The sequence below is a fragment of the Syngnathus typhle genome, linkage group LG19 (genome assembly GCF_033458585.1).
Source record: "Syngnathus typhle isolate RoL2023-S1 ecotype Sweden linkage group LG19, RoL_Styp_1.0, whole genome shotgun sequence".
Taxonomy (NCBI): domain Eukaryota; kingdom Metazoa; phylum Chordata; class Actinopteri; order Syngnathiformes; family Syngnathidae; genus Syngnathus; species Syngnathus typhle.
This window is the reverse complement of record NC_083756.1, coordinates 349,166-421,254: the sequence shown is the minus strand read 5'-3', so window position 1 is coordinate 421,254 and position 72,089 is coordinate 349,166.

Sequence of the window (72,089 nt, the reverse complement as noted above, 5' to 3'; positions counted from 1 at the left end):
TCCAAATATTCTACATTTCTCAAGTAATTCTACACGTTTCAACATCGTTCGGCAGCATTCCCCGAAGAAGTTATTCATACATTTCGCCTTCACACGCAATTTCTCCAGAAATTGCAAAATTCTAGTTATTATTATTATTCTCTTTTATTCTCCACACTTTTTTGACACGTTTCATCTTCCACATAATTCATCCGATTCACTCCATTCCACTTTTCACGTATTCCAAATATTCACGCGACGAGCGCTTATATTTTTCTCGTTCCGAAAATTTTCCGATTCCGCAAAATTCCCAAAATTCCGACAAATTTTTCCCCATTCATTCTTAATGGCACATTCGACATTTCACATTTACGTCGTTCCAATTTGAAATTCACATCATTCAGCACATTCTAATCACATTCGGAAGGATTCTCGACATTCCCAAAATTCCCAAATTCGAAAATTTCACGTTGTCACGTTAAAAATTCCGACAAATTTTCACAAAATTTCGTTTTTCACCTCTAACTTCTACATTTTTCAACCGATTCAACTCGTTCCAACTTTCAACTGTTCATCTTTTGCCTACCTATTCCACAACGTCCCACTTACCAAAAACTTCACATCTTTTATTTTGAAATTCAACCAAAATTCTCTAAAATTTCGTTTTTCTACTCTAATTTCTACATTTTTCAACCGATTCAACCCATTCCAACTTTCAACTGTTCATTATTTTTCTACTGATTCCACAACTTCCCACTTACCAAAAGCTTCACATCTTTTATTTTGAAATTCACACCCAATTCCTTTTCCCTTCTCATTTCTACATTTTTCAACCGATTCAACCCATTCCAACTTTCAACTGTTCATCATTTTTCTACCTATTCCACAACTTCCCACTTACCAAAAACTTCACATCTTTTATTTTGAAATTCACACCCAATTCTCCAATATTTCCTTTTCTCCTTCTCATTTCTACATTTTTCAACCGATTCAACCCATTCCAACTTTCAACTGTTCATCATTTTTCTACCTATTCCACAACTTCCCACGTCCCAAAAACTTCACATCTTTTATTTTGAAATTCCCACCCAATTCCTTTTTCCCTTCTCATTTCTACATTTTTCAACCGATTCAACCCATTCCAACTTTCAACTGTTCATCATTTTTCTACCTATTCCACAACTTCCCACTTACCAAAAACTTCACATCTTTTATTTTGAAATTCACACCCAATTCCTTTTTCCCTTCTCATTTCTACATTTTTCAACCGATTCAACCCATTCCAAATTTATTCACTTAATTCACCTTATTCTTCCCACATTCACTCCCATTCACCCCCACTTCCACTATGCTTACACAATTCAACCCTTGACCCCCAATTCCAGTGTGGCGGCCATCTTGGATGACCCTGAAGTGCCACCAATGAACCCAGAATGAACCGGAAGTGGCCCAAATCAAACCGAAAGTGACCCCAAATAGACCGGAAGTGACCTCAGGTAAACCGGAAGTGACCCCAAATCAAACCGGAAGTGACCCCAAATGTACCGGAAGTGACCTTTTTAGACCGGAAATGACCCCTAATAAACCGGAAGTGACCTCAGACGAACCGGAAGTGACCCAAATTAAACCGGAAGTGACCCAAATAAACCGGAAGTGACCCCAAATAGACCGGAAGTGACCTCTGGTAAACCGGAAGTGACCCCAAATCAAACCGGAAGTGACCCCAAATGAACCGGAAGTGACCTTTTTAGACCGGAAGTGACCCCAAATAAACCGGAAGTGACCTCAGCTAAACCGGAAGTGACCTGTATTAAACCGGAAGTGTCCCAAATAAACCGGAAGTGGCCCAAATTAGACCGGAAATGACCCGAATCAAGCCGGAAAGGACCTTATTTCAACACTAAGTGCCCCAAATAGCTACATTTGCTCTAATGTCTTCGTTTTTTGTCCGATTTAACCCGTTTCAACATTTTTACCCCAAAAGTGAACCTCCTGAGGCTGTTTTTTTTTGTTTTGTTCCAAATTTAGAAAGATTTTGGCGCAATTGCTTTTTTTTATTTTCCCATTCATTCTCTATGGGGATTCAACATTTGCTCTAACTTCTACATTTTTTAACTGATTCAACCCGTTCCAACTTTCAACTGTACATCTTTTGCCTACCTATTCCACAACTTCCCACTTACCAAAAATTCGAAATTCAACCAATTTCTCCAAAATTTCGTTTTTCTACTCTAATTTCTACATTTTTCAACCGATTCAACCCATTCCAACTTTCAACTGTTCATCTTTTGCCTACCTATTCCACAACTTCCCACTTACCAAATATTCCAAACTTTCAATTTTGAAAATCACTACAAATTCTCCAAATATTCTACATTTCTCAAGTAATTCAACACGTTTCAACATCGTTCGGCAGCATTCCCCGAAAAAGTTATTCATACATTTCGCCTTCACACGCAATTTCTCCAGAAATTGCAAAATTCTAGTTATTATTCTTCTATTTTATTCTCCTCACTTTTTTGTCCCGTTTCATCTTTCACATAATTCATCCGATTCACTCCATTCCACTTTTCACGTATTCCAAATATTCAGGAAAGGGGTGCTTGTATTTTTCTCATTCCGAAAATTTTCCGATTCCGCAAAATTCCCAAAATTCCGACAAATTTTTCCCCATCCATTCTTAATGGCACATTCGACATTTCACAAAATTTCGTTTTTCACCTCTAACTTCTACATTTTTCAACCGATTCAACCCATTCCAACTTTCAACTGTTCATCTTTTGCCTACCTATTCCACAACTTCCCACTTACCAAAAATTCCAAATTTTCAAATTTGAAATTCAACCGAAATTCTCTCAAATTCCGTTATTCCACTCTAATTTCTACATTTTTCAACCGATTCAACCCGTTCCAACTTTCAACTGTTCATCTTTTGCCTACCTATTCCACAACTTCCCACTTACCAAAAGTTCCAAATTTTCAAATTTGAAATTCAACCAAAATTCTCTCAAATTCCGTTATTCCACTCTAATTTCTACATTTTTCAACCGATTCAACCCGTTCCAACTTTCAACTGTTCATCTTTTGCCTACCTATTCCACAACTTCCCACTTACCAAAAATTCCAAATTCTCAAATTTGAAATTCAACCAAAATTCTCTAAAATTTCGTTTTTCTACTCTAATTTCTACATTTTTCGACCGATTCAACCCGTTCCACATTTATTCCCCTTATTCACCTTATGCTTACCACATTCACTCCCATTCACCCCCACTTCCACTATGCTTCCCACATTCACTCCCATTCACCCCCACTTCCACTATGCTTACACAATTCAACCCTTGACCCCCAATTCCAGTGTGGCGGCCATCTTGGATGACCCTGAAGTGCCACCAATGAACCCAGAATGAACCGGAAGTGCCCCAAATCAAACCGAAAGTGACCCCAAATAGACCGGAGGTGACCTCAGGTAAACCGGAAGTGACCCCAAATCAAACCGGAAGTGACCCCAAATGTACCGGAAGTGACCATTTTAGACCGGAAATGACCCCTAATAAACCGGAAGTGACCTCAGACGAACCGGAAGTGACCCAAATTAAACCGGAAGTGACCCAAATTAAACCGGAAGTGACCCAAATAAACCGGAAGTGACCCCAAATAGACCGGAAGTGACCTCTGGTAAACCGGAAGTGACCCCAAATCAAACCGGAAGTGACCCCAAATGAACCGGAAGTGACCTATTTAGACCGGAAATGACCCCAAATAAACCGGAAGTGACCTCAGCTAAACCGGAAGTGACCTGTTTTAAACCGGAAGTGACCCAAATAAACCGGAAGTGACCCAAACTAGACCGGAAGTGACCCGAATCAAACCGGAAGTGACCTTATTTCAACACTGAGTGGCCCAAATAGCTACATTTGCGCTAACTTTTTCGTTTTTTGTCTGATTTAACCCGTTTCGACATTTTTACCCCAAAAGTGAACCTCCTGAGGCCGTTTTTTTTTTTTGTTCCAAATTTAGAAAGATTTTGGCGCAATTGCTTTTTTTTATTTTCCCATTCATTCTCTATGGGGATTCAACATTTGCTCTAACTTCTACATTTTTTAACTGATTCAACTCGTTCCAACTTTCAACTGTACATCTTTTGCCTACCTATTCCACAACTTCCCACTTACCAAAAATTCCAAATTCGAAATTCAACCAAATTCTCCAAAATTTCGTTTTTCTACTCTAATTTCTACATTTTTCAACCGATTCAACCCATTCCAACTTTCAACTGTTCATCTTTTGCCTACCTATTCCACAACTTCCCACTTACCAAAAATTCCAAACTTTCAAATTTGAAATTCACCACAAATTCTCCAAATATTCTACATTTCTCAAGTAATTCAACACGTTTCAACATCGTTCGGCAGCATTCCCCGAAAAAGTTATTCATACATTTCGCCTTCACACGCAATTTCTCCAGAAATTGCAAAATTCTAGTTATTATTATTATTATTATTATTCTTCTATTTTATTCTCCTCACTTTTTTGTCCCGTTTCATCTTTCACATAATTCATCCGATTCACTCCATTCCACTTTTCACGTATTCCAAATATTCAGGAAAGGGTGGCTTGTATTTTTCTCATTCCGAAAATTTTCCGATTCCGCAAAATTCCCAAAATTCCGACAAATTTTTCCCCATCCATTCTTAATGGTACATTCGACATTTCACAAAATTTCGTTTTTCTACTCTAATTTCTACATTTTTCAACCGATTCAACCCATTCCACATTTATTCCCCTCATTCACCTTATGCTTACCACATTCACTCCCATTCACCCCCACTTCCACTATGCTTCCCACATTCACTCCCATTCACCCCCACTTCCACTACGCTTACACATTCAACCCTTGACCCCCAATTCCAGTGTGGAGGCCATCTTGGATTGACCCTCAAGTGCCCCCAATGAACCCAAAATGAACCGGAAGTGCCCCAAATCAAACCCAAAGTGACCCCAAATAGACCGGAAGTGACCTCAGGTAAACCGGAAGTGATCCCAAATCAAACCGGAAGTGACCCCAAATGTACCAGAAGTGACCTTTTTAGACCGGAAATGACCCCTAATAAACCGGAAGTGACCTCAGACGAACCGGAAGTGACCCAAACTAAACCGGAAGTGACCCAAATAAACCGGAAGTGACCCCAAATAGACCGGAAGTGACCCCAAATAGACCGGAAGTGACCTCTGGTAAACCGGAAGTGACCCCAAATCAAACCGGAAGTGACCCAAAATGAACAGGAAGTTACCTTTTTAGACCGGAAATGACTCCAAATAAACCGGAAGTGACCTCAGCTAAACCGGAAGTGACCTGTTTTAAACCGGAAGTGACCCAAATAAACCGGAAGTGACCCCAAATAGACCGGAAGTGACCCCAAATAGACCGGAAGTGACCTCTGGTAAACCGGAAGTGACCCCAAATCAAACCGGAAGTGACCTTTTTAGACCGGAAATTACCCCAAATAAACCGGAAGTGACCTCAGCTAAACCGGAAGTGACCTCAGCTAAACCGGAAGTGACCTGTTTTAAACCGGAAGTGACCCAAATAAAACGGAAGTGACCCAAATTAGACCGGAAATGACCCGGATCAAACCGGAAGTGACCTCATTTCAACACTAAGTGCCCCAAATAGCTACATTTGCGCTAACCTTTTCGTTTTTTGTCCGATTTTACCCGTTTCAACATTTTTACCCCAAGAGTGAACCTCTTGAGGCCGGTTTTTTTGGTTTCGTTTCAAATTTAGAAAGATTTTGGCGCGATTGCTTTTTTTTATTTTCCCATTCATTCTCTATGGGGATTCAACATTTGCTTTAACTTCTACATTTTTTAACTTATTCAACCCGTTCCAACTTTCAACGGAACATCTTTTGCCTACCTATTCCACAACTTCCCACTTACCAAAAATTCCAAATTTGAAATTCAACCAAATTCTCCAAAATTTCGTTTTTCTACTCTAATTTCTACATTTTTCAACCGATTCAACCCATTCCAACTTTCAACTCTTCATCTTTTGCCTACCTATTCCACAACTTCCCACTTACCAAATATTCTAAACTTTCATTTTGAAATTCACCACAAATTCTCCAAATATTCTACATTTCTCAAGTAATTCAACACGTTTCAACATCGTTCGGCAGCATTCCCCGAAAAAGTTATTCATACATTTCGCCTTCACACGCAATTTCTCCAGAAATTGCAAAATTCTAGTTGTGTGAAGGCGAAGGCCTTCACACATATGTTATTCTACACCATTCTCTATTATTATTATTATTCTTCTATTTTATTCTCCACACTTTTTTGACACGTTTCATCTTCCACATAATTCATCCGATTCACTCCATTCCACTTTTCACGTATTCCAAATATTCACGACATGAGCGCTTATATTTTTCTCGTTCCGAAAATTTTCCGATTCCGCAAAATTCCCAAAATTCCGACAAATTTTTCCCCATTCATTCTTAATGGCACATTCGACATTTCACATTTACGTCGTTCCAATTTGAAATTCACATCATTCAGCACATTCTAATCACATTCGGAAGGATTCTCGACATTCCCAAAATTCCCAAATTCGAAAATTTCTCGTTTTCACGTTAAGAATTCCGACAAATTTTCACAAAATTTCGTTTTTCACCTCTAACTTCTACATTTTTCAACCGATTCAACTCGTTCCAACTTTCAACTGTTCATCTTTTGCCTACCTATTCCACAACGTCCCACTTACCAAAAACTTCACATCTTTTATTTTGAAATTCAACCAAAATTCTCTAAAATTTAATTTTTCTACTCTAATTTCTACATTTTTCAACCGATTCAACCCATTCCAACTTTCAACTGTTCATCATTTTTCTACCGATTCCACAACTTCCCACTTACCAAAAGCTTCACATCTTTTATTTTGAAATTTACACCCAATTCCTTTTCCCTTCTCATTTCTACATTTTTCAACCGATTCAACCCATTCCAACTTTCAACTGTTCATCATTTTTCTACCTATTCCACAACTTTCCACTTACCAAAAACTTCACATCTTTTATTTTGAAATTCACACCCAATTTCCTTTTCCTTTCTCATTTCTACATTTTTCAACCGATTCAACCCATTCCAACTTTCAACTGTTCATCATTTTTCTACCGATTCCACAACTTCCCACTTACCAAAAGCTTCACATCTTTTATTTTGAAATTCACACCCAATTCCTTTTCCCTTCTCATTTCTACATTTTTCAACCGATTCAACCCATTCCAACTTTCAACTGTTCATCATTTTTCGACCTATTCCACAAATTCCCACTTACCAAAAACTTCACATCTTTTATTTTGAAATTCACACCCAATTTCCTTTTCCCTTCTCATTTCTACATTTTTCAACCGATTCAACCCATTCCAACTTTCAACTGTTCATAATTTTTCTACCTATTCCACAACTTCCCACTTACCAAAAACTTCACATTTTATTTTGAAATTCAACCAAAATTCTCTCAAATTCCGTTTTTGTACTCTAATTTCTACATTTTTCAACCGATTCAACCCATTCCAACTTTCAACTGTTCATCATTTTTCTACCTATTCCACAACTTCCCAAATACTTCACATCTTTTATTTTGAAATTCACACCCAATTCCTTTTTCCCTTCTCATTTCTACATTTTTCAACCGATTCAACCCATTCCAACTTTCAACTGTTCATCATTTTTCTACCGATTCCACAACTTCCCACTTACCAAAAGCTTCACATCTTTTATTTTGAAATTCACACCCAATTCCTTTTCCCTTCTCATTTCTACATTTTTCAACCGATTCAACCCATTCCAACTTTCAACTGTTCATCATTTTTCTACCTATTCCACAACTTCCCACTTACCAAAAACTTCACATCTTTTATTTTGAAATTCACACCCAATTTCTTTTTCCCTTCTCATTTCTACATTTTTCAACCGATTCAACCCATTCCAACTTTCAACTGTTCATCATTTTACTACCTATTCCACAACTTCCCACTTACCAAAAACTTCACATATTTTATTTTGAAATTCAACCAAAATTCTCTCAAATTCCGTTTTTGTACTCTAATTTCTACATTTTTCAACCGATTCAACCCATTCCAACTTTCAACTGTTCATCATTTTTCTACCTATTCCACAACTTCCCAAATACTTCACATCTTTTATTTTGAAATTCACACCCAATTCCTTTTTCCCTTCTCATTTCTACATTTTTCAACCGATTCAACCCATTCCAACTTTCAACTGTTCATCATTTTTCTACCTATTCCACAACTTCCCACTTACCAAAAACTTCACATCTTTTATTTTGAAATTCACACCCAATTCCCTTTTCCCTTCTCATTTCTACATTTTTCAACCGATTCAACCCATTCCAACTTTCAACTGTTCATCATTTTTCTACCTATTCCACAACTTCCCACTTACCAAAAACTTCACATATTTTATTTTGAAATTCACACTCAATTCCCTTTTCCCTTCTCATTTCTACATTTTTCAACCAATTCAACCCATTCCAACTTTCAACTGTTCATCATTTTTCTACCTATTCCACAACTTCCCACTTACCAAAAACTTCACATCTTTTATTTTGAAATTCACACCCAATTCCCTTTTCCCTTCTCATTTCTACATTTTTCAACCGATTCAACCCATTCCAACTTTCAACTGTTCATCATTTTTCGACCTATTCCACAACTTCCCAAAACCTTCACATCTTTTATTTTGAAATTCACACCCAATTCCTTTTTACCTTCTCATTTCTACATTTTTCAACCGATTCAACCCATTCCAACTTTCAACTGTTCATCATTTTTCGAGCTATTCCAAAACTTCCCACTTACCAAAAACTTCACATCTTTTATTTTGAAATTCGCCACAAATTCTCCAAATATTCTACATTTCTCAAGTAATTCAACACGTTTCAACATCGTTCGGCAGCATTCCCCGAAGAAGTTATTCATACATTTCGCCTTCACACGCAATTTCTCCAGAAATTGCAAAATTCTAGTTATTATTATTATTCTTCTATTTTATTCTCCTCACTTTTCTGTCCCGCTTCTTCTTTCACAAAATTCATCCGATTCACTCCATTCCACTTTTCACGTATTCCAAATATTCAGGAAAGGGTGGCTTGTATTTTTCTCATTCCGAAAATTTTCCGATTCCGCAAAATTCCCAAAATTCCGACAAATTTTTCCCCATCCATTCTTAATGGCACATTCGACATTTCACAAAATTTCGTTTTTCACCTCTAACTTCTACATTTTTCAACCGATTCAACCCATTCCAACTTTCAACTGTTCATTTTTTGCCTACCTATTCCACAACTTCCCACTTACCAAAAATTCCAAATTTTCAAATTTGAAATTCAACCAAAATTCTCTAAAATTCCGTTATTCCACTCTACTTTCTACATTTTTCAACCGATTCAACCCATTCCAACTTTCAACTGTTCATCTTTTGCCTACCTATTCCACAACTTCCCACTTACCAAAAATTCCAAATTCTCAAATTTGAAATTCAACCAAAATTCTCTAAAATTTCGTTTTTCTACTCTAATTTCTACATTTTTCGACCGATTCAACCCATTCCACATTTATTCCCCTTATTCACCTTATGCTTCCCACATTCACTCCCATTCACCCCCACTTCCACTATGCTTCCCACATTCACTCCCATTCACCCCCACTTCCACTATGCTTACACAATTCAACCCTTGACCCCCAATTCCAGTGTGGCGGCCATCTTGGATGACCCTGAAGTGCCACCAATGAACCCAGAATGAACCGGAAGTGCCCCAAATAGACCGGAAGTGACCCCAATTAGACCGGAAGTGACCTCAGGTAAACCGGAAGTGACCCCAAATCAAACCGGAAGTGACCCCAAATGTACCGGAAGTGACCTTTTTAGACCGGAAATGACCCCTAATAAACCGGAAGTGACCTCAGACGAACCGGAAGTGACCCAAATTAAACCGGAAGTGGTCCAAATAAACCGGAAGTGACCCCAAATAGACCGGAAGTGACCCCAAATAGACCAGAAGTGACTTCTGGTAAACCGGAAGTGACCCCAAATCAAACCGGAAGTGACCCCAAATGAACCGGAAGTGACCTTTTTAGACCGGAAATGACCCCAAATAAACCGGAAGTGACCTCAGCTAAACCGGAAGTGACCTGTTTTAAACCGGAAGTGACCCAAATAAACCGGAAGTGACCCAAACTAGACCGGAAGTGACCCGAATCAAACCGGAAGTGACCTTATTTCAACACTGAGTGGCCCAAATAGCTACATTTGCGCTAACTTTTTCGTTTTTTGTCGGATTTAACCCGTTTCAACATTTTTACCCCAAAAGTGAACCTCCTGAGGCCGTTTTTTTTGTTTTGTTCCAAATTTAGAAAGATTTAGGCGCAATTTCTTTTTTTTATTTTCCCATTCATTCTCTATGGGGATTCAACATTTGCTCTAACTTCTACATTTTTTAACTGATTCAACCCGTTCCAACTTTCAACTGTACATCTTTTGCCTACCTATTCCACAACTTCCCACTTACCAAAAATTCCAAATTTGAAATTCAACCAAATTCTCCAAAATTTCGTTTTTCTACTCTAATTTCTACTTTTTTCAACCGATTCAACCCATTCCAACTTTCAACTGTTCATCTTTTGCCTACCTATTCCACAACTTCCCACTTACCAAATATTCCAAACTTTCAATTTTGAAATTCACCACAAATTCTCCAAATATTCTACATTTCTCAAGTAATTCAACACGTTTCAACATCGTTCGGCAGCATTCCCCGAAAAAGTTATTCATACATTTCGCCTTCACACGCAATTTCTCCAGAAATTGCAAAATTCTAGTTTTTATTATATTTTATTCTCCTCACTTTTTTGTCCCGTTTCATCTTTCACATAATTCATCCGATTCACTCCATTCCACTTTTCACGTATTCCAAATATTCAGGAAAGGGTGGCTTGTATTTTTCTCATTCCGAAAATTTTCCGATTCCGCAAAATTCCCAAAATTCCGACAAATTTTTCCCCATCCATTCTTAATGGCACATTCGACATTTCACAAAATTTCGTTTTTCACCTCTAACTTCTACATTTTTCAACCGATTCAACCCATTCCAACTTTCAACTGTTCATCTTTTGCCTACCTATTCCACAACTTCCCACTTACCAAAAATTCCAAATTTTCAAATTTGAAATTCAACCAAAATTCTCTCAAATTCCGTTATTCCACTCTAATTTCTACATTTTTCAACCGATTCAACCCGTTCCAACTTTCAACTGTTCATCTTTTGCCTACCTATTCCACAACTTCCCACTTACCAAAAATTCCAAATTCCCAAATTTGAAATTCAACCAAAATTCTCTAAAATTTCGTTTTTCTACTCTAATTTCTACATTTTTCGACCGATTCAACCCATTCCACATTTATTCCCCTTATTCACCTTATGCTTCCCACATTCACTCCCATTCACCCCCACTTCCACTATGCTTCCCACATTCACTCCCATTCACCCCCACTTCCACTATGCTTACACAATTCAACCCTTGACCCCCAATTCCAGTGTGGCGGCCATCTTGGATGACCCTGAAGTGCCACCAATGAACCCAGAATGAACCGGAAGTGGCCCAAATCAAACCGGAAGTGACCCCAAATGTACCGGAAGTGACCTTTTTAGACCGGAAATGACCCCTAATAAACCGGAAGTGACCTCAGACGAACCGGAAGTGACCCAAATTAAACCGGAAGTGACCCAAATAGACCGGAAGTGACCCCAAATAGACCGGAAGTGACCCCAAATAGACCGGAAGTGACCTCTGGTAAACCGGAAGTGACCCCTAATCAAACCGGAAGTGACCCCAAATGAACCGGAAGTGACCTTTTTAGACCGGAAATGACCCCAAATAAACCGGAAGTGACCTCAGCTAAACCGGAAGTGACCTGTTTTAAACCGGAAGTGACCCAAATAAACCGGAAGTGACCCAAACTAGACCGGAAGTGACCCGAATCAAACCGGAAGTGACCTTATTTCAACACTGAGTGGCCTAAATAGCTACATTTGCGCTACCTTTTTCGTTTTTTGTCCGATTTAACCCGTTTCAACATTTTTACCCCAAAAGTGAATCTACTGAGGCCGTTTTTTTTGTTTTGTTCCAAATTTAGAAAGATTTTGGCGCAATTGCTTTTTTTATTTTCCCATTCATTCTCTATGGGGATTCAACATTTGCTCTAACTTCTACATTTTTTAACTGATTCAACCCGTTCCAACTTTCAACTGTACATCTTTTGCCTACCTATTCCACAACTTCCCACGTACCAAAAATTCCAAATTCGAAATTCAACCAAATTCTCCAAAATTTCGTTTTTCTACTCTAATTTCTACATTTTTCAACCGATTCAACCCATTCCAACTTTCAACTGTTCATCTTTTGCCTACCTATTCCACAACTTCCCACTTACCAAATATTCCAAACTTTCAATTTTGAAATTCACCACAAATTCTCCAAATATTCTACATTTCTCAAGTAATTCAACACGTTTCAACATCGTTCGGCAGCATTCCCCGAAAAAGTTATTCATACATTTCGCCTTCACACGCAATTTCTCCAGAAATTGCAAAATTCTAGTTATTATTATTATTCTTCTATTTTATTCTCCACACTTTTTTGACACGTTTCATCTTCCACATAATTCATCCGATTCACTCCATTCCACTTTTCACGTATTCCAAATATTCACGACATGAGCGCTTATATTTTTCTCGTTCCGAAAATTTTCCGATTCCGCAAAATTCCCAAAATTCCGACAAATTTTTCCCCATTCATTCTTAATGGCACATTCGACATTTCACATTTACGTCGTTCCAATTTGAAATTCACATCATTCAGCACATTCTAATCACATTCGGAAGGATTCTCGACATTCCCAAAATTCCCAAATTCGAAAATTTCTCGTTTTCACGTTAAAAATTCCGACAAATTTTCACAAAATTTCGTTTTTCACCTCTAACTTCTACATTTTTCAACCGATTCAACTCGTTCCAACTTTCAACTGTTCATCTTTTGCCTACCTATTCCACAACGTCCCACTTACCAAAAACTTCACATCTTTTATTTTGAAATTCAACCAAAATTCTCTAAAATTTCGTTTTTCTACTCTAATTTCTACATTTTTCAACCGATTCAACCCATTCCAACTTTCAACTGTTCATCATTTTTCTACCGATTCCACAACTTCCCACTTACCAAAAGCTTCACATCTTTTATTTTGAAATTCACACCCAATTCCTTTTCCCTTCTCATTTCTACATTTTTCAACCGATTCAACCCATTCCAACTTTCAACTGTTCATCATTATTCTACCTATTCCACAACTTCCCACTTACCAAAAACTTCACATCTTTTATTTTGAAATTCACACCCAATTTCCTTTTCCCTTCTCATTTCTACATTTTTCAACCGATTCAACCCATTCCAACTTTCAACTGTTCATCATTTTTCTACCTATTCCACAACTTCCCACTTACCAAAAACTTCACATATTTTATTTTGAAATTCAACCAAAATTCTCTCAAATTCCGTTTTTGTACTCTAATTTCTACATTTTTCAACCGATTCAACCCATTCCAACTTTCAACTGTTCATCATTTTTCTACCTATTCCACAACTTCCCAAATACTTCACATCTTTTATTTTGAAATTTACACCCAATTCCTTTTTCCCTTCTCATTTCTACATTTTTCAACCGATTCAACCCATTCCAATTTTCAACTGTTCATCTTTTGCCTACCTATTCCACAACTTCCCACTTACCAAAAATTCCACATTTTCAAATTTGAAATTCAACCAAATTCTCAAAAATTCAGTTTTTCAACTCTCATTTCTACATTTTTCGACCGATTCAACCCATTCCAAATTTATTCACCTTATGCTTCCCACATTCACTCCCATTCACCCCCACTTCCACTACGCTTACACATTCAACCCTTGACCCCCAATTCCAGTGTGGTGGCCATCTTGGATGACCCTCAAGTGCCCCCAATGAACCCAAAATGAACCGGAAGTGCCCCAAATCAAACCGAAAGTGACCCCAAATAGACCGGAAGTGACCTCAGGTAAACCGGAAGTGACCCCAAATCAAACCGGAAGTGACCCCAAATGTACCGGAAGTGACCTTTTTAGACCGGAAATGACCCCTGATAAACCGGAAGTGACCTCAGACGAACCGGAAGTGAACCAAATTAAACCGGAAGTGACCCAAATAAACCGGAAGTGACCCCAAATAGACCGGAAGTGACCCCAAATAGACCGGAAGTGACCTCAGGCAAACCGGAAGTGACCCCAAATGTACCGGAAGTGACCTTTTTAGACCGGAAATGACCCCTAATAAACCGGAAGTGACCTCAGATGAACCGGAAGTGACCCAAATTAAACCGGAAGTGACCCAAATAAACCGGAAGTGACCCAAATTAGACCGGAAATGACCCGAATCAAGCCGGAATTGACCTTATTTCAACACTAAGTGCCCCAAATAGCTACATTTGCGCTAACTATTTCGTTTTTTGTCCGATTTAACCCGTTTCAACATTTTTACCCCAAAAGTGAACCTCCTGAGGCCGTTTTTTTTGGTTTTGTTCCAAATCTAGAAAGATTTTGGCGCAATTGCTTTTTTTTATTTTCCCATTCATTCTCTATGGGGATTCAACATTTGCTCTAACTTCTACATTTTTTAACTGATTCAACCCGTTCCAACTTTCAACTGTTCATCTTTTGCCTACCTATTCCACAACTTCCCACTTACCAACAATTCCAAATTTAAAATTCAACCAAATTCTCCAAAATTTCGTTTTTCTACTCTAACTTCTAAATTTTTCTACCGATTCAACCCATTCCAACTTTCAACTGTTCATCTTTTGCCTACCTATTCCACAACTTCCCACTTACCAAATATTCCAAACTTTCAATTTTGAAATTCACCACAAATTCTCCAAATATTCTACATTTCTCAAGTAATTCAACACGTTTCAACATCGTTCGGCAGCATTCCCCGAAAAAGTTATTCATACATTTCGCCTTCACACGCAATTTCTCCAGAAATTGCAAAATTCTAGTTGTGTGAAGGCGAAGGCCTTCACACATATGTTATTCTACACCATTCTTATTGTGTGAAGGCGAAGGCCTTCACACATATGTTATTCTACTCCATTTACTTTATTATTATTATTATTCTATTTTATTCCCGCCACTTTTTTGTCCCGCTTCTTCTTCCACAAAATTCATCCGATTCACTCCATTCCACTTTTCACGTATTCCAAATATTCACGACATGAGCGCTTGTATTTTTCTCATTCCGAAAATTTTCCGATTCCGCAAAATTCCCAAAATTCCGACAAATTTTTCCCCATCCATTCTTAATGGCACATTCCACATTTCACAAAATTTCGTTTTTCACCTCTAACTTCTACATTTTTCAACCGATTCAACCCATTCCAACTTTCAACTGTTCATCTTTTGCCTACCTATTCCACAACTTCCCACTTACCAAAAATTCCAAATTTTCAAATTTGAAATTCAACCAAAATTCTCTCAAATTCTGTTTTTCTACTCTAATTTCTACATTTTTCAACCGATTCAACCCATTCCAACTTTCAACTGTTCATCTTTTGCCTACCTATTCCACAACTTCCCACTTACCAAAAATTCCAAATTTTCAAATTTGAAATTCAACCAAAATTCTCCAAAATTCAGTTTTTCCACTCTAATTTCTACATTTTTCAACCGATTCAACCCATTCCAACTTTCAACTGTTCATCTTTTGCCTACCTATTCCACAACTTCCCACTTACCAAAAATTCCGAACTTTCACATTTGAAATTCAACCAAATTCTCCAAAATTTCGTTTTTCCACTCTAATTTCTACATTTTTCGACCGATTCAACCCATTCCACATTTATTCCCTTTATTCATCTTATGCTTACCACATTCACTCCCATTCACCCCCACTTCCACTATGCTTACACAATTCAACCCTTGACCCCCAATTCCAGTGTGGCGGCCATCTTGGATGACCCTGAAGTGCCACCAATGAACCCAGAATGAACCGGAAGTGCCCCAAATCAAACCGAAAGTGACCCCACATTTCACAAAATTTCGTGTTTCACCTCTAACTTCTACATTTTTCAACCGATTCAACCCATTCCAACTTTCAACTGTTCATCTTTTGCCTACCTATTCCACAACTTCCCACTTACCAAAAATTCCAAATTCTCAAATTTGAAATTCAACCAAAATTCTCTCAAATTCCGTTATTCCACTCTAATTTCTACATTTTTCAACCGATTCAACCCATTCCAAATGCATTCACCTTATGCTTCCCACATTCACTCCCATTCACCCCCACTTCCACTACGCCTACACATTCAACCCTTGACCCCCAATTCCAGTGTGGCGGCCATCTTGGATTGACCCTCAAGTGCCCCCAATGAACCCAAAATGAACCGGAAGTGCCCCAGATCAAACCGAAAGTGACCCCAAATAGACCGGAAGTGACCTCAGGTAAACCGGAAGTGACCCCAAATCAAACCGGAAGTGACCCCAAATGTACCGGAAGTGGCCTTTTTAGACCGGAAATGACCCCTAATAAACCGGAAGTGACCTCAGACGAACCGGAAGTGACCCAAATTAAACCGGAAGTGACCCAAATAAACCGGAAGTGACCCCAAATAGACCGGAAGTGACCCCAAATAGACCGGAAGTGACCTCTGGTAAACCGGAAGTGACCCCAAATCAAACCGGAAGTGACCCAAAATGAACCGGAAGTTACCTTTTTAGACCGGAAATGACCCCAAATAAACCGGAAGTGACCTCAGCTAGACCGGAAGTGACCTGTTTTAAACCGGAAGTGACCCAAATAAACCGGAAGTGACCCCAAATAGACCGGAAGTGACCCCAAATAGACCGGAAGTGACCTCTGGTAAACCGGAAGTCACCCCAAATCAAACCGGAAGTGACCCAAAATGAACCGGAAGTGACCTTTTTAGACCGGAAATGACCCCAAATAAACCGGAAGTGACCTCAGCTAAACCGGAAGTGACCTACTTTAAACCGGAAGTGACCCAAATAAACCGGAAGTGACCCAAATTACACCGGAAATGACCCGAATCAAGCCGGAAGTGACCTTATTTCAACACTAAGTGCCCCAAATGGCTACATTTGCGCTAACGTCTTCGTTTTTTGTCCGATTTAACCCGTTTCAACATTTTTACCCCAAAAGTGAACCTCCTGAGGCCGTTTTTTTTGGTTTTGTTCCAAATTTAGAAAGATTTTGGCGCAATTGCTTTTTTTTATTTTCCCATTCATTCTCTATGGGGATTCAACATTTGCTCTAACTTCTACATTTTTTAACTGATTCAACCCGTTCCAACTTTAAACTGTTCATCTTTCGCCTACCTATTCCACAACTTCCCACTTACCAACAATTCCAAATTTAAAATTCAACCAAATTCTCCAAAATTTCGTTTTTCTACTCTAACTTCTACATTTTTCTACCGATTCAACCCATTCCAACTTTCAACTGTTCATCTTTTGCCTACCTATTCCACAACTTCCCACTTACCAAATATTCCAAACTTTCAATTTTGAAATTCACCACAAATTCTCCAAATATTCTACATTTCTCAAGTAATTCAACACGTTTCAACATCGTTCGGCAGCATTCCCCGAAAAAGTTATTCATACATTTCGCCTTCACACGCAATTTCTCCAGAAATTGCAAAATTCTAGTTATTATTATTATTATTCTCTACGTTTCTCCACACTTTTTTGACACGTTTCATCTTCCACATAATTCATCCGATTCACTCCATTCCACTTTTCACGTATTCCAAATATTCACGCGACGAGCGCTTGTATTTTGCTCGTTCCGAAAATTTTCCGATTCCGCAAAATTCCCAAAATTCCGACAAATTTTTCCCCATTCATTCTTAATGGCACATTCGACATTTCACATTTACGTCGTTCCAATTTGAAATTCACATCATTCAGCACATTCTAATCACATTCGGAAGGATTCTCGACATTCCCAAAATTCCCAAATTCGAAAATTTCACGTTTTCACGTTATAAATTCCGACAAATTTTCACAAAATTTCGTTTTTCACCTCTAACTTCTACATTTTTCAACCGATTCAACTCGTTCCAACTTTCAACTGTTCATCTTTTGCCTACCTATTCCACAACGTTCCACTTACCAAAAACTTCACATCTTTTATTTTGAAATTCAACTAAAATTCTCTTAAATTCCGTTTTTCTACTCTAATTTCTACATTTTTCAACCGATTCAACCCATTCCAACTTTCAACTGTTCATCATTTTTCTACCTATTCCACAACTTCCCACTTACCAAAAACTTCACATCTTTTATTTTGAAATTCAACCAAAATTCTCTCAAATTCCGTTTTTGTACTCTAATTTCTACATTTTTCAACCGATTCAACCCATTCCAACTTTGAACTGTTCATCATTTTTCTACCTATTCCACAACTTCCCAAATACTTCACATCTTTTATTTTGAAATTCACACCCAATTCCTTTTTCCCTTCTCATTTCTACATTTTTCAACCGATTCAACCCATTCCAACTTTCAACTGTTCATCATTTTTCTACCTATTCCACAACTTCCCACTTACCAAAAACTTCACATCTTTTATTTTGAAATTCACACCCAATTCCCTTTTCCCTTCTCATTTCTACATTTTTCAACCGATTCAACCCATTCCAACTTTCTACTGTTCATCATTTTTCTACCTATTCCACAACTTCCCAAAAACTTCACATCTTTTATTTTGAAATTCACACTCAATTCCCTTTTCCCTTCTCCTTTCTACATTTTTCAACCGATTCAACCCATTCCAACTTTCAACTGTTCATCATTTTTCTACCTATTCCACAACTTCCCACTTACCAAAAACTTCACATCTTTTATTTTGAAATTCACACCCAATTCCCTTTTCCCTTCTCATTTCTACATTTTTCAACCGATTCAACCCATTCCAACTTTCAACTGTTCATCATTTTTCTACCTATTCCACAACTTCCCACTTACCAAAAACTTCACATCTTTTATTTTGAAATTCACACCCAATTCCCTTTTCCCTTCTCATTTCTACATTTTTCAACCGATTCAACCCATTCCAACTTTCAACTGTTCATCATTTTTCGACCTATTCCACAACTTCCCAAAAACTTCACATATTTTATTTGGGTCACTTCCGGTTTAATTTGGGTCACTTCCGGTTCGTCTGAGGTCACTTCCGGTTTATCAGGGGTCATTTCCGGTCTAAAAAGATCACTTCCGGTACATTTGGGGTCACTTCCGGTTTGATTTGGGGTCACTTCCGGTTTACCCGAGGTCACTTCCGGTCTATTTGGGGTCACTTCTGGTCTATTTGAGGTCACTTCCGGTTTATTTGGGTCACTTCCGGTTTAATTTGGGTCACTTCCGGTTCGTCTGAGGTCACTTCCGGTTTATAAGGGGTTGTTTCCGGTCTAAAAAGGTCACTTCCGGTACATTTGGGGTCACTTCCGGTTTGATTTGGGGTCACTTCCGGTTTACCTGAGGTCACTTCCGGTCTATTTGGGGTCACTTTCGGTTTGATTTGGGGCACTTCCGGTTCATTCTGGGTTCATTGGGGGCACTTCAGGGTCATCCAAGATGGCCGCCACACTGGAATTGGGGGTCAAGGGTTGAATTGTGTAAGCATAGTGGAAGTGGGGGTGAATGGGAGTGAATGTGGGAAGCATAGTGGAAGTGGGGGTGAATGGGAGTGAATGTGGGAAGCATAAGGTGAATAAGGGGAATAAATGTGGAATGGGTTGAATCGGTCGAAAAATGTAGAAATTAGAGTAGAAAAACGAAATTTTAGAGAATTTTGGTTGAATTTCAAATTTGAGAATTTGGAATTTTTGGTAAGTGGGAAGTTGTGGAATAGGTAGGCAAAAGATGAACAGTTGAAAGTTGGAATGGGTTGAATCGGTTGAAAAATGTAGAAAGTAGAGTGGAATAACGGAATTTTAGAGAATTTTGGTTGAATTTCAAATTTGAAAATTTGGAATTTTTGGTAAGTGGGAAGTTGTGGAATAGGTAGGCAAAAAATTAACAGTTGAAAGTTGGAATGGGTTGAATCGGTTGAAAAATGTAGAAGTTAGAGGTGAAAAACGAAATTTTGTGAAATGTCGAATGTGCCATTAAGAATGGATGGGGAAAAATTTGTCGGAATTTTGGGAATTTTGCGGAATCGGAAAATTTTCGGAATGAGAAAAATACAAGCCACCCTTTCCTGAATATTTGGAATACGTGAAAAGTGGAATGGAGTGAATCGGATGAATTTTGTGAAAGAAGAAGCGGGACAGAAAAGTGAGGAGAATAAAATAGAAGAATAATAATAATAATAATAATAATAAAGTGAATGGAGTAGAATAACATATGTGTGAAGGCCTTCGCCTTCACACAATAATAGAGAATGGTGTAGAATAACATATGTGTGAAGGCCTTCGCCTTCACACAATAACTAGAATTTTGCAATTTCTGGAGAAATTGCGTGTGAAGGCGAAATGTATGAATAACTTTTTCGGGGAATGCTGCCGAATGATGTTGAAACGTGTTGAATTACTTGAGAAATGTAGAATATTTGGAGAATTTGTGGTGAATTTCAAAATTGAAAGTTTGGAATATTTGGTAAGTGGGAAGTTGTGGAATAGGTAGGCAAAAGATGAACAGTTGAAAGTTGGAATGGGTTGAATCGGTTGAAAAATGTAGAAATTAGAGTAGAAAAACGAAATTTTGGAGAATTTGGTTGAATTTCGAATTTGGAATTTTTGGTAAGTGGGAAGTTGTGGAATAGGTAGGCAAAAGATGTACAGTTGAAAGTTGGAACGGGTTGAATCAGTTAAAAAATGTAGAAGTTAGAGCAAATGTTGAATCCCCATAGAGAATGAATGGGAAAATAAAAAAAAGCAATTGCGCCAAAATCTTTCTAAATTTGGAACAAAACAAAAAAAACGGCCTCAGGAGATTCACTTTTGGGGTAAAAATGTTGAAACGGGTTAAATCAGACAAAAAACGAAAAAGTTAGCGCAAATGTAGCTATTTGGGCCACTCAGTGTTGAAATAAGGTCACTTCCGGTTTGATTCGGGTCACTTCTGGTCTATTTGGGGTCACTTCCGGTTTATTTGGGTCACTTCCGGTTTAATTTGGGTCACTTCCGGTTCGTCTGAGGTCACTTCCGGTTTATTAGGGGTCACTTCCGGTCTAAAAAGGTCACTTCCGGTTCATTTGGGGTCACTTCCGGTTTGATTTAGGGTCACTTCCGGTTTACCAGAGGTCACTTCCGGTCTATTTGGGGTCACTTCCGGTTTATTTGGGTCACTTCCGGTTTAATTTGGGTCACTTCCGGTTCGTCTGAGGTCACTTCCTGTTTATTAGGGGTCATTTCCGGTCTAAAAAGGTCACTTCCGGTACGTTTGGGGTCACTTCCGGTTTGATTTGGGGTCACTTCCGGTTTACCTGAGGTCACTTCCGGTCTATTTGGGGTCACTTTCGGTTTGATTTGGGGCACTTCCGGTTCATTTTGGGTTCATTGGGGGCACTTGAGGGTCAATCCAAGATGGCCGCCACACTGGAATTGGGGGTCAAGGGTTGAATGTGTAAGCGTAGTGGAAGTGGGGGTGAATGGGAGTGAATGTGGGAAGCATAAGGTGAATGCATTTGGAATGGGTTGAATCGGTCGAAAAATGTAGAAATTAGAGTAGAAAAACGAAATTTTAGAGAATTTTGGTTGAATTTCAAATTTGAGAATTTGGAATTTTTGGTAAGTGGGAAGTTGTGGAATAGGTAGGCAAAAGATGAACAGTTGAAAGTTGGAATGGGTTGAATCGGTTGAAAAATGTAGAAATTAGAGTGGAATAACGGAATTAGAGAGAATTTTGGTTGAATTTCAAATTTGAAAATTTGGAATTTTTAGTAAATGGGAAGTTGTGGAATAGGTAGGCAAAAGATGAACAGTTGGAATGGGTTGAATCGGTTGAAAAATGTAGAAGTTAGAGGTGAAAAACGAAATTTTGTGAAATGTCGAATATTTGGGTCACTTCCGGTTTAATTTGGGTCACTTCCGGTTCGTCTAAGGTCACTTCCGGTTTATTAGGGGTCATTTCCGGTCTAAAAAGGTCACTTCCGGTACATTTGGGGTCACTTCCGGTTTGATTTGGGGTCACTTCCGGTTTACCAGAGGTCACTTCCGGTCTATTTGGGGTCACTTCCGGTCTACTTGGGGTCACTTCCGGTTTATTTGGGTCACTTCCGGTTTAATTTGGGTCACTTCCGGTTCGTCTAAGGTCACTTCCGGTTTATTAGGGGTCATTTCCGGTCTAAAAAGGTCACTTCCGGTACATTTGGGGTCACTTCCGGTTTGATTTGGGGTCACTTCCGGTTTACCTGAGGTCACTTCCGGTCTATTTGGGGTCACTTTCGTTGTGTGAAGGCGAAGGCCTTCACACATATGTTATTCTACTCCATTTACTTTATTGTGTGAAGGCGAAGGCCTTCACACATATGTTATTCTACACCATTCTCTATTATTATTATTGTGTGAAGGCGAAGGCCTTCACACATATGTTATTCTACACCATTCTCTATTATTATTATTGTGTGAAGGCGAAGGCCTTCACACATATGTTATTCTACACCATTCTCTATTATTATTATTATTATTATTATTCTTCTATTTTATTCTCCACACTTTTTCGACACGTTTCATCTTCCACATAATTCATCCGATTCACTCCATTCCACTTTTCACGTATTCCAAATATTCACGCGACGAGCGCTTCCATTTTTCTCGTTCCGAAAATTTACCGATTCCGCAAAATTCCCAAAATTCCGACAAATTTTTCCCCATTCATTCTTAATGGCACATTCTACATTTCACATTTACGTCGTTCCAATTTCAAATTCACATCATTCAACACATTCTAATCACATTCGGAAGGATTCTCGACATTCCCAAAATTCCCAAATTCGAAAATTTCACGTTTTCACGTTAAAAATTCCGACAAATTTTCACAAAATTTCGTTTTTCACCTCTAACTTCTACATTTTTCAACCGATTCAACTCGTTCAAACTTTCAACTGTTCATCCTTTGCCTACCTATTCCACAACGTCCCACTTACCAAAAACTTCACATCTTTTATTTTGAAATTCAACCAAAATTCTCTAAAATTTCGTTTTTCTACTCTAATTTCTACATTTTTCAACCGATTCAACCCATTCCAACTTTCAACTGTTCATTATTTTTCTACCGATTCCACAACTTCCCACTTACCAAAAGCTTCACATCTTTTATTTTGAAATTCACACCCAATTCCCTTTCCCTTCTCATTTCTACATTTTTCAACCGATTCAACCCATTCCAACTTTCAACTGTTCATCATTTTTCGACCTATTCCACAACTTCCCATTTACCAAAAACTTCACATCTTTTATTTTGAAATTCACACCCAATTCCCTTTTCCCTTCTCATTTCTACATTTTTCAACCGATTCAACCCATTCCAACTTTCAACTGTTCATCATTTTTCTACCTATTCCACAACTTCCCACTTACCAAAAATTTCACATCTTTTATTTTGAAATTCAACCAAGATTCTCTCAAATTCCGTTTTTGTACTCTAATTTCTACATTTTTCAACCGATTCAACCCATTCCAACTTTCAACTGTTCATCATGTTTCTACCTATTCCACAACTTCCCAAAAACTTCACATCTTTTATTTTGAAATTCACACCCAATTCCTTTTTCCCTTCTCATTTCTACATTTTTCAACCGATTCAACCCATTCCAACTTTCAACTGTTCATCATTTTTCTACCTATTCCACAACTTCCCACTTACCAAAAACTTCAATTCTTTTATTTTGAAATTCACACCTAATTCCCTTTTCCCTTCTCATTTCTACATTTTTCAACCGATTCAACCCATTCCAACTTTCAACTGTTCATCATTTTTCTACCTATTCCACAACTTCCCACTTACCAAAAACTTCACATCTTTTATTTTGAAATTCACACCCAATTCCCTTTTCCCTTCTCATTTCTACATTTTTCAACCGATTCAACCCATTCCAACTTTCAACTGTTCATCATTTTTCGACCTATTCCACAACTTCCCACTTACCAAAAACTTCACATCTTTTATTTTGAAATTCACACCCAATTCCCTTTTCCCTTCTCATTTCTACATTTTTCAACCGATTCAACCCATTCCAACTTTCAACTGTTCATCATTTTTCGACCTATTCCACAACTTCCCAAAACCTTCACATCTTTTATTTTGAAATTCACACCCAATTCCTTTTTCCCTTCTCATTTCTACATTTTTCAACCAATTCAACCCATTCCAACTTTCAACTGTTCATCATTTTTCGACCTATTCCACAACTTCCCACTTACCAAAAACTTCACATCTTTTATTTTGAAATTCGCCACAAATTCTCCAAATATTCTACATTTCTCAAGTAATTCAACACGTTTCAACATCGTTCGGCAGCATTCCCCGAAGAAGTTATTCATACATTTCGCCTTCACACGCAATTTCTCCAGAAATTGCAAAATTCTAGTTATTATTATTATTCTTCTATTTTATTCTCCACACTTTTTCGACACGTTTCATCTTCCACATAATTCATCCGATTCACTCCATTCCACTTTTCACGTATTCCAAATATTCACGCGACGAGCGCTTCCATTTTTCTCGTTCCGAAAATTTACCGATTCCGCAAAATTCCCAAAATTCCGACAAATTTTTCCCCATTCATTCTTAATGGCACATTCTACATTTCACATTTACGTCGTTCCAATTTCAAATTCACATCATTCAACACATTCTAATCACATTCGGAAGGATTCTCGACATTCCCAAAATTCCCAAATTCGAAAATTTCACGTTTTCACGTTAAAAATTCCGACAAATTTTCACAAAATTTCGTTTTTCACCTCTAACTTCTACATTTTTCAACCGATTCAACTCGTTCAAACTTTCAACTGTTCATCCTTTGCCTACCTATTCCACAACGTCCCACTTACCAAAAACTTCACATCTTTTATTTTGAAATTCAACCAAAATTCTCTAAAATTTCGTTTTTCTACTCTAATTTCTACATTTTTCAACCGATTCAACCCATTCCAACTTTCAACTGTTCATTATTTTTCTACCGATTCCACAACTTCCCACTTACCAAAAGCTTCACATCTTTTATTTTGAAATTCACACCCAATTCCCTTTCCCTTCTCATTTCTACATTTTTCAACCGATTCAACCCATTCCAACTTTCAACTGTTCATCATTTTTCGACCTATTCCACAACTTCCCATTTACCAAAAACTTCACATCTTTTATTTTGAAATTCACACCCAATTCCCTTTTCCCTTCTCATTTCTACATTTTTCAACCGATTCAACCCATTCCAACTTTCAACTGTTCATCATTTTTCTACCTATTCCACAACTTCCCACTTACCAAAAATTTCACATCTTTTATTTTGAAATTCAACCAAGATTCTCTCAAATTCCGTTTTTGTACTCTAATTTCTACATTTTTCAACCGATTCAACCCATTCCAACTTTCAACTGTTCATCATGTTTCTACCTATTCCACAACTTCCCAAAAACTTCACATCTTTTATTTTGAAATTCACACCCAATTCCTTTTTCCCTTCTCATTTCTACATTTTTCAACCGATTCAACCCATTCCAACTTTCAACTGTTCATCATTTTTCTACCTATTCCACAACTTCCCACTTACCAAAAACTTCAATTCTTTTATTTTGAAATTCACACCTAATTCCCTTTTCCCTTCTCATTTCTACATTTTTCAACCGATTCAACCCATTCCAACTTTCAACTGTTCATCATTTTTCTACCTATTCCACAACTTCCCACTTACCAAAAACTTCACATCTTTTATTTTGAAATTCACACCCAATTCCCTTTTCCCTTCTCATTTCTACATTTTTCAACCGATTCAACCCATTCCAACTTTCAACTGTTCATCATTTTTCGACCTATTCCACAACTTCCCACTTACCAAAAACTTCACATCTTTTATTTTGAAATTCACACCCAATTCCCTTTTCCCTTCTCATTTCTACATTTTTCAACCGATTCAACCCATTCCAACTTTCAACTGTTCATCATTTTTCGACCTATTCCACAACTTCCCAAAACCTTCACATCTTTTATTTTGAAATTCACACCCAATTCCTTTTTCCCTTCTCATTTCTACATTTTTCAACCAATTCAACCCATTCCAACTTTCAACTGTTCATCATTTTTCGACCTATTCCACAACTTCCCACTTACCAAAAACTTCACATCTTTTATTTTGAAATTCGCCACAAATTCTCCAAATATTCTACATTTCTCAAGTAATTCAACACGTTTCAACATCGTTCGGCAGCATTCCCCGAAGAAGTTATTCATACATTTCGCCTTCACACGCAATTTCTCCAGAAATTGCAAAATTCTAGTTATTATTATTATTCTTCTATTTTATTCTCCACACTTTTTCGACACGTTTCATCTTCCACATAATTCATCCGATTCACTCCATTCCACTTTTCACGTATTCCAAATATTCACGCGACGAGCGCTTCCATTTTTCTCGTTCCGAAAATTTACCGATTCCGCAAAATTCCCAAAATTCCGACAAATTTTTCCCCATTCATTCTTAATGGCACATTCTACATTTCACATTTACGTCGTTCCAATTTCAAATTCACATCATTCAACACATTCTAATCACATTCGGAAGGATTCTCGACATTCCCAAAATTCCCAAATTCGAAAATTTCACGTTTTCACGTTAAAAATTCCGACAAATTTTCACAAAATTTCGTTTTTCACCTCTAACTTCTACATTTTTCAACCGATTCAACTCGTTCAAACTTTCAACTGTTCATCCTTTGCCTACCTATTCCACAACGTCCCACTTACCAAAAACTTCACATCTTTTATTTTGAAATTCAACCAAAATTCTCTAAAATTTCGTTTTTCTACTCTAATTTCTACATTTTTCAACCGATTCAACCCATTCCAACTTTCAACTGTTCATTATTTTTCTACCGATTCCACAACTTCCCACTTACCAAAAGCTTCACATCTTTTATTTTGAAATTCACACCCAATTCCCTTTCCCTTCTCATTTCTACATTTTTCAACCGATTCAACCCATTCCAACTTTCAACTGTTCATCATTTTTCGACCTATTCCACAACTTCCCATTTGCCAAAAACTTCACATCTTTTATTTTGAAATTCACACCCAATTCCCTTTTCCCTTCTCATTTCTACATTTTTCAACCGATTCAACCCATTCCAACTTTCAACTGTTCATCATTTTTCTACCTATTCCACAACTTCCCACTTACCAAAAATTTCACATCTTTTATTTTGAAATTCAACCAAGATTCTCTCAAATTCCGTTTTTGTACTCTAATTTCTACATTTTTCAACCGATTCAACCCATTCCAACTTTCAACTGTTCATCATGTTTCTACCTATTCCACAACTTCCCAAAAACTTCACATCTTTTATTTTGAAATTCACACCCAATTCCTTTTTCCCTTCTCATTTCTACATTTTTCAACCGATTCAACCCATTCCAACTTTCAACTGTTCATCATTTTTCTACCTATTCCACAACTTCCCACTTACCAAAAACTTCAATTCTTTTATTTTGAAATTCACACCTAATTCCCTTTTCCCTTCTCATTTCTACATTTTTCAACCGATTCAACCCATTCCAACTTTCAACTGTTCATCATTTTTCTACCTATTCCACAACTTCCCACTTACCAAAAACTTCACATCTTTTATTTTGAAATTCACACCCAATTCCCTTTTCCCTTCTCATTTCTACATTTTTCAACCGATTCAACCCATTCCAACTTTCAACTGTTCATCATTTTTCGACCTATTCCACAACTTCCCACTTACCAAAAACTTCACATCTTTTATTTTGAAATTCACACCCAATTTCCTTTTCCCTTCTCATTTCTACATTTTTCAACCGATTCAACCCATTCCAACTTTCAACTGTTCATCATTTTTCTACCTATTCCACAACTTCCCACTTACCAAAAACTTCACATCTTTTATTTTGAAATTCAACCAAAATTCTCTCAAATTCCGTTTTTGTACTCTAATTTCTACATTTTTCAACCGATTCAACCCATTCCAACTTTCAACTGTTCATCATTTTTCTACCTATTCCACAACTTCCCAAATACTTCACATCTTTTATTTTGAAATTCACACCCAATTCCTTTTTCCCTTCTCATTTCTACATTTTTCAACCGATTCAACCCATTCAAACTTTCAACTGTTCATCATTTTTCTACCTATTCCACAACTTCCCACTTACCAAAATCTTCACATCTTTTATTTTTAAATTCACACCCAATTCCCTTTTCCCTTCTCATTTCTACATTTTTCAACCGATTCAACCCATTCCAACTTTCAACTGTTCTTCATTTTTCTACCTATTCCACAACTTCCCACTTACCAAAAACTTCACATCTTTTATTTTGAAATTCACACCCAATTCCCTTTTCCCTTCTCATTTCTACATTTTTCAACCGATTCAACCCATTCCAACTTTCAACTGTTCATCATTTTTCTACCTATTCCACAACTTCCCACTTACCAAAAACTTCCCATCTTTTATTTTGAAATTCACACTCAATTCCTTTTCCCTTCTCATTTCTACATTTTTCAACCGATTCAACCCATTCCAACTTTCAACTGTTCATCACTTTTCTACCTATTCCACAACTTCCCACTTACCAAAAACTTCACATCTTTTATTTTGAAATTCACACCCAATTCCCTTTTCCCTTCTAATTTCTACATTTTTCAACCCATTCAACCCATTCCAACTTTCAACTGTTCATCATTTTTCGACCTATTCCACAACTTCCCAAAACCTTCACATCTTTTATTTTGAAATTCACACCCAATTACTTTTTCCCTTCTCATTTCTACATTTTTCAACCGATTCAACCCATTCCAACTTTCAACTGTTCATCATTTTTCGACCTATTCCACAACTTCCCACTTACCAAAAACTTCACATCTTTTATTTTGAAATTCGCCACAAATTCTCCAAATATTCTACATTTCTCAAGTAATTCAACACGTTTCAACATCGTTCGGCAGCATTCCCCGAAGAAGTTATTCATACATTTCGCCTTCACACGCAATTTCTCCAGAAATTGCAAAATTCTAGTTATTATTATTATTCTATTTTATTCCCGCCACTTTTTTGTCCCGCTTCTTCTTCCACAAAATTCATCCGATTCACTCCATTCCACTTTTCACGTATTCCAAATATTCACGACATGAGCGCTTGTATTTTTCTCATTCCGAAAATTTTCCGATTCCGCAAAATTCCCAAAATTCCGACAAATTTTTCCCCATCCATTCTTAATGGCACATTCCACATTTCACAAAATTTCGTTTTTCACCTCTAACTTCTACATTTTTCAACCGATTCAACCCATTCCAACTTTCAACTGTTCATCTTTTGCCTACCTATTCCACAACTTCCCACTTACCAAAAATTCCAAATTTTCAAATTTGAAATTCAACCAAAATTCTCTCAAATTCTGTTTTTCTACTCTAATTTCTACATTTTTCAACCGATTCAACCCATTCCAACTTTCAACTGTTCATCTTTTGCCTACCTATTCCACAACTTCCCACTTACCAAAAATTCCAAATTTTCAAATTTGAAATTCAACCAAAATTCTCCAAAATTCAGTTTTTCCACTCTAATTTCTACATTTTTCAACCGATTCAACCCATTCCAACTTTCAACTGTTCATCTTTTGCCTACCTATTCCACAACTTCCCACTTACCAAAAATTCCGAACTTTCACATTTGAAATTCAACCAAATTCTCCAAAATTTCGTTTTTCCACTCTAATTTCTACATTTTTCGACCGATTCAACCCATTCCACATTTATTCCCTTTATTCATCTTATGCTTACCACATTCACTCCCATTCACCCCCACTTCCACTATGCTTACACAATTCAACCCTTGACCCCCAATTCCAGTGTGGCGGCCATCTTGGATGACCCTGAAGTGCCACCAATGAACCCAGAATGAACCGGAAGTGCCCCAAATCAAACCGAAAGTGACCCCAAATAGACCGGAAGTGACCTCAGGTAAACCGGAAGTGACCCCAAATCAAACCGGAAGTGACCCCAAATGTACCGGAAGTGACCTTTTTAGACCGGAAATGACCCCTAATAAACCGGAAGTGACCTCAGACGAACCGGAAGTGACCCAAATTAAACCGGAAGTGACCCAAATAAACCGGAAGTGACCCCAAATAGACCGGAAGTGACCCCAAATAGACCGGAAGTGACCTCTGGTAAACCGGAAGTGACCCCAAATCAAACCGGAAGTGACCACAAATGAACCGGAAGTGACCTTTTTAGACCGGAAGTGACCCCAAATAAACCAGAAGTGACCTCAGCTAAACCGGAAGTGACCTGTTTTAAACCGGAAGTGACCCAAATAAACCGGAAGTGACCCAAATTAGACCGGAAATGACCCGAATCAAACCGGAAGTGACCTTATTTCAACACTAAGTGCCCCAAATAGCTACAATTGCTAACTTTTTCGTTTTTTGTCCGATTTAACCCGTTTCAACATTTTTACCCCAAAAGTGAACCTCTTGAGGCCGTTTTTTGTTTTTTTTCCAAATTTAGAAAGATTTTGGCGCAATTGCTTTTTTTATTTTCCCATTCATTCTCTATGGGGATTCAACATTTGCTCTAACTTCTATATTTTTCAACTGATTCAACCCGTTCCAACTTTCAACTGTACATCTTTTGCCTGCCTATTCCACAACTTCCCACTTACCAAAAATTCCAAATTCGAAATTCAACCAAATTCTCCAAAATTTCGTTTTTCTACTCTAATTTCTACATTTTTCAACCGATTCAACCCATTCCAACTTTCAGCTGTTCATCTTCTGCCTACCTATTCCACAACTTCCCACTTACCAAATATTCCAAACTTTCAATTTTGAAATTCACCACAAATTCTCCAAATATTCTACATTTCTCAAGTAATTCAACACGTTTCAACATCGTTCGGCAGCATTCCCCGAAAAAGTTATTCATACATTTCGCCTTCACACGCAATTTCTCCAGAAATTGCAAAATTCTAGTTATTATTATTATTATATTTTATTCTCCTCACTTTTTTGTCCCGCTTCTTCTTTCACAAAATTCACCCGATTCACTCCATTCCACTTTTCACGTATTCCAAATATTCAGGAAAGGGTGGCTTGTATTTTTCTCATTCCGAACATTTTCCGATTCCGCAAAATTCCCCAAATTCCGACAAATTTTTCCCCATTCATTCTTAATGGCACATTCGACATTTCACGTTTACGTCGTTCCAATTTGAAATTCACATCATTCAGCACATTCTAATCACATTCGGAAGGATTCTCGACATTCCCAAAATTCCCAAATTCAAAAATTTCACGTTTTCACGTTAAAAATTCCGACAAATTTTCACAAAATTTCGTTTTTCAGCTCTAACTTCTACATTTTTCAACCGATTCAACTCGTTCCAACTTTCAACTGTTCATCTTTTGCCTACCTATTCCACAACGTCCCACTTCCCAAAAACTTCACATCTTTTATTTTGAAATTCAACCAAAATTCTCTAAAATTTCGTTTTTCCACTCTAATTTCTACATTTTTCAACCGATTCAACCCATTCCAACTTTCAACTGTTCATTACTTTTCTACCGATTCCACAACTTCCCACTTACCAAAAGCTTCACATCTTTTATTTTGAAATTCACACCCAATTCCTTTTCCCTTCTCATTTCTACATTTTTCAACCGATTCAACCCATTCTAACTTTCAACTGTTCATCATTTTTCTACCTATTCCACAACTTCCCACTAACCAAAAACTTCACATCTTTTATTTTGAAATTCACACCCAATTTCCTTTTCCCTTCTCATTTCTACATTTTTCAACCGATTCAACCCATTCCAACTTTCAACTGTTCATCATTTTTCTACCTATTCCACAACTTCCCACTTACCAAAAACTTCACATCTTTTATTTTGAAATTCAACCAAAATTCTCTCAAATTCCGTTTTTGTACTCTAATTTCTACATTTTTCAACCGATTCAACCCATTCCAACTTTCTACTGTTCATCATTTTTCTACCTATTCCACAACTTCCCAAATACTTCACATCTTTTATTTTGAAATTCACACCCAATTCCTTTTTCCCTTCTCATTTCTACATTTTTCAACCGATTCAACCCATTCCAACTTTCAACTGTTCATCATTTTTCTACCTATTCCACAACTTCCCACTTACCAAAAACTTCACATCTTTTATTTTGAAATTCACACCCAATTCCCTTTTCCCTTCTCATTTCTACATTTTTCAACCGATTCAACCCATTCCAACTTTCAACTGTTCATCATTTTTCTACCTATTCCACAACTTCCCACTTACCAAAAACTTCACATCTTTTATTTTGAAATTCACACTCAATTCCCTTTTCCCTTCTCATTTCTACATTTTTCAACCGATTCAACCCATTCCAACTTTCAACTGTTCATCATTTTTCTACCTATTCCACAACTTCCCACTTACCAAAAACTTCACATCTTTTATTTTGAAATTCACACCCAATTCCCTTTTCCCTTCTCATTTCTACATTTTTCAACCGATTCAACCCATTCCAACTTTCAACTGTTCATCATTTTTCTACCTATTCCACAACTTCCCACTTACCAAAAATTTTCACATCTTTTATTTTGAAATTCACACCCAATTCCCTTTTCCCTTCTCATTTCTACATTTTTCAACCGATTCAACCCATTCCAACTTTCAACTGTTCATCATTTTTCTACCTATTCCACAACTTCCCACTTACCAAAAACTTCACATCTTTTATTTTGAAATTCACACTCAATTCCCTTTTCCCTTCTCATTTCTACATTTTTCAACCGATTCAACCCATTCCAACTTTCAACTGTTCATCATTTTTCTACCTATTCCACAACTTCCCACTTACCAAAAACTTCACATCTTTTATTTTGAAATTCACACCCAATTCCCTTTTCCCTTCTCATTTCTACATTTTTCAACCGATTCAACCCATTCCAACTTTCAACTGTTCATCATTTTTCTACCTATTCCACAACTTCCCACTTACCAAAAACTTCACATCTTTTATTTTGAAATTCACACCCAATTCCCTTTTCCCTTCTCATTTCTACATTTTTCAACCGATTCAACCCATTCCAACTTTCAACTGTTCATCATTTTTCGACCTATTCCACAACTTCCCAAAACCTTCACATCTTTTATTTTGAAATTCACACCCAATTCCTTTTTCCCTTCTCATTTCTACATTTTTCAACCGATTCAACCCATTCCAACTTTCAACTGTTCATCATTTTTCTACCTATTCCACAACTTACCAAAAACTTCACATCTTTTATTTTGAAATTCACCACAAATTCTCCAAATATTCTACATTTCTCAAGTAATTCAACACGTTTCAACATCGTTCGGCAGCATTCCCCGAAAAAGTTATTCATACATTTCGCCTTCACACGCAATTTCTCCAGAAATTGCAAAATTCTAGTTATTATTATTATTCTCTTTTATTCTCCACACTTTTTTGTCCCGCTTCTTCTTCCACAAAATTCATCCGATTCACTCCATTCCACTTTTCACGTATTCCAAATATTCACGACATGAGCGCTTGTATTTTTCTCGTTCCGAAAATGTTCAGATTCCGCAAAATTCCCCAAATTCCGACAAATTTTTCCCCATTCATTCTTAATGGCACATTCGACATTTCACATTTACGTCGTTCCAATTTGAAATTCACATCATTCAGCACATTCTAATCACATTCGGAGGGATTCTCGACATTCCCAAAATTCCCAAATTCAAAAATTTCACGTTTTCACGTTAAAAATTCCGACAAATTTTCACAAAATTTCGTTTTTCAGCTCTAACTTCTACATTTTTCAACCGATTCAACTCGTTCCAACTTTCAACTGTTCATCTTTTGCCTACCTATTCCACAACGTCCCACTTACCAAAAACTTCACATCTTTTATTTTGAAATTCAACCAAAATTCTCTAAAATTTCGTTTTTCTACTCTAATTTCTACATTTTTCAACCGATTCAACCCATTCCAACTTTCAACTGTTCATCATTTTTCTACCTATTCCACAACTTCCCACTTACCAAAAGCTTCACATCTTTTATTTTGAAATTCACACCCAATTCCTTTTCCCTTCTCATTTCTACATTTTTCAACCGATTCAACCCATTCCAACTTTCAACTGTTCATCATTTTTCTACCTATTCCACAACTTCCCACTTACCAAAAACTTCACATCTTTTATTTTGAAATTCACACCCAATTTCCTCTTCCCTTCTCATTTCTACATTTTTCAACCGATTCAACCCATTCCAACTTTCAACTGTTCATTATTTTTCTACCGATTCCACAACTTCCCACTTACCAAAAGCTTCACATCTTTTATTTTGAAATTCACACCCAATTCCTTTTCCCTTCTCATTTCTACATTTTTCAACCGATTCAACCCATTCCAACTTTCAACTGTTCATCATTTTTCTACCTATTCCACAACTTCCCACTTACCAAAAACTTCACGTCTTTTATTTTGAAATTCACACCCAATTTCCTTTTCCCTTCTCATTTCTACATTTTTCAACCGATTCAACCCATTCCAACTTTCAACTGTTCATCATTTTTCTACCTATTCCACAACTTCCCACTTACCAAAAACTTCACATCTTTTATTTTGAAATTCACACCCAATTTCCTTTTCCCTTCTCATTTCTACATTTTTCAACCGATTCAACCCATTCCAACTTTCAACTGTTCATCATTTTTCTACCTATTCCACAACTTCCCACTTACCAAAAACTTCACATCTTTTATTTTGAAATTCACACCCAATTCCCTTTTCCCTTCTCATTTCTACAGTTTTCAACCGATTCAACCCATTCCAACTTTCAACTGTTCATCATTTTTCTACCTATTCCACAACTTCCCACTTACCAAAAACTTCACATCTTTTATTTTGAAATTCACACCCAATTCCCTTTTCCCTTCTCATTTCTACATTTTTCAACCGATTCAACCCATTCCAACTTTCAACTGTTCATCATTTTTCCACCTATTCCACAACTTCCCAAAACCTTCACATCTTTTATTTTGAAATTCACACCCAATTCCTTTTTCCCTTCTCATTTCTACATTTTTCAACCGATTCAACCCATTCCAACTTTCAACTGTTCATCATTTTTCGACCTATTCCACAACTTCCCACTTACCAAAAACTTCACATCTTTTATTTTGAAATTCGCCACAAATTCTCCAAATATTCTACATTTCTCAAGTAATTCAACACGTTTCAACATCGTTCGGCAGCATTCCCCGAAGAAGTTATTCATACATTTCGCCTTCACACGCAATTTCTCCAGAAATTGCAAAATTCTAGTTATTATTATTATTCTCTACGTTTCTCCACACTTTTTTGACACGTTTCATCTTCCACATAATTCATCCGATTCACTCCATTCCACTTTTCACGTATTCCAAATATTCACGCGACGAGCGCTTGTATTTTGCTCGTTCCGAAAATTTTCCGATTCCGCAAAATTCCCAAAATTCCGACAAATTTTTCCCCATTCATTCTTAATGGCACATTCGACATTTCACATTTACGTCGTTCCAATTTGAAATTCACATCATTCAGCACATTCTAATCACATTCGGAAGGATTCTCGACATTCCCAAAATTCCCAAATTCGAAAATTTCACGTTTTCACGTTAAAAATTCCGACAAATTTTCACAAAATTTCGTTTTTCACCTCTAACTTCTAAATTTTTCAACCGATTCAACTCGTTCCAACTTTCAACTGTTCATCTTTTGCCTACCTATTCCACAACGTCCCACTTACCAAAAACTTCACATCTTTTATTTTGAAATTCAACCAAAATTCTCTAAAATTTCGTTTTTCTACTCTAATTTCTACATTTTTCAACCGATTCAACCCATTCCAACTTTCAACTGTTCATTATTTTTCTACTGATTCCACAACTTCCCACTTACCAAAAGCTTCACATCTTTTATTTTGAAATTCACACCCAATTCCTTTTCCCTTCTCATTTCTACATTTTTCAACCGATTCAACCCATTCCAACTTTCAACTGTTCATCATTTTTCTACCTATTCCACAACTTCCCACTTACCAAAAACTTCACATCTTTTATTTTGAAATTCACACCCAATTCTCCAATATTTCCGTTTCTCCTTCTCATTTCTACATTTTTCAACCGATTCAACCCATTCCAACTTTCAACTGTTCATCATTTTTCTACCTATTCCACAACTTCCCACTTACCAAAAACTTCACATCTTTTATTTTGAAATTCACACCCAATTCCTTTTTCCCTTCTCATTTCTACATTTTTCAACAGATTCAACCCATTCCAAATTTATTCACTTAATTCACCTTATTCTTCCCACATTCACTCCCATTCACCCCCACTTCCACTATGCTTACACAATTCAACCCTTGACCCCCAATTCCAGTGTGGCGGCCATCTTGGATGACCCTGAAGTGCCACCAATGAACCCAGAATGAACCGGAAGTGGCCCAAATCAAACCGAAAGTGACCCCAAATAGACCGGAAGTGACCTCAGGTAAACCGGAAGTGACCCCAAATCAAACCGGAAGTGACCCCAAATGTACCGGAAGTGACCTTTTTAGACCGGAAATGACCCCTAATAAACCGGAAGTGACCTCAGACGAACCGGAAGTGACCCAAATTAAACCGGAAGTGACCCCAAATAGACCGGAAGTGACCTCAGGTAAACCGGAAGTGACCCCAAATCAAACCGGAAGTGACCCCAAATGTACCGGAAGTGACCTTTTTAGACCGGAAATGACCCCTTATAAACCGGAAGTGACCTCAGACGAACCGGAAGTGACCCAAATAAACCGGAAGTGACCCCAAATAGACCGGAAGTGACCCCAAATAGACCGGAAGTGACCTCTGGTAAACCGGAAGTGACCCCAAATCAAACCGGAAGTGACCACAAATGAACCGGAAGTGACCTTTTTAGACCGGAAGTGACCCCAAATAAACCGGAAGTGACCTCAGCTAAACCGGAAGTGGCCTGTTTTAAACCGGAAGTGACCCAAATAAACCGGAAGTGACCCAAATTAGACCGGAAATGACCCGAATCAAGCCGGAAGTGACCTTATTTCAACACTAAGTGCCCCAAATAGCTACATTTGCGCTAACGTCTTCGTTTATTGTCCGATTTAACCCGTTTCAACATTTTTATCCCAAAAGTGAACCTCCTGAGGCCGTTTTTTTTGTTTTGTTCCAAATTTAGAAAGATTTTGGCGCAATTGCTTTTTCTTATTTTCCCATTCATTCTCTATGGGGATTCAACATTTGCTCTAACTTCTACATTTTTTAACTGATTCAACCCGTTCCAACTTTCAACTGTACATCTTTTGCCTACCTATTCCACAATTTCCCACTTACCAAAAATTCGAAATTTGAAATTCAACCAAATTCTCCCAAATTTCGTTTTTTACTCTAATTTCTACATTTTTCAACCCATTCCAACTTTCAGCTGTTCATCTTTTGCCTACCTATTCCACAACTTCCCACTTACCAAATATTCCAAACTTTCAATTTTGAAATTCACCACAAATTCTCCAAATATTCTACATTTCTCAAGTAATTCAACACGTTTCAACATCGTTCGGCAGCATTCCCCGAAAAAGTTATTCATACATTTCGCCTTCACACGCAATTTCTCCAGAAATTGCAAAATTCTAGTTATTGTGTGAAGGCGAAGGCCTTCACACATATGTTATTCTACACCATTCTCTATTATTGTGTGAAGGCGAAGGCCTTCACACATATGTTATTCTACACCATTCTCTATTATTATTATTATTATTATTCTTCTATTTTATTCTCCACACTTTTTCGACACGTTTCATCTTCCACATAATTCATCCGATTCACTCCATTCCACTTTTCACGTATTCCAAATATTCACGCGACGAGCGCTTCCATTTTTCTCGTTCCGAAAATTTACCGATTCCGCAAAATTCCCAAAATTCCGACAAATTTTTCCCCATTCATTCTTAATGGCACATTCTACATTTCACATTTACGTCGTTCCAATTTCAAATTCACATCATTCAACACATTCTAATCACATTCGGAAGGATTCTCGACATTCCCAAAATTCCCAAATTCGAAAATTTCACGTTTTCACGTTAAAAATTCCGACAAATTTTCACAAAATTTCGTTTTTCACCTCTAACTTCTACATTTTTCAACCGATTCAACTCGTTCAAACTTTCAACTGTTCATCCTTTGCCTACCTATTCCACAACGTCCCACTTACCACAAACTTCACATCTTTTATTTTGAAATTCAACCAAAATTCTCTAAAATTTCGTTTTTCTACTCTAATTTCTACATTTTTCAACCGATTCAACCCATTCCAACTTTCAACTGTTCATTATTTTTCTACCGATTCCACAACTTCCCACTTACCAAAAGCTTCACATCTTTTATTTTGAAATTCACACCCAATTCCCTTTCCCTTCTCATTTCTACATTTTTCAACCGATTCAACCCATTCCAACTTTCAACTGTTCATCATTTTTCGACCTATTCCACAACTTCCCATTTGCCAAAAACTTCACATCTTTTATTTTGAAATTCACACCCAATTCCCTTTTCCCTTCTCATTTCTACATTTTTCAACCGATTCAACCCATTCCAACTTTCAACTGTTCATCATTTTTCTACCTATTCCACAACTTCCCACTTACCAAAAATTTCACATCTTTTATTTTGAAATTCAACCAAGATTCTCTCAAATTCCGTTTTTGTACTCTAATTTCTACATTTTTCAACCGATTCAACCCATTCCAACTTTCAACTGTTCATCATGTTTCTACCTATTCCACAACTTCCCAAAAACTTCACATCTTTTATTTTGAAATTCACACCCAATTCCTTTTTCCCTTCTCATTTCTACATTTTTCAACCGATTCAACCCATTCCAACTTTCAACTGTTCATCATTTTTCTACCTATTCCACAACTTCCCACTTACCAAAAACTTCAATTCTTTTATTTTGAAATTCACACCTAATTCCCTTTTCCCTTCTCATTTCTACATTTTTCAACCGATTCAACCCATTCCAACTTTCAACTGTTCATCATTTTTCTACCTATTCCACAACTTCCCACTTACCAAAAACTTCACATCTTTTATTTTGAAATTCACACCCAATTCCCTTTTCCCTTCTCATTTCTACATTTTTCAACCGATTCAACCCATTCCAACTTTCAACTGTTCATCATTTTTCGACCTATTCCACAACTTCCCACTTACCAAAAACTTCACATCTTTTATTTTGAAATTCACACCCAATTTCCTTTTCCCTTCTCATTTCTACATTTTTCAACCGATTCAACCCATTCCAACTTTCAACTGTTCATCATTTTTCTACCTATTCCACAACTTCCCACTTACCAAAAACTTCACATCTTTTATTTTGAAATTCAACCAAAATTCTCTCAAATTCCGTTTTTGTACTCTAATTTCTACATTTTTCAACCGATTCAACCCATTCCAACTTTCAACTGTTCATCATTTTTCTACCTATTCCACAACTTCCCAAATACTTCACATCTTTTATTTTGAAATTCACACCCAATTCCTTTTTCCCTTCTCATTTCTACATTTTTCAACCGATTCAACCCATTCAAACTTTCAACTGTTCATCATTTTTCTACCTATTCCACAACTTCCCACTTACCAAAATCTTCACATCTTTTATTTTTAAATTCACACCCAATTCCCTTTTCCCTTCTCATTTCTACATTTTTCAACCGATTCAACCCATTCCAACTTTCAACTGTTCTTCATTTTTCTACCTATTCCACAACTTCCCACTTACCAAAAACTTCACATCTTTTATTTTGAAATTCACACCCAATTCCCTTTTCCCTTCTCATTTCTACATTTTTCAACCGATTCAACCCATTCCAACTTTCAACTGTTCATCATTTTTCGACCTATTCCACAACTTCCCAAAACCTTCACATCTTTTATTTTGAAATTCACACCCAATTCCTTTTTCCCTTCTCATTTCTACATTTTTCAACCAATTCAACCCATTCCAACTTTCAACTGTTCATCATTTTTCGACCTATTCCACAACTTCCCACTTACCAAAAACTTCACATCTTTTATTTTGAAATTCGCCACAAATTCTCCAAATATTCTACATTTCTCAAGTAATTCAACACGTTTCAACATCGTTCGGCAGCATTCCCCGAAGAAGTTATTCATACATTTCGCCTTCACACGCAATTTCTCCAGAAATTGCAAAATTCTAGTTATTGTGTGAAGGCGAAGGCCTTCACACATATGTTATTCTACACCATTCTCTATTATTATTATTATTATTATTCTTCTATTTTATTCTCCACACTTTTTCGACACGTTTCATCTTCCACATAATTCATCCGATTCACTCCATTCCACTTTTCACGTATTCCAAATATTCACGCGACGAGCGCTTCCATTTTTCTCATTCCGAAAATTTACCGATTCCGCAAAATTCCCAAAATTCCGACAAATTTTTCCCCATTCATTCTTAATGGCACATTCTACATTTCACATTTACGTCGTTCCAATTTCAAATTCACATCATTCAACACATTCTAATCACATTCGGAAGGATTCTCGACATTCCCAAAATTCCCAAATTCGAAAATTTCAAGTTTTCACGTTAAAAATTCCGACAAATTTTCACAAAATTTCGTTTTTCACCTCTAACTTCTACATTTTTCAACCGATTCAACTCGTTCAAACTTTCAACTGTTCATCCTTTGCCTACCTATTCCACAACGTCCCACTTACCAAAAACTTCACATCTTTTATTTTGAAATTCAACCAAAATTCTCTAAAATTTCGTTTTTCTACTCTAATTTCTACATTTTTCAACCGATTCAACCCATTCCAACTTTCAACTGTTCATTATTTTTCTACCGATTCCACAACTTCCCACTTACCAAAAGCTTCACATCTTTTATTTTGAAATTCACACCCAATTCCCTTTCCCTTCTCATTTCTACATTTTTCAACCGATTCAACCCATTCCAACTTTCAACTGTTCATCATTTTTCGACCTATTCCACAACTTCCCATTTACCAAAAACTTCACATCTTTTATTTTGAAATTCACACCCAATTCCCTTTTCCCTTCTCATTTCTACATTTTTCAACCGATTCAACCCATTCCAACTTTCAACTGTTCATCATTTTTCGACCTATTCCACAACTTCCCAAAACCTTCACATCTTTTATTTTGAAATTCACACCCAATTCCTTTTTCCCTTCTCATTTCTACATTTTTCAACCGATTCAACCCATTCCAACTTTCAACTGTTCATCATTTTTCGACCTATTCCACAACTTCCCACTTACCAAAAACTTGACATCTTTTATTTTGAAATTCGCCACAAATTCTCCAAATATTCTACATTTCTCAAGTAATTCAACACGTTTCAACATCGTTCGGCAGCATTCCCTGAAGAAGTTATTCATACATTTCGCCTTCACACGCAATTTCTCCAGAAATTGCAAAATTCTAGTTATTGTGTGAAGGCGAAGGCCTTCACACATATGTTATTCTACACCATTCTCTATTATTGTGTGAAGGCGAAGGCCTTCACACATATGTTATTCTACTCCATTTACTTTATTGTGTGAAGGCGGAGGCCTTCACACATATGTTATTCTACTCCATTTACTTTATTATTATTGTGTGAAGGCGAAGGCCTTCACACATATGTTATTCTACTCCATTTACTTTATTGTGTGAAGGCGAAGGCCTTCACACATATGTTATTCTACTCCATTTACTTTATTGTGTGAAGGCGAAGGCCTTCACACATATGTTATTCTACACCATTCTCTATTATTGTGTGAAGGCGAAGGCCTTCACACATATGTTATTCTACACCATTCTCTATTATTATTATTATTCTCTTTTATTCTCCACACTTTTTTGACACGTTTCATCTTCCACATAATTCATCCGATTCACTCCATTCCACTTTTCACGTATTCCAAATATTCACGCGACGAGCGCTTGTATTTTTCTCGTTCCGAAAATTTTCCGATTCCGCAAAATTCCCAAAATTCCGACGAATTTTTCCCCATTCATTCTTAATGGCACATTCGACATTTCACATTTACGTCGTTCCAATTTGAAATTCACATCATTCAGCACATTCTAATCACATTCGGAAGGATTCTCGACATTCCCAAAATTCCCAAATTCGAAAATTTCACGTTTTCACGTTAAAAATTCCGACAAATTTTCACAAAATTTCGTTTTTCACCTCTAACTTCTACATTTTTCAACCGATTCAACTCGTTCCAACTTTCAACTGTTCATCTTTTGCCTACCTATTCCACAACGTCCCACTTACCAAAAACTTCACATCTTTTATTTTGAAATTCAACCAAAATTCTCTAAAATTTCGTTTTTCTACTCTAATTTCTACATTTTTCAACCGATTCAACCCATTCCAACTTTCAACTGTTCATTATTTTTCTACTGATTCCACAACTTCCCACTTACCAAAAGCTTCAAATCTTTTATTTTGAAATTCACACCCAATTCCTTTTCCCTTCTCATTTCTACATTTTTCAACCGATTCAACCCATTCCAACTTTCAACTGTTCATCATTTTTCTACCTATTCCACAACTTCCCACTTACCAAAAACTTCACATCTTTTATTTTGAAATTCACACCCAATTCCTTTTTCCCTTCTCATTTCTACATTTTTCAACCGATTCAACCCATTCCAACTTTCAACTGTTCATCATTTTTCTACCTATTCCACAACTTCCCACTTACCAAAAACTTCACATCTTTTATTTTGAAATTCACACCCAATTTCCTTTTCCCTTCTCATTTCTACATTTTTCAACCGATTCAACCCATTCCAACTTTCAACTGTTCATCATTTTTCTACCTATTCCACAACTTCCCACTTACCAAAAACTTCACATCTTTTATTTTGAAATTCACACCCAATTCACTTTTCCCTTCTCATTTCTACATTTTTCAACCGATTCAACCCATTCCAACTTTCAACTGTTCATCATTTTTCTACCTATTCCACAACTTCCCACTTACCAAAAACTTCACATATTTTATTTTGAAATTCACACCCAATTCCCTTTTCCCTTCTCATTTCTACATTTTTCAACCGATTCAACCCATTCCAACTTTCAACTGTTCATCATTTTTCGACCTATTCCACAACTTCCCAAAACCTTCACATCTTTTATTTTGAAATTCACACCCAATTCCTTTTTCCCTTCTCATTTCTACATTTTTCAACCGATTCAACCCATTCCAACTTTCAACTGTTCATCATTTTTCGACCTATTCCACAACTTCCCACTTACCAAAAACTTCACATCTTTTATTTTGAAATTCGCCACAAATTCTCCAAATATTCTACATTTCTCAAGTAATTCAACACGTTTCAACATCGTTCGGCAGCATTCCCCGAAGAAGTTATTCATACATTTCGCCTTCACACGCAATTTCTCCAGAAATTGCAAAATTCTAGTTATTATTATTATTCTCTTTTATTCTCCACACTTTTTTGTCCCGCTTCTTCTTCCACAAAATTCATCCGATTCACTCCATTCCACTTTTCACGTATTCCAAATATTCACGACATGAGCGCTTGTATTTTTCTCGTTCCGAAAATGTTCAGATTCCGCAAAATTCCCCAAATTCCGACAAATTTTTCCCCATTCATTCTTAATGGCACATTCGACATTTCACATTTACGTCGTTCCAATTTGAAATTCACATCATTCAGCACATTCTAATCACATTCGGAGGGATTCTCGACATTCCCAAAATTCCCAAATTCAAAAATTTCACGTTTTCACGTTAAAAATTCCGACAAATTTTCACAAAATTTCGTTTTTCAGCTCTAACTTCTACATTTTTCAACCGATTCAACTCGTTCCAACTTTCAACTGTTCATCTTTTGCCTACCTATTCCACAACGTCCCACTTACCAAAAACTTCACATCTTTTATTTTGAAATTCAACCAAAATTCTCTAAAATTTCGTTTTTCTACTCTAATTTCTACATTTTTCAACCGATTCAACCCATTCCAACTTTCAACTGTTCATCATTTTTCTACCTATTCCACAACTTCCCACTTACCAAAAGCTTCACATCTTTTATTTTGAAATTCACACCCAATTCCTTTTCCCTTCTCATTTCTACATTTTTCAACCGATTCAACCCATTCCAACTTTCAACTGTTCATCATTTTTCTACCTATTCCACAACTTCCCACTTACCAAAAACTTCACATCTTTTATTTTGAAATTCACACCCAATTTCCTCTTCCCTTCTCATTTCTACATTTTTCAACCGATTCAACCCATTCCAACTTTCAACTGTTCATTATTTTTCTACCGATTCCACAACTTCCCACTTACCAAAAGCTTCACATCTTTTATTTTGAAATTCACACCCAATTCCTTTTCCCTTCTCATTTCTACATTTTTCAACCGATTCAACCCATTCCAACTTTCAACTGTTCATCATTTTTCTACCTATTCCACAACTTCCCACTTACCAAAAACTTCACGTCTTTTATTTTGAAATTCACACCCAATTTCCTTTTCCCTTCTCATTTCTACATTTTTCAACCGATTCAACCCATTCCAACTTTCAACTGTTCATCATTTTTCTACCTATTCCACAACTTCCCACTTACCAAAAACTTCACATCTTTTATTTTGAAATTCACACCCAATTCCTTTTTCCCTTCTCATTTCTACATTTTTCAACCGATTCAACCCATTCCAACTTTCAACTGTTCATCATTTTTCTACCTATTCCACAACTTCCCACTTACCAAAAACTTCACATCTTTTATTTTGAAATTCACACCCAATTCCCTTTTCCCTTCTCATTTCTACAGTTTTCAACCGATTCAACCCATTCCAACTTTCAACTGTTCATCATTTTTCTACCTATTCCACAACTTCCCACTTACCAAAAACTTCACATCTTTTATTTTGAAATTCACACCCAATTCCCTTTTCCCTTCTCATTTCTACATTTTTCAACCGATTCAACGCATTCCAACTTTCAACTGTTCATCATTTTTCCACCTATTCCACAACTTCCCAAAACCTTCACATCTTTTATTTTGAAATTCACACCCAATTCCTTTTTCCCTTCTCATTTCTACATTTTTCAACCGATTCAACCCATTCCAACTTTCAACTGTTCATCATTTTTCGACCTATTCCACAACTTCCCACTTACCAAAAACTTCACATCTTTTATTTTGAAATTCGCCACAAATTCTCCAAATATTCTACATTTCTCAAGTAATTCAACACGTTTCAACATCGTTCGGCAGCATTCCCCGAAGAAGTTATTCATACATTTCGCCTTCACACGCAATTTCTCCAGAAATTGCAAAATTCTAGTTGTGTGAAGGCGAAGGCCTTCACACATATGTTATTCTACACCATTCTCTATTATTATTGTGTGAAGGCGAAGGCCTTCACACATATGTTATTCTACACCATTCTCTATTATTATTATTATTATTCTCTACGTTTCTCCACACTTTTTTGACACGTTTCATCTTCCACATAATTCATCCGATTCACTCCATTCCACTTTTCACGTATTCCAAATATTCACGCGACGAGCGCTTGTATTTTGCTCGTTCCGAAAATTTTCCGATTCCGCAAAATTCCCAAAATTCCGACAAATTTTTCCCCATTCATTCTTAATGGCACATTCGACATTTCACATTTACGTCGTTCCAATTTGAAATTCACATCATTCAGCACATTCTAATCACATTCGGAAGGATTCTCGACATTCCCAAAATTCCCAAATTCGAAAATTTCACGTTTTCACGTTAAAAATTCCGACAAATTTTCACAAAATTTCGTTTTTCACCTCTAACTTCTACATTTTTCAACCGATTCAACTCGTTCCAACTTTCAACTGTTCATCTTTTGCCTACCTATTCCACAACGTCCCACTTACCAAAAACTTCACATCTTTTATTTTGAAATTCAACCAAAATTCTCTAAAATTTCGTTTTTCTACTCTAATTTCTACATTTTTCAACCGATTCAACCCATTCCAACTTTCAACTGTTCATTATTTTTCTACTGATTCCACAACTTCCCACTTACCAAAAGCTTCACATCTTTTATTTTGAAATTCACACCCAATTCCTTTTCCCTTCTCATTTCTACATTTTTCAACCGATTCAACCCATTCCAACTTTCAACTGTTCATCATTTTTCTACCTATTCCACAACTTCCCACTTACCAAAAACTTCACATCTTTTATTTTGAAATTCACACCCAATTCTCCAATATTTCCGTTTCTCCTTCTCATTTCTACATTTTTCAACCGATTCAACCCATTCCAACTTTCAACTGTTCATCATTTTTCTACCTATTCCACAACTTCCCACTTACCAAAAACTTCACATCTTTTATTTTGAAATTCACACCCAATTCCTTTTTCCCTTCTCATTTCTACATTTTTCAACAGATTCAACCCATTCCAAATTTATTCACTTAATTCACCTTATTCTTCCCACATTCACTCCCATTCACCCCCACTTCCACTATGCTTACACAATTCAACCCTTGACCCCCAATTCCAGTGTGGCGGCCATCTTGGATGACCCTGAAGTGCCACCAATGAACCCAGAATGAACCGGAAGTGGCCCAAATCAAACCGAAAGTGACCCCAAATAGACCGGAAGTGACCTCAGGTAAACCGGAAGTGACCCCAAATCAAACCGGAAGTGACCCCAAATGTACCGGAAGTGACCTTTTTAGACCGGAAATGACCCCTAATAAACCGGAAGTGACCTCAGACGAACCGGAAGTGACCCAAATTAAACCGGAAGTGACCCCAAATAGACCGGAAGTGACCTCAGGTAAACCGGAAGTGACCCCAAATCAAACCGGAAGTGACCCCAAATGTACCGGAAGTGACCTTTTTAGACCGGAAATGACCCCTTATAAACCGGAAGTGACCTCAGACGAACCGGAAGTGACCCAAATTAAACCGGAAGTGACCCAAATAGACCGGAAGTGACCCCAAATAGACCGGAAGTGACCTCTGGTAAACCGGAAGTGACCCCAAATCAAACCGGAAGTGACCCCAAATGAACCGGAAGTGACCCTTTTGGACCGGAAGTGACCCCAAATAAACCGGAAGTGACCTCAGCTAAACCGGAAGTGACCTGTTTTAAACCGGAAGTGACCCAAATAAACCGGAAGTGACCCAAATTAGACCGGAAATGACCCGAATCAAGCCGGAAGTGACCTTATTTCAACACTAAGTTCCCCAAATAGCTACATTTGCGCTAACGTCTTCGTTTTTTGTCCGATTTAACCCGTTTCAACATTTTTACCCCAAAAGTGAACCTCCTGAGGCCGTTTTTTTTGTTTTGTTCCAAATTTAGAAAGATTTTGGCGCAATTGCTTTTTTTTATTTTCCCATTCATTCTCTCTATGGTGATTCAACATTTGCTCTAACTTCTACATTTTTTAACTGATTCAACCCGTTCCAACTTTCAACTGTACATCTTTTGCCTACCTATTCCACAACTTCCCACTTACCAAAAATTCCAAATTCGAAATTCAACCAAATTCTCCAAAATTTCGTTTTTCTACTCTAATTTCTGCATTTTTCAACAGATTCAACCCATTTCAACTTTCAACTGTTCATATTTTGCCTACCTATTCCACAACTTCCCACTTACCAAATATTCCAAACTTCCAATTTTGAAATTCACCACAAATTCTCCAAATATTCTACATTTCTCAAGTAATTCAACACGTTTCAACATCGTTCGGCAGCATTCCCCGAAAAAGTTATTCATACATTTCGCCTTCACACGCAATTTCTCCAGAAATTGCAAAATTCTAGTTATTATTCTCTTTTATTCTCCTCACTTTTTTGACACGTTTCATCTGCCACATAATTCATCCGATTCACTCCATTCCACTTTTCACGTATTCCAAATATTCACGCGACGAGCGCTTGTATTTTTCTCGTTCCGAAAATTTACCGATTCCGCAAAATTCCCAAAATTCCGACAAATTTTTCCCCATTCATTCTTAATGGCACATTCGACATTTCACATTTACGTCGTTCCAATTTGAAATTCACATCATTCAGCACATTCTAATCACATTCGGAAGGATTCTCGACATTCCCAAAATTCCCAAATTCGAAAATTTCACGTTTTCACGTTAAAAATTCCGACAAATTTTCACAAAATTTTGTTTTTCAGCTCTAACTTCTACATTTTTCAACCGATTCAACTCGTTCCAACTTTCAACTGTTCATCTTTTGCCTACCTATTCCACAACGTCCCACTTACCAAAAACTTCACATCTTTTATTTTGAAATTCAACCAAAATTCTCTAAAATTTCGTTTTTCTACTCTAATTTCTACATTTTTCAACCGATTCAACCCATTCCAACTTTCAACTGTTCATTATTTTTCTACCGATTCCACAACTTCCCACTTACCAAAAGCTTCACATCTTTTATTTTGAAATTCACACCCAATTCCTTTTCCCTTCTCATTTCTAAATTTTTCAACCGATTCAACCCATTCCACCTTTCAACTGTTCATCATTTTTCTACCTATTCCACAACTTCCCACTTACCAAAAACTTCACGTCTTTTATTTTGAAATTCACACCCAATTTCCTTTTCCCTTCTCATTTCTACATTTTTCAACCGATTCAACCCATTCCAACTTTCAACTGTTCATCATTTTTCTACCTATTCCACAACTTCCCACTTACCAAAACCTTCACATCTTTTATTTTGAAATTCAACCAAAATTCTCTCAAATTCCGTTTTTGTACTCTAATTTCTACATTTTTCAACCGATTCAACCCATTCCAACTTTCAACTGTTCATCATTTTTCTACCATATTCCACAACTTCCCAAATACTTCACATCTTTTATTTTGAAATTCACACCCAATTCCTTTTTCCCTTCTCATTTCTACATTTTTCAACCGATTCAACCCATTTCAACTTTCAACTGTTCATCATTTTTCTACCTATTCCACAACTTCCCACTTACCAAAAACTTCACATCTTTTATTTTGAAATTCGCCACAAATTCTCCAAATATTCTACATTTCTCAAGTAATTCAACACGTTTCAACATCGTTCGGCAGCATTCCCCGAAGAAGTTATTCATACATTTCGCCTTCACACGCAATTTCTCCAGAAATTGCAAAATTCTAGTTATTATTATTATTCTTCTATTTTATTCTCCTCACTTTTTTGTCCCGTTTCATCTTTCACATAATTCATCCGATTCACTCCATTCCACTTTTCACGTATTCCAAATATTCAGGAAAGGGTGGCTTGTATTTTTCTCATTCCGAAAATTTTCCGATTCCGCAAAATTCCCAAAATTCCGACAAATTTTTCCCCATCCATTCTTAATGGTACATTCGACATTTCACAAAATTTCGTTTTTCACCTCTAACTTCTACATTTTTCAACCGATTCAACCCATTCCACATTTATTCCCCTTATTCACCTTATGCTTACCACATTCACTCCCATTCACCCCCACTTCCACTATGCTTCCCACATTCACTCCCATTCACCCCCACTTCCACTATGCTTACACAATTCAACCCTTGACCCCCAATTCCAGTGTGGCGGCCATCTTGGATGACCCTGAAGTGCCACCAATGAACCCAGAATGAACCGGAAGTGCCCCAAATCAAACCGAAAGTGACCCCAAATAGACCGGAAGTGACCTCAGGTAAACCGGAAGTGACCCCAAATCAAACCGGAAGTGACCCCAAATGTACCGGAAGTGACCTTTTTAGACCGGAAATGACCCCTAATAAACCGGAAGTGACCTCAGACGAACCGGAAGTGACCCAAATTAAACCGGAAGTGACCCAAATAAACCGGAAGTGACTCCAAATAGACCGGAAGTGACCCCAAATAGACCGGAAGTGACCTCTGGTAAACCGGAAGTGACCCCAAATCAAACCAGAAGTGACCCCAAATGTACCGGAAGTGACCTTTTTAGACCGGAAGTGACCTCTGGTAAACCGGAAGTGACCACAGACGAACCGGAAGTGACCCAAATTAAACCGGAAGTGACCCAAATAAACCGGAAGTGACCCCAAATAGATCGGAAGTGACCCCAAATAGACCGGTAGTGACCTCTGGTAAACCGGAAGTGACCCCAAATCAAACCGGAAGTGACCCCAAATGAACCGGAAGTGACCTTTTTAGACCGGAAATGACCCCAAATAAACCGGAAGTGACCTCCGCTAAACCGGAAGTGACCTGTTTTAAACCGGAAGTGACCCAAATAAACCGGAAGTGACCCAAATTAGACCGGAAATGACCCTAATCAAGCCGGAAGTGACCTTATTTCAACACTAAGTGCCCCAAATAGCTACATTTGCGCTAACGTCTTCGTTTTTTGTCCGATTTAACCCGTTTCAACATTTCTACCCCAAAAGTGAACCTCCTGAGGCCGTTTTTTTTGGTTTTGTTCCAAATTTAGAAAGATTTTGGCGCATTTGCTTTTTTTTATTTTCCCATTCATTCTCTATGGGGATTCAACATTTGCTCTAACTTCTACATTTTTTAACTGATTCAACCCGTTCCAACTTTCAACTGTTCATCTTTTGCCTACCTTTTCCACAACTTCCCACTTACCAACAATTCCAAATTTAAAATTCAACCAAATTCTCCAAAATTTCGTTTTTCTACTCTAACTTCTACATTTTTCTACCGATTCAACCCATTCCAACTTTCAACTGTTCATCTTTTGCCTACCTATTCCACAACTTCCCACTTACCAACTATTCCAAACTTTCAATTTTGAAATTCACCACAAATTCTCCAAATATTCTACATTTCTCAAGTAATTCAACACGTTTCAACATCGTTCGGCAGCATTCCCCGAAAAAGTTATTCATACATTTCGCCTTCACACGCAATTTCTCCAGAAATTGCAAAATTCTAGTTATTGTGTGAAGGCGAAGGCCTTCACACATATGTTATTCTACTCCATTTACTTTATTGTGTGAAGGCGAAGGCCTTCACACATATGTTATTCTACACCATTCTCTATTATTATTATTATTATTATTATTCTCTTTTATTCTCCACACTTTTTTGTCCACTTTCATCTTCCACATAATTCATCCGATTCACTCCATTCCACTTTCCACGTATTCCAAATATTCACGCGATGAGCGCTTCCATTTTTCTCGTTCCGAAAATTTTCCGATTCCGCAAAATTCCCAAAATTCCGACAAATTTTTCCCCATCCATTCTTAATGACACATTCGACATTTCACAAAATTTCGTTTTTCACCTCTAACTTCTACATTTTTCAACCGATTCAACCCATTCCAACTTTCAACTGTTCATCTTTTGCCTACCTATTCCACAACTTCCCATTTACCAAAAATTCCAAATTTTCAAATTTGAAATTCAACCAAAATTCTCTCAAATTCCGTTATTCCACTCTAATTTCTACATTTTTCAACCGATTCAACCCATTCCAACTTTCAACTGTTCATCTTTTGCCTACCTATTCCACAACTTCCCACTTACCAAAAATTCCAAATTCTCAAATTTGAAATTCAACCAAAATTCTCTAAAATTTCGTTTTTCTACTCTAATTTCTACATTTTTCGACCGATTCAACCCATTCCAAATGCATTCACCATATGCTTCCCACATTCACTCCCATTCACCCCCACTTCCACTACGCTTACACATTCAACCCTTGACCCCCAATTCCAGTGTGGTGGCCATCTTGGATTGACCCTCAAGTGCCCCCAATGAACCCAAAATGAACCGGAAGTGCCCCAAATCAAACCGAAAGTGACCCCAAATAGACCGGAAGTGACCTCAGGTAAACCGGAAGTGACCCCAAATGTACCGGAAGTGACCTTTTTAGACCGGAAATGACCCCTAATAAACCGGAAGTGACCTCAGACGAACCGGAAGTGACCCAAATTAAACCGGAAGTGACCCAAATAAACCGGAAGTGACCCCAAATAGACCGGAAGTGACCCCAAATAGACCGGAAGTGACCCCAAATAGACCGGAAGTGATCTCTGGTAAACCGGAAGTGACCCCAAATCAAACCGGAAGTGACCAAAAATAAACCGGAAGTGACCTTTTTAGACCGGAAATGACCCCAAATAAACCGGAAGTGACCTCAGCTAAACCGGAAGTGACCTGTTTTAAACCGGAAGTGACCCAAATAAACCGGAAGTGACCCAAATTAGACCGGAAATGACCCGAATCAAGCCGGAAGTGACCTTATTTCAACACTAAGTGCCCCAAATAGCTACATTTGCGCTAACGTCTTCGTTTTTTATCCGATTTAACCCGTTTCAACATTTTTACCCCAAAAGTGAACCTCCTGAGGCCGTTTCTTTGGGTTTTGTTCCAAATTTAGAAAGATTTTGGCGCAATTGCTTTTTTTTATTTTCCCATTCATTCTCTATGGGGATTCAACATTTGCTCTAACTTCTACATTTTTTAACTGATTCAACCCGTTCCAACTTTCAACTGTTCATCTTTTGCCTACCTATTCCACAACTTCCCACTTACCAACAATTCCAAATTTAAAATTCAACCAAATTCTCCAAAATTTCGTTTTTCTACTCTAACTTCTACATTTTTCAACCGATTCAACCCATTCCAACTTTCAACTGTTCATCTTTTGCCTACCTATTCCACAACTTCCCACTTACCAAATATTCCAAACTTTCAATTTTGAAATTCACCACAAATTCTCCAAATATTCTACATTTCTCAAGTAATTCAACACGTTTCAACATCGTTCGGCAGCATTCCCCGAAAAAGTTATTCATACATTTCGCCTTCACACGCAATTTCTCCAGAAATTGCAAAATTCTAGTTATTATTATTATTCTTCTATTTTATTCTCCTCACTTTTTTGTCCCGTTTCATCTTTCACATAATTCATCCGATTCACTCCATTCCACTTTTCACGTATTCCAAATATTCAGGAAAGGGTGGCTTGTATTTTTCTCATTCCGAAAATTTTCCGATTCCGCAAAATTCCCAAAATTCCGACAAATTTTTCCCCATCCATTCTTAATGGTACATTCGACATTTCACAAAATTTCGTTTTTCACCTCTAACTTCTACATTTTTCAACCGATTCAACCCATTCCACATTTATTCCCCTTATTCACCTTATGCTTACCACATTCACTCCCATTCACCCCCACTTCCACTATGCTTCCCACATTCACTCCCATTCACCCCCACTTCCACTATGCTTACACAATTCAACCCTTGACCCCCAATTCCAGTGTGGCGGCCATCTTGGATGACCCTGAAGTGCCACCAATGAACCCAGAATGAACCGGAAGTGCCCCAAATCAAACCGAAAGTGACCCCAAATAGACCGGAAGTGACCTCAGGTAAACCGGAAGTGACCCCAAATCAAACCGGAAGTGACCCCAAATGTACCGGAAGTGACCTTTTTAGACCGGAAATGACCCCTAATAAACCGGAAGTGACCTCAGACGAACCGGAAGTGACCCAATTTAAACCGGAAGTGACCCAAATAGACCGGAAGTGACCTCTGGTAAACCGGAAGTGACCCCAAATCAAACCGGAAGTGACCCCAAATGTACCGGAAGTGACCTTTTTAGACCGGAAATGACCCCTAATAAACCGGAAGTGACCTCAGACGAACCGGAAGTGACCCAAATTAAACCGGAAGTGACCCAAATAAACCGGAAGTGACCCCAAATAGACCGGAAGTGACCCCAATTAGACCGGAAGTGACCTCGGGTAAACCGGAAGTGACCCCAAATCAAACCGGAAGTGACCCCAAATGAACCGGAAGTGACCTTTTTTGACCGGAAATGACCCCAAATAAACCGGAAGTGACCTCAGCTAAACCGGAAGTGACCTGTTTTAAACCGGAAGTGACCCAAATAAACCGGAAGTGACCCAAATTAGACCGGAAATGACCCGAATCAAGCCGGAAGTGACCTTATTTCAACACTAAGTGCCCCAAATAGCTACATTTGCGCTTACGTCTTCGTTTTTTGTCCGATATAACCCGTTTCAACATTTTTACCCCAAAAGTGAACCTCCTGAGGCCGTTTTTTTTGGTTTTGTTCCAAATCTAGAAAGATTTTGGCGCAATTGCTTTTTTTTATTTTCCCATTCATTCTCTATGGGGATTCAACATTTGCTCTAACTTCTACATTTTTTAACTGATTCAACCCGTTCCAACTTTCAACTGTTCATCTTTTGCCTACCTATTCCACAACTTCCCACTTACCAACAATTCCAAATTTAAAATTCAACCAAATTCTCCAAAATTTCGTTTTTCTACTCTAACTTCTAAATTTTTCTACCGATTCAACCCATTCCAACTTTCAACTGTTCATCTTTTGCCTACCTATTCCACAACTTCCCACTTACCAAATATTCCAAACTTTCAATTTTGAAATTCACCACAAATTCTCCAAATATTCTACATTTCTCAAGTAATTCAACACGTTTCAACATCGTTCGGCAGCATTCCCCGAAAAAGTTATTCATACATTTCGCCTTCACACGCAATTTCTCCAGAAATTGCAAAATTCTAGTTATTATTATTCTTCTATTTTATTCTCCTCACTTTTTTGTCCCGTTTCATCTTTCACATAATTCATCCGATTCACTCCATTCCACTTTTCACGTATTCCAAATATTCAGGAAAGGGGTGCTTGTATTTTTCTCATTCCGAAAATTTTCCGATTCCGCAAAATTCCCAAAATTCCGACAAATTTTTCCCCATCCATTCTTAATGGCACATTCGACATTTCACAAAATTTCGTTTTTCACCTCTAACTTCTACATTTTTCAACCGATTCAACCCATTCCAACTTTCAACTGTTCATCTTTTGCCTACCTATTCCACAACTTCCCACTTACCAAAAATTCCAAATTTTCAAATTTGAAATTCAACCGAAATTCTCTCAAATTCCGTTATTCCACTCTAATTTCTACATTTTTCAACCGATTCAACCCGTTCCAACTTTCAACTGTTCATCTTTTGCCTACCTATTCCACAACTTCCCACTTACCAAAAGTTCCAAATTTTCAAATTTGAAATTCAACCAAAATTCTCTCAAATTCCGTTATTCCACTCTAATTTCTACATTTTTCAACCGATTCAACCCGTTCCAACTTTCAACTGTTCATCTTTTGCCTACCTATTCCACAACTTCCCACTTACCAAAAATTCCAAATTCTCAAATTTGAAATTCAACCAAAATTCTCTAAAATTTCGTTTTTCTACTCTAATTTCTACATTTTTCGACCGATTCAACCCGTTCCACATTTATTCCCCTTATTCACCTTATGCTTACCACATTCACTCCCATTCACCCCCACTTCCACTATGCTTCCCACATTCACTCCCATTCACCCCCACTTCCACTACGCCTACACATTCAACCCTTGACCCCCAATTCCAGTGTGGCGGCCATCTTGGATTGACCCTCAAGTGCCCCCAATGAACCCAAAATGAACCGGAAGTGCCCCAGATCAAACCGAAAGTGACCCCAAATAGACCGGAAGTGACCTCAGGTAAACCGGAAGTGACCCCAAATCAAACCGGAAGTGACCCCAAATGTACCGGAAGTGGCCTTTTTAGACCGGAAATGACCCCTAATAAACCGGAAGTGACCTCAGACGAACCGGAAGTGACCCAAATTAAACCGGAAGTGACCCAAATAAACCGGAAGTGACCCCAAATAGACCGGAAGTGACCCCAAATAGACCGGAAGTGACCTCTGGTAAACCGGAAGTGACCCCAAATCAAACCGGAAGTGACCCAAAATGAACCGGAAGTTACCTTTTTAGACCGGAAATGACCCCAAATAAACCGGAAGTGACCTCAGCTAGACCGGAAGTGACCTGTTTTAAACCGGAAGTGACCCAAATAAACCGGAAGTGACCCCAAATAGACCGGAAGTGACCGCAAATAGACCGGAAGTGACCTCTGGTAAACCGGAAGTCACCCCAAATCAAACCGGAAGTGACCCAAAATGAACCGGAAGTGACCTTTTTAGACCGGAAATGACCCCAAATAAACCGGAAGTGACCTCAGCTAAACCGGAAGTGACCTATTTTAAACCGGAAGTGACCCAAATAAACCGGAAGTGACCCAAATTACACCGGAAATGACCCGAATCAAGCCGGAAGTGACCTTATTTCAACACTAAGTGCCCCAAATGGCTACATTTGCGCTAACGTCTTCGTTTTTTGTCCGATTTAACCCGTTTCAACATTTTTACCCCAAAAGTGAACCTCCTGAGGCCGTTTTTTTTGGTTTTGTTCCAAATTTAGAAAGATTTTGGCGCAATTGCTTTTTTTTATTTTCCCATTCATTCTCTATGGGGATTCAACATTTGCTCTAACTTCTACATTTTTTAACTGATTCAACCCGTTCCAACTTTAAACTGTTCATCTTTTGCCTACCTATTCCACAACTTCCCACTTACCAACAATTCCAAATTTAAAATTCAACCAAATTCTCCAAAATTTCGTTTTTCTACTCTAACTTCTACATTTTTCTACCGATTCAACCCATTCCAACTTTCAACTGTTCATCTTTTGCCTACCTATTCCACAACTTCCCACTTACCAAATATTCCAAACTTTCAATTTTGAAATTCACCACAAATTCTCCAAATATTCTACATTTCTCAAGTAATTCAACACGTTTCAACATCGTTCGGCAGCATTCCCCGAAAAAGTTATTCATACATTTCGCCTTCACACGCAATTTCTCCAGAAATTGCAAAATTCTAGTTATTGTGTGAAGGCGAAGGCCTTCACACATATGTTATTCTACACCATTCTCTATTATTATTATTGTGTGAAGGCGAAGGCCTTCACACATATGTTATTCTACACCATTCTCTATTATTGTGTGAAGGCGAAGGCCTTCACACATATGTTATTCTACACCATTCTCTATTATTATTATTGTGTGAAGGCGAAGGCCTTCACACATATGTTATTCTACACCATTCTCTATTATTATTATTATTATTCTCTACGTTTCTCCACACTTTTTTGACACGTTTCATCTTCCACATAATTCATCCGATTCACTCCATTCCACTTTTCACGTATTCCAAATATTCACGCGACGAGCGCTTGTATTTTGCTCGTTCCGAAAATTTTCCGATTCCGCAAAATTCCCAAAATTCCGACAAATTTTTCCCCATTCATTCTTAATGGCACATTCGACATTTCACATTTACGTCGTTCCAATTTGAAATTCACATCATTCAGCACATTCTAATCACATTCGGAAGGATTCTCGACATTCCCAAAATTCCCAAATTCGAAAATTTCACGTTTTCACGTTAAAAATTCCGACAAATTTTCACAAAATTTCGTTTTTCACCTCTAACTTCTACATTTTTCAACCGATTCAACTCGTTCCAACTTTCAACTGTTCATCTTTTGCCTACCTATTCCACAACGTCCCACTTACCAAAAACTTCACATCTTTTATTTTGAAATTCAACCAAAATTCTCTAAAATTTCGTTTTTCTACTCTAATTTCTACATTTTTCAACCGATTCAACCCATTCCAACTTTCAACTGTTCATTATTTTTCTACTGATTCCACAACTTCCCACTTACCAAAAGCTTCACATCTTTTATTTTGAAATTCACACCCAATTCCTTTTCCCTTCTCATTTCTACATTTTTCAACCGATTCAACCCATTCCAACTTTCAACTGTTCATCATTTTTCTACCTATTCCACAACTTCCCACTTACCAAAAACTTCACATCTTTTATTTTGAAATTCACACCCAATTCTCCAATATTTCCGTTTCTCCTTCTCATTTCTACATTTTTCAACCGATTCAACCCATTCCAACTTTCAACTGTTCATCATTTTTCTACCTATTCCACAACTTCCCACTTACCAAAAACTTCACATCTTTTATTTTGAAATTCACACCCAATTCCTTTTTCCCTTCTCATTTCTACATTTTTCAACCGATTCAACCCATTCCAAATTTATTCACTTAATTCACCTTATTCTTCCCACATTCACTCCCATTCACCCCCACTTCCACTATGCTTACACAATTCAACCCTTGACCCCCAATTCCAGTGTGGCGGCCATCTTGGATGACCCTGAAGTGCCACCAATGAACCCAGAATGAACCGGAAGTGGCCCAAATCAAACCGAAAGTGACCCCAAATAGACCGGAAGTGACCTCAGGTAAACCGGAAGTGACCCCAAATCAAACCGGAAGTGACCCCAAATGTACCGGAAGTGACCTTTTTAGACCGGAAATGACCCCTAATAAACCGGAAGTGACCTCAGACGAACCGGAAGTGACCCAAATTAAACCGGAAGTGACCCAAATAGACCGGAAGTGACCCCAAATAGACCGGAAGTGACCCCAAATAGACCGGAAGTGACCTCTGGTAAACCGGAAGTGACCCCTAATCAAACCGGAAGTGACCCCAAATGAACCGGAAGTGACCTTTTTAGACCGGAAATGACCCCAAATAAACCGGAAGTGACCTCAGCTAAACCGGAAGTGACCTGTTTTAAACCGGAAGTGACCCAAATAAACCGGAAGTGACCCAAACTAGACCGGAAGTGACCCGAATCAAACCGGAAGTGACCTTATTTCAACACTGAGTGGCCTAAATAGCTACATTTGCGCTACCTTTTTCGTTTTTTGTCCGATTTAACCCGTTTCAACATTTTTACCCCAAAAGTGAATCTACTGAGGCCGTTTTTTTTGTTTTGTTCCAAATTTAGAAAGATTTTGGCGCAATTGCTTTTTTTATTTTCCCATTCATTCTCTATGGGGATTCAACATTTGCTCTAACTTCTACATTTTTTAACTGATTCAACCCGTTCCAACTTTCAACTGTACATCTTTTGCCTACCTATTCCACAACTTCCCACGTACCAAAAATTCCAAATTCGAAATTCAACCAAATTCTCCAAAATTTCGTTTTTCTACTCTAATTTCTACATTTTTCAACCGATTCAACCCATTCCAACTTTCAACTGTTCATCTTTTGCCTACCTATTCCACAACTTCCCACTTACCAAATATTCCAAACTTTCAATTTTGAAATTCACCACAAATTCTCCAAATATTCTACATTTCTCAAGTAATTCAACACGTTTCAACATCGTTCGGCAGCATTCCCCGAAAAAGTTATTCATACATTTCGCCTTCACACGCAATTTCTCCAGAAATTGCAAAATTCTAGTTATTATTATTATTCTCTTTTATTCTCCACACTTTTTTGTCCACTTTCATCTTCCACATAATTCATCCGATTCACTCCATTCCACTTTCCACGTATTCCAAATATTCACGCGATGAGCGCTTCCATTTTTCTCGTTCCGAAAATTTTCCGATTCCGCAAAATTCCCAGAATTCCGACAAATTTTTCCCCATCCATTCTTAATGGCACATTCGACATTTCACAAAATTTCGTTTTTCACCTCTAACTTCTACATTTTTCAACCGATTCAACCCATTCCAACTTTCAACTGTTCATCTTTTGCCTACCTATTCCACAACTTCCCACTTACCAAAAATTCCAAATTTTCAAATTTGAAATTCAACCAAAATTCTCTCAAATTCCGTTTTTCTACTCTAATTTCTACATTTTTCAACCGATTCAACCCATTCCAACTTTCAACTGTTCATCTTTTGCCTACCTATTCCACAACTTCCCACTTACCAAAAATTCCAAATTTTCAAATTTGAAATTCAACCAAAATTCTCCAAAATTCAGTTTTTCCACTCTAATTTCTACATTTTTCAACCGATTCAACCCATTCCAACTTTCAACTGTTCATCTTTTGCCTACCTATTCCACAACTTCCCACTTACCAAAAATTCCGAACTTTCACGTTTGAAATTCAACCAAATTCTCCAAAATTTCGTTTTTCCACTCTAATTTCTACATTTTTCGACCGATTCAACCCATTCCACATTTATTCCCTTTATTCATCTTATGCTTACCACATTCACTCCCATTCACCCCCACTTCCACTATGCTTACACAATTCAACCCTTGACCCCCAATTCCAGTGTGGCGGCCATCTTGGATGACCCTGAAGTGCCACCAATGAACCCAGAATGAACCGGAAGTGCCCCAAATCAAACCGAAAGTGACCCCAAATAGACCGGAAGTGACCTCAGGTAAACCGGAAGTGACCCCAAATCAAACCGGAAGTGACCCCAAATGTACCGGAAGTGACCTTTTTAGACCGGAAATGACCCCTAATAAACCGGAAGTGACCTCAGACGAACCGGAAGTGACCCAAATTAAACCGGAAGTGACCCAAATAAACCGGAAGTGACCCCAAATAGACCGGAAGTGACCCCAAATAGACCGGAAGTGACCTCTGGTAAACCGGAAGTGACCCCAAATCAAACCGGAAGTGACCCCAAATGAACCGGAAGTGACCTTTTTAGACCGGAAATGACCCCAAATAAACCGGAAGTGACCTCAGCTGAACCGGAAGTGACCTGTTTTAAACCGGAAGTGACCCAAATAAACCGGAAGTGACCCAAACTAGACCGGAAGTGACCTGAATCAAACCGGAAGTGACTATATTTTAACACTGAGTGGCCCAAATAGCTACATTTGCGCTAACTTTTTCGTTTTTTGTCTGATTTAACCCGTTTCAACATTTTTACCCCAAAAGTGAACCTCCTGAGGCCGTTTTTTTGTTTTGTTCCAAATTTAGAAAGATTTTGGCGCAATTGCTTTTTTTTATTTACCCATTCATTCTCTATGGGGATTCAACATTTGCTCTAACTTCTACATTTTTTAACTGATTCAACCCGTTCCAACTTTCAACTGTACATCTACCTATTCTACAACTTCCCACTTACCAAAAATTCCAAATTCGAAATTCAACCAAATTCTCCAAAATTTCGTTTTTCTACACTAATTTCTACATTTTTCAACCGATTCAACCCATTCCAACTTTCAGCTGTTCATCTTTTGCCTACCTATTCCACAACTTCCCACTTACCAAATATTCCAAACTTTCAATTTTGAAATTCACCACAAATTCTCCAAATATTCTACATTTCTCAAGTAATTCAACACGTTTCAACATCGTTCGGCAGCATTCCCCGAAAAAGTTATTCATACATTTCGCCTTCACACGCAATTTCTCCAGAAATTGCAAAATTCTAGTTATTATTATTATTCTCTTTTATTCTCCACACTTTTTTGTCCAGTTTCATCTTCCGCATAATTCATCCGATTCACTCCATTCCACTTTTCACGTATTCCAAATATTCACGACATGAGCGCTTGTATTTTTCTCATTCTGAAAATTTTCCGATTCCGCAAAATTCCCAAAATTCCGACAAATTTTTCCCCATCCATTCTTAATGGCACATTCGACATTTCACAAAATTTCGTGTTTCACCTCTAACTTCTACATTTTTCAACCGATTCAACCCATTCCAACTTTCAACTGTTCATCTTTTGCCTACCTATTCCACAACTTCTCACTTACCAAAAATTCCCAATTTTCAAATTTGAAATTCAACCAAAATTCTCTCAAATTCCGTTATTCCACTCTAATTTCTACATTTTTCAACCGATTCAACCCGTTCCAACTTTCAACTGTTCATCTTTTGCCTACCTATTCCACAACTTCCCACTTACCAAAAATTCCAAATTCTCAAATTTGAAATTCAACCAAAATTCTCTAAAATTTCGTTTTTCTACTCTAATTTCTACATTTTTCGACCGATTCAACCCATTCCAAATGCATTGACCTTATGCTTCCCACATTCACTCCCATTCACCCCCACTTCCACTACGCTTACACATTCAACCCTTGACCCCCAATTCCAGTGTGGCGGCCATCTTGGATTGACCCTCAAGTGCCCCCAATGAACCCAAAATGAACCGGAAGTGCCCCAAATCAAACCGAAAGTGACCCCAAATAGACCGGAAGTGACCTCAGGTAAACCGGAAGTGACCCCAAATCAAACCGGAAGTGACCCCAAATGTACCGGAAGTTACCTTTTTAGACCGGAAATGACCCTTAATAAACCGGAAGTGACCTCAGATGAACCGGAAGTGACCCAAATTAAACCGGAAGTGCCCCAAATCAAACCGAAAGTGACCCCAAATAGACCGGAAGTGACCTCAGGTAAACCGGAAGTGACCCCAAATCAAACCGGAAGTGACCCCAAACGTACCGGAAGTGACCTTTTTAGACCGGAAATGACCCCTAATAAACAGGAAGTGACCTCAGACGAACCGGAAGTGACCCAAATTAAACCGGAAGTGACCCAAATAAACCGGAAGTGACCCCAAATAGACCGGAAGTGACCTCTGGTAAACCGGAAGTGACCCTAAATCAAACCGGAAGTGACCCCAAATGAACCGGAAGTGACCTTTTTAGACCGAAAGTGACCCCAAATAAACCGGAAGTGACCTCAGCTAAACCGGAAGTGACCTGTTTTAAACCGGAAGTGACCCAAATAAACCGGAAGTGACCCAAACTAGACCGGAAGTGACCCGAATCAAACCGGAAGTGACCTTATTTCAACACTGAGTGGCCCAAATAGCTACATTTGCGCTAACTTTTTCGTTTTTTGTCTGATTTAACCCGTTTCAACATTTTTACCCCAAAAGTGAATCTCCTGAGGCCGTTTTTTTTGTTTTGTTCCAAATTTAGAAAGATTTTGGCGCAATTGCTTTTTTTTATTTTCCCATTCATTCTCTATGGGGATTCAACATTTGCTCTAACTTCTACATTTTTTAACTGATTCAACCCGTTCCAACTTTCAACTGTACATCTTTTGCCTACCTATTCCACAACTTCCCACTTACCAAAAATTCCAAATTCGAAATTCAACCAAATTCTCCAAAATTTCGTTTTTCTACTCTAATTTCTACATTTTTCAACCGATTCAACCCATTCCAACTTTCAACTGTTCATCTTTTGCCTACCTATTCCACAACTTCCCACTTACCAAATATTCCAAACTTTCAATTTTGAAATTCACCACAAATTCTCCAAATATTCTACATTTCTCAAGTAATTCAACACGTTTCAACATCGTTCGGCAGCATTCCCCGAAAAAGTTATTCATACATTTCGCCTTCACACGCAATTTCTCCAGAAATTGCAAAATTCTAGTTGTGTGAAGGCGAAGGCCTTCACACATATGTTATTCTACACCATTCTCTATTATTGTGTGAAGGCGAAGGCCTTCACACATATGTTATTCTACACCATTCTCTATTATTGTGTGAAGGCGAAGGCCTTCACACATATGTTATTCTACACCATTCTCTATTATTATTATTATTATTATTATTATTCTCTTTTATTCTCCACACTTTTTTGACACGTTTCATCTTCCACATAATTCATCCGATTCACTCCATTCCACTTTTCACGTATTCCAAATATTCACGACATGAGCGCTTATATTTTTCTCGTTCCGAAAATTTTCCGATTCCGCAAAATTCCCAAAATTCCGACAAATTTTTCCCCATTCATTCTTAATGGCACATTCGACATTTCACATTTACGTCGTTCCAATTTGAAATTCACATCATTCAGCACATTCTAATCACATTCGGAAGGATTCTCGACATTCCCAAAATTCCCAAATTCGAAAATTTCTCGTTTTCACGTTAAAAATTCCGACAAATTTTCACAAAATTTCGTTTTTCACCTCTAACTTCTACATTTTTCAACCGATTCAACTCGTTCCAACTTTCAACTGTTCATCTTTTGCCTACCTATTCCACAACGTCCCACTTACCAAAAACTTCACATCTTTTATTTTGAAATTCAACCAAAATTCTCTAAAATTTCGTTTTTCTACTCTAATTTCTACATTTTTCAACCGATTCAACCCATTCCAACTTTCAACTGTTCATTATTTTTCTACTGATTCCACAACTTCCCACTTACCAAAAGCTTCACATCTTTTATTTTGAAATTCACACCCAATTCCTTTTCCCTTCTCATTTCTACATTTTTCAACCGATTCAACCCATTCCAACTTTCAACTGTTCATCATTTTTCTACCTATTCCACAACTTCCCACTTACCAAAAACTTCACATCTTTTATTTTGAAATTCACACCCAATTCTCCAATATTTCCTTTTCTCCTTGTCATTTCTACATTTTTCAACCGATTCAACCCATTCCAACTTTCAACTGTTCATCATTTTTCTACCTATTCCACAACTTCCCACGTCCCAAAAACTTCACATCTTTTATTTTGAAATTCCCACCCAATTCCTTTTTCCCTTCTCATTTCTACATTTTTCAACCGATTCAACCCATTCCAACTTTCAACTGTTCATCATTTTTCTACCTATTCCACAACTTCCCACTTACCAAAAACTTCACATCTTTTATTTTGAAATTCACACCCAATTCCTTTTTCCCTTCTCATTTCTACATTTTTCAACCGATTCTTCTCATTTCTACATTTTTCAACCGATTCAACCCATTCCAACTTTCAACTGTTCATCATTTTTCTACCTATTCCACAACTTCCCACGTCCCAAAAACTTCACATCTTTTATTTTGAAATTCCCACCCAATTCCTTTTTCCCTTCTCATTTCTACATTTTTCAACCGATTCAACCCATTCCAACTTTCAACTGTTCATCATTTTTCTACCTATTCCACAACTTCCCACTTACCAAAAACTTCACATCTTTTATTTTGAAATTCACACCCAATTCCTTTTTCCCTTCTCATTTCTACATTTTTCAACCGATTCAACCCATTCCAAATTTATTCACTTAATTCACCTTATTCTTCCCACATTCACTCCCATTCACCCCCACTTCCACTACGCTTACACAATTCAACCCTTGACCCCCAATTCCAGTGTGGCGGCCATCTTGGATGACCCTGAAGTGCCACCAATGAACCCAGAATGAACCGGAAGTGGCCCAAATCAAACCGAAAGTGACCCCAAATAGACCGGAAGTGACCTCAGGTAAACCGGAAGTGACCCCAAATCAAACCGGAAGTGACCCCAAATGTACCGGAAGTGACCTTTTTAGACCGGAAATGACCCCTTATAAACCGGAAGTGACCTCAGACGAACCGGAAGTGACCCAAATTAAACCGGAAGTGACCCAAATAAACCGGAAGTGACCCCAAATAGACCGTAAGTGACCTCTGGTAAACCGGAAGTGACCCCAAATCAAACCGGAAGTGACCCCAAATGAACCGGAAGTGACCTTTTTAGACCGGAAGTGACCCAAAATAAACCGGAAGTGACCTCCGCTAAACCGGAAGTGACCTGTATTAAACCGGAAGTGTCCCAAATAAACCGGAAGTGACCCAAATTAGACCGGAAATGACCCGAATCAAGCCGGAAGTGACCTTATTTCAACACTAAGTTCCCCAAATAGCTACATTTGCGCTAACGTCTTCGTTTTTTGTCCGATTTAACCCGTTTCAACATTTTTACCCCAAAAGTGAACCTCCTGAGGCCGTTTTTTTTGTTTTGTTCCAAATTTAGAAAGATTTTGGCGCAATTGCTTTTTTTTATTTTCCCATTCATTCTCTCTATGGTGATTCAACATTTGCTCTAACTTCTACATTTTTTAACTGATTCAACCCGTTCCAACTTTCAACTGTACATCTTTTGCCTACCTATTCCACAACTTCCCACTTACCAAAAATTCCAAATTCGAAATTCAACCAAATTCTCCAAAATTTCGTTTTTCTACTCTAATTTCTGCATTTTTCAACAGATTCAACCCATTTCAACTTTCAACTGTTCATATTTTGCCTACCTATTCCACAACTTCCCACTTACCAAATATTCCAAACTTCCAATTTTGAAATTCACCACAAATTCTCCAAATATTCTACATTTCTCAAGTAATTCAACACGTTTCAACATCGTTCGGCAGCATTCCCCGAAAAAGTTATTCATACATTTCGCCTTCACACGCAATTTCTCCAGAAATTGCAAAATTCTAGTTATTATTATTATTCTCTTTTATTCTCCACACTTTTTTGTCCACTTTCATCTTCCACATAATTCATCCGATTCACTCCATTCCACTTTCCACGTATTCCAAATATTCACGCGATGAGCGCTTCCATTTTTCTCGTTCCGAAAATTTTCCGATTCCGCAAAATTCCCAGAATTCCGACAAATTTTTCCCCATCCATTCTTAATGGCACATTCGACATTTCACAAAATTTCGTTTTTCACCTCTAACTTCTACATTTTTCAACCGATTCAACCCATTCCAACTTTCAACTGTTCATCTTTTGCCTACCTATTCCACAACTTCCCACTTACCAAAAATTCCAAATTTTCAAATTTGAAATTCAACCAAAATTCTCTCAAATTCCGTTTTTCTACTCTAATTTCTACATTTTTCAACCGATTCAACCCATTCCAACTTTCAACTGTTCATCTTTTGCCTACCTATTCCACAACTTCCCACTTACCAAAAATTCCAAATTTTCAAATTTGAAATTCAACCAAAATTCTCCAAAATTCAGTTTTTCCACTCTAATTTCTACATTTTTCAACCGATTCAACCCATTCCAACTTTCAACTGTTCATCTTTTGCCTACCTATTCCACAACTTCCCACTTACCAAAAATTCCGAACTTTCACGTTTGAAATTCAACCAAATTCTCCAAAATTTCGTTTTTCCACTCTAATTTCTACATTTTTCGACCGATTCAACCCATTCCACATTTATTCCCTTTATTCATCTTATGCTTACCACATTCACTCCCATTCACCCCCACTTCCACTATGCTTACACAATTCAACCCTTGACCCCCAATTCCAGTGTGGCGGCCATCTTGGATGACCCTGAAGTGCCACCAATGAACCCAGAATGAACCGGAAGTGCCCCAAATCAAACCGAAAGTGACCCCAAATAGACCGGAAGTGACCTCAGGTAAACCGGAAGTGACCCCAAATCAAACCGGAAGTGACCCCAAATGTACCGGAAGTGACCTTTTTAGACCGGAAATGACCCCTAATAAACCGGAAGTGACCTCAGACGAACCGGAAGTGACCCAAATTAAACCGGAAGTGACCCAAATAAACCGGAAGTGACCCCAAATAGACCGGAAGTGACCCCAAATAGACCGGAAGTGACCTCTGGTAAACCGGAAGTGACCCCAAATCAAACCGGAAGTGACCCCAAATGAACCGGAAGTGACCTTTTTAGACCGGAAATGACCCCAAATAAACCGGAAGTGACCTCAGCTGAACCGGAAGTGACCTGTTTTAAACCGGAAGTGACCCAAATAAACCGGAAGTGACCCAAACTAGACCGGAAGTGACCTGAATCAAACCGGAAGTGACTATATTTTAACACTGAGTGGCCCAAATAGCTACATTTGCGCTAACTTTTTCGTTTTTTGTCTGATTTAACCCGTTTCAACATTTTTACCCCAAAAGTGAACCTCCTGAGGCCGTTTTTTTGTTTTGTTCCAAATTTAGAAAGATTTTGGCGCAATTGCTTTTTTTTATTTACCCATTCATTCTCTATGGGGATTCAACATTTGCTCTAACTTCTACATTTTTTAACTGATTCAACCCGTTCCAACTTTCAACTGTACATCTACCTATTCTACAACTTCCCACTTACCAAAAATTCCAAATTCGAAATTCAACCAAATTCTCCAAAATTTCGTTTTTCTACACTAATTTCTACATTTTTCAACCGATTCAACCCATTCCAACTTTCAGCTGTTCATCTTTTGCCTACCTATTCCACAACTTCCCACTTACCAAATATTCCAAACTTTCAATTTTGAAATTCACCACAAATTCTCCAAATATTCTACATTTCTCAAGTAATTCAACACGTTTCAACATCGTTCGGCAGCATTCCCCGAAAAAGTTATTCATACATTTCGCCTTCACACGCAATTTCTCCAGAAATTGCAAAATTCTAGTTGTGTGAAGGCGAAGGCCTTCACACATATGTTATTCTACACCATTCTCTATTATTATTATTATTATTATTCTTCTATTTTATTCTCCACACTTTTTCGACACGTTTCATCTTCCACATAATTCATCCGATTCACTCCATTCCACTTTTCACGTATTCCAAATATTCACGCGACGAGCGCTTCCATTTTTCTCGTTCCGAAAATTTACCGATTCCGCAAAATTCCCAAAATTCCGACAAATTTTTCCCCATTCATTCTTAATGGCACATTCTACATTTCACATTTACGTCGTTCCAATTTCAAATTCACATCATTCAACACATTCTAATCACATTCGGAAGGATTCTCGACATTCCCAAAATTCCCAAATTCGAAAATTTCACGTTTTCACGTTAAAAATTCCGACAAATTTTCACAAAATTTCGTTTTTCACCTCTAACTTCTACATTTTTCAACCGATTCAACTCGTTCAAACTTTCAACTGTTCATCCTTTGCCTACCTATTCCACAACGTCCCACTTACCAAAAACTTCACATCTTTTATTTTGAAATTCAACCAAAATTCTCTAAAATTTCGTTTTTCTACTCTAATTTCTACATTTTTCAACCGATTCAACCCATTCCAACTTTCAACTGTTCATTATTTTTCTACCGATTCCACAACTTCCCACTTACCAAAAGCTTCACATCTTTTATTTTGAAATTCACACCCAATTCCCTTTCCCTTCTCATTTCTACATTTTTCAACCGATTCAACCCATTCCAACTTTCAACTGTTCATCATTTTTCGACCTATTCCACAACTTCCCATTTACCAAAAACTTCACATCTTTTATTTTGAAATTCACACCCAATTCCCTTTTCCCTTCTCATTTCTACATTTTTCAACCGATTCAACCCATTCCAACTTTCAACTGTTCATCATTTTTCTACCTATTCCACAACTTCCCACTTACCAAAAATTTCACATCTTTTATTTTGAAATTCAACCAAGATTCTCTCAAATTCCGTTTTTGTACTCTAATTTCTACATTTTTCAACCGATTCAACCCATTCCAACTTTCAACTGTTCATCATGTTTCTACCTATTCCACAACTTCCCAAAAACTTCACATCTTTTATTTTGAAATTCACACCCAATTCCTTTTTCCCTTCTCATTTCTACATTTTTCAACCGATTCAACCCATTCCAACTTTCAACTGTTCATCATTTTTCTACCTATTCCACAACTTCCCACTTACCAAAAACTTCAATTCTTTTATTTTGAAATTCACACCTAATTCCCTTTTCCCTTCTCATTTCTACATTTTTCAACCGATTCAACCCATTCCAACTTTCAACTGTTCATCATTTTTCTACCTATTCCACAACTTCCCACTTACCAAAAACTTCACATCTTTTATTTTGAAATTCACACCCAATTCCCTTTTCCCTTCTCATTTCTACATTTTTCAACCGATTCAACCCATTCCAACTTTCAACTGTTCATCATTTTTCGACCTATTCCACAACTTCCCACTTACCAAAAACTTCACATCTTTTATTTTGAAATTCACACCCAATTCCCTTTTCCCTTCTCATTTCTACATTTTTCAACCGATTCAACCCATTCCAACTTTCAACTGTTCATCATTTTTCGACCTATTCCACAACTTCCCAAAACCTTCACATCTTTTATTTTGAAATTCACACCCAATTCCTTTTTCCCTTCTCATTTCTACATTTTTCAACCAATTCAACCCATTCCAACTTTCAACTGTTCATCATTTTTCGACCTATTCCACAACTTCCCACTTACCAAAAACTTCACATCTTTTATTTTGAAATTCGCCACAAATTCTCCAAATATTCTACATTTCTCAAGTAATTCAACACGTTTCAACATCGTTCGGCAGCATTCCCCGAAGAAGTTATTCATACATTTCGCCTTCACACGCAATTTCTCCAGAAATTGCAAAATTCTAGTTATTATTATTATTCTTCTATTTTATTCTCCACACTTTTTCGACACGTTTCATCTTCCACATAATTCATCCGATTCACTCCATTCCACTTTTCACGTATTCCAAATATTCACGCGACGAGCGCTTCCATTTTTCTCGTTCCGAAAATTTACCGATTCCGCAAAATTCCCAAAATTCCGACAAATTTTTCCCCATTCATTCTTAATGGCACATTCTACATTTCACATTTACGTCGTTCCAATTTCAAATTCACATCATTCAACACATTCTAATCACATTCGGAAGGATTCTCGACATTCCCAAAATTCCCAAATTCGAAAATTTCACGTTTTCACGTTAAAAATTCCGACAAATTTTCACAAAATTTCGTTTTTCACCTCTAACTTCTACATTTTTCAACCGATTCAACTCGTTCAAACTTTCAACTGTTCATCCTTTGCCTACCTATTCCACAACGTCCCACTTACCAAAAACTTCACATCTTTTATTTTGAAATTCAACCAAAATTCTCTAAAATTTCGTTTTTCTACTCTAATTTCTACATTTTTCAACCGATTCAACCCATTCCAACTTTCAACTGTTCATTATTTTTCTACCGATTCCACAACTTCCCACTTACCAAAAGCTTCACATCTTTTATTTTGAAATTCACACCCAATTCCCTTTCCCTTCTCATTTCTACATTTTTCAACCGATTCAACCCATTCCAACTTTCAACTGTTCATCATTTTTCGACCTATTCCACAACTTCCCATTTACCAAAAACTTCACATCTTTTATTTTGAAATTCACACCCAATTCCCTTTTCCCTTCTCATTTCTACATTTTTCAACCGATTCAACCCATTCCAACTTTCAACTGTTCATCATTTTTCTACCTATTCCACAACTTCCCACTTACCAAAAATTTCACATCTTTTATTTTGAAATTCAACCAAGATTCTCTCAAATTCCGTTTTTGTACTCTAATTTCTACATTTTTCAACCGATTCAACCCATTCCAACTTTCAACTGTTCATCATGTTTCTACCTATTCCACAACTTCCCAAAAACTTCACATCTTTTATTTTGAAATTCACACCCAATTCCTTTTTCCCTTCTCATTTCTACATTTTTCAACCGATTCAACCCATTCCAACTTTCAACTGTTCATCATTTTTCTACCTATTCCACAACTTCCCACTTACCAAAAACTTCAATTCTTTTATTTTGAAATTCACACCTAATTCCCTTTTCCCTTCTCATTTCTACATTTTTCAACCGATTCAACCCATTCCAACTTTCAACTGTTCATCATTTTTCTACCTATTCCACAACTTCCCACTTACCAAAAACTTCACATCTTTTATTTTGAAATTCACACCCAATTCCCTTTTCCCTTCTCATTTCTACATTTTTCAACCGATTCAACCCATTCCAACTTTCAACTGTTCATCATTTTTCGACCTATTCCACAACTTCCCACTTACCAAAAACTTCACATCTTTTATTTTGAAATTCACACCCAATTCCCTTTTCCCTTCTCATTTCTACATTTTTCAACCGATTCAACCCATTCCAACTTTCAACTGTTCATCATTTTTCGACCTATTCCACAACTTCCCAAAACCTTCACATCTTTTATTTTGAAATTCACACCCAATTCCTTTTTCCCTTCTCATTTCTACATTTTTCAACCAATTCAACCCATTCCAACTTTCAACTGTTCATCATTTTTC